This window comes from Coregonus lavaretus, assembly GCF_964263955.1.
Source record: "Coregonus lavaretus genome assembly, contig: SUPER_35_unloc_2, whole genome shotgun sequence".
Taxonomy (NCBI): domain Eukaryota; kingdom Metazoa; phylum Chordata; class Actinopteri; order Salmoniformes; family Salmonidae; genus Coregonus; species Coregonus lavaretus.
In genome coordinates this window covers 3,010,266-3,082,354 of record NW_028167180.1, presented here as the reverse complement: position 1 = coordinate 3,082,354, position 72,089 = coordinate 3,010,266, and the positions used below count along the sequence as shown (strand labels likewise).

Below are 72,089 nucleotides of genomic sequence, written 5' to 3'. Positions count from 1 at the left end.
TGAACAAAGGAATGTTTGGCGGGAAAGGGGGGCAGAACACTGAGAGTTATGTTAATGATCACTATCTACATGGAAAATTTGAATTGCAGGCTATTACCAAGGGCCATGTCCTCAGGTAGATGTCACATTAGCCTAGCCATTAGCCCAAACAAAGAAAACCATGTGCATCCATGTGTACTTATGTGGGTGAGTCAACATATTTCATGTGATTTAATGCATGTTATTAACAGAGTGTGCTCCATTTAAAGTAGAAATCCAAAATCAACTTTATTAATTGAAAACTTGAATCATTTTGAGACTACAGGAAATAGGTTGACTGCTATGTTAAACAACTGCAGTAATGGCTGCTTTGGTTGTTGACAGTCTTGTGGCTATTGTAGTCTTTTGACAACAGGGATCTCTGAAGTCGGAGACTGTAGAGAAAGCGAAACACCTACATCCCCCATTTATTCGGATCGGAGCGGGGCCACTCGAGTGGTCTACTTATTGCCCCCCAGGGCAAGACATCTCACTGGCTAATATTTTCTGGATAGGCGGGGCGAGGCGGAGGAACCAGTGAGCTCACGCGGGGAAAGCGTGCTCACGCTCACCGTCTTTGCTAAAGTTGTCCGAAGTGATGGATGCACAGATGCTCCTCTCCTCACCTCAGTAACGTCACCTTAGGCTTCCACCTTTTTATTATGACCGTGTCAGTACATGCTCCAGGCTAGGCTACTCTGAATGCAGCAGGGAAATGGTAAGTCAACATGTTTTATAAACGTGTCAGGTTAATATATGTTTGACAGCAGGTAGGCTATTCCTTATTCAAATTGGGAAGACTTCAATGTCGTAACAATTGCTATTCCTCTCAGGTAACTTGAACAGGTAAAAATTGAATGGCCCAGATCTCGCATAATGACAGATTGTAAGGAAGTTCACAAAAAGGGTTTTTATTTGTTGTTAGCATACATGAAATGGTCAAATTTTCACATATTTTGTTACTACTTGCAAAACAAAACACTACAGGCAAACTATCTGGCAGCGTTCCAGGTAGTATTTTTTGCAGTTGCGCTGTGAGTCTGATTGCAAAATAATAATATGTCACATTAATGGGTTTCCTGACATGATACATACTTCTCCAGGCGTTGTGAGATGTGATAATGTTCGTATGCAGAAAAAGACGATCTGAATTCCATCTTTCTCTCAATATAGTTTTAGGCCTAACCCCCTCACATTGAAATCTGGACCAGTGGAACTGCAACTGGTCCAGATTTGAATTGGAGGGTTTTAGGTCATGAACTGGTATGGTCGGATTTAATTCAAACATAGTCATTTTAACAATGCTGGTTAAACATCTTGTTGACATTAATCCAAGGACACCTTTACTTGCATTACACACCTTCACTGCAGAAACATTTTCTCATGAAATCATGTGACTTATAGTTAGAACGGTTCCTGTAACCGCACCCTGCTACAAGCAGGAAACAAGTAGACAAACCAGAAATATAACATATCTGTTTGATAGTAACCCTGGATGATGAATGTATGAACCATCTTGTCATCTTTTTTGACTAACCACATTGGAACATTCTACTCTTTAAGGACATGAACTGGCAGAACAGGTTTGAAACAAAGTACAGTGCTATTGTTTTCAGGAAGGTGTCTCCATGGAGATAGGAGGGACAGGAGGCAGACTAAGGACAAGGCAGCCACCTGAGGATGATATTCACTGTTCTCTGGCAGTTAAATATGGCCTAAAATGGTGGTGGTAGACTGTCTATGAACAAATGTAACTCTACAATGAACTATAATTTCATTAGAAATGACTGACAAGAAAAGGATAAACCAAATCACATGATGATGGTGCTCCTTTATAAGTAGTCTATCCTAAATCAACTGATTTATCACACTAGCCTAATACAGCAGCCATCAGCATTATATTATGAAATTATACTGATAACTACTGTAGTGTAGTCTACTAGTGAACATTACTGTAGTCCAGTCCATGGTTTCATTATACTGATACTACTGTAGTGTAGCCTACTAGTGAACATTACTGTAGTCCAGTCCATGGTTTCATTATATTGATAACTACTGTAGTGTAGCCTACTAGTGAACATTACTCTCAGTCCAGTCCATGGTTTCATTATACTGATAACTGACACACTCAAATTCCATTCCATGTTTTATTCAGGCACTAGTTAGGTACAGAGCTAGTGAACAACAACGGGAGATTCTCAATTAGGAAGATGTCGGTCCTCTCCTCGACTCCTCTGTCCTTCTTTTCTCCGTGACCCAGAAACCGAGAAGTGGTGGAGTATTAATTGATTAGTAGGCGAGCGGAGGAGTTTGTTCCCTTCCTTGATTACCTCCTCCGTCAGGGGATGCACAACAGTTTCCTACCGGCGGCTATCGCAGAAGAGTTTCTCTGATTTATTTTTACAACTTTAGACATTTATTTTGGGATTCCACCCCTGAAAATGTCATATGCATGACGTGCTCGTAAAGGAGAGTCTCATTTCTGTCACGATCGTCGGTAAGAGAGGAGGACCAAGGCGCAGCGTTGCAGACGAACATACTCTTTATTTAGCGATATATTGACAAAATAAACAAAACGATAACGTGACAGTCAACGGTCTAACACAAACCAACTAGAACAAGATCCCACAAACACAAAGGGAAAACAGACAGTTTAAATATGGCTCCCAATCAGAGACAACCCGCAACAGCTGACACTCGTTGCCTCTGATTGGGAGCCACTCTGGCCAACATAGAATCACAACAACCAGAACTCCGACATAGAAACACAACACTTAGATATACACACCCTGGCTCAACATAACAGTGTCCCCAGAGCCAGGGCGTGACAATTTCATTAATGTGTGTTTGTTTCCTCTCCTCTTATCGATTTACCTTTGACCTTTTTCAAAAGGAGGCGAGGAGAGGAATCAAACATACCAATTGGGAATCTCCCAATGTATGTACACTACCAGTCAAAAGTTTGTAAACACCTACTCATTCAAGGGTTTTTCTAGATTTTTTACTATTTTCTACATTGTAGAATAATAGTGAAGACATCAAAACTATGAAATAACACATATGGAATCATGTAGTAACCACAAAAGTGTTAAACAAATCAAAATATATTTAATATTTGAGATTCTTCAAAGTAGCCACCTTTTTGCCTTGATGACAGCTTTGCACACTCTTGGCATTCTCTCAACCAGCTTCACCTGGAATGCTTTTCCAACAGTATTGAAGGAGTTCCCACATATGCTGAGCACTTGTTGGCTGCTTTTCCTTCACTCTGCGGTCCGACTCATCCCGAACCATCTCAATTGGGTTGAGGTCGGGGGATTGTGGAGGCCAGGTCATCTGATGCAGCACTCCATCGCTCTCCTTCTTGGTAAAATGCTGTGGTAGCCATGCTGGTTAAGTGTGCCTTGAATTCTAAATAAATCACAGACAGTGTCACCAGCAAAGGACCCCCACACCATAACACCTCCTCCTCCATGCTTTATGGAGCGGAGATCATCCGTTCACCCACACCGCGTCTCACAAAGACACAGCGGTTGGAACCAAAAATCTCAAATTTGGACTCCAGACCAAAGGACCCATTTCCACCGGTCTAATGTACATTACTCATGTTTCTTGGCCCAAGCAGGTCTCTTCTTCTTATCAGTGTCCTTTAGTAGTGGTTTCTTTGCAGCAAAAATCGACCATGAAGGCCTGATTCACACAGTCCCCTCTGAACAGTTGTTGTTGAGATGTGTCTGTTACTTGAACTCTGTGAAGCATTTATTTGGGCTGCAATTTCTGAGGCTGGTAACTCTAATGAACTTATCCTCTGTAGCAGAGGTAACTCTGGGTCTTCCATTTCTGTGGCGGTCCTCATGAGAGCCAGTTTCATCATAGCACTTGATGGTTTTTGCGACTGCACTTGAAGAAACGTTCGAAGTTCTTGAAATGTTCCGTATTGACTGACCTTCATGTCTTAACGTAATGATGGACTGTCGTTTCTCTTTGCTTATTTGAGCTGTTCTTGACATAATATGGACTTGGTCTTTTACCAAATAGGGCTATCTTCTGTATACCCCCCTACCTTGTCACAACGCAACTGATTGATTGGCTCAAATGCATTAAGAAAGAAAGAAATGCCACAAATTAACTTTTAAGAAGGCACACCTGTTAATTGAAATGTATTCCAAGTGACTACCTCATGAAACTGGTTGAGAGAATGCTAAGAGTGTGCAAAGCTGTCATCAAGGCAAAGGGTGGATATTTGAAGAATCTCAAATATAAAATATTGTTTGATTTGTTTAACACTTTTTTGGTTACTACGTGATTCCATATGTGTTATTTCATAGTGTTGATGTCTTTGCTATTATTTTACAATGTAGAAAATAGTAAAAATAAAGAAACCCTTGAATGAGTAGATGCGTCCTAACTTTTGACTGGTACTGTGTGTATCCCCACAATGCTTTCAGTAAAGTCCAACAAACTATGTCAGACGCCCAACCTCCATTCGTATAATCAAATCAAATCAAATTTGATTGGCCACATGCGTCGAATACAACAGGTGCAGACATTACAATGAAATGCTTACTTACAGCCCTTAACCAACAGTGCATTTATTTTTAATAAAAAAAAGTAGAATAAAACAACAAAAAAGTGTTGAGAAAGAAAAGAGCAGAAGTAAAATAAAATAACAGTAGGAAGGCTATATATACAGGGGGGTACCGGTGCAGAGTCAATGTGCGGGGGCACTGGCTAGTTGAGGTAGTTGAAGTAATATGTACATGTGGGTAGAGTTAAAGTGACATAATCATGTGAGTGTAATCATCAGATAATACAACATGAAGAGGGATGTAACAATGTGTATTGTACTTTTTACCAATACATTTGTCACTAAGTGGTTATAGCAGAGTTTTTGTGTCTAAAAGGTTGTATTAATATCTGGGACTTTTGTTATTTACAGAATGATATGGGACCAGGCCTCTTCAGGATTGTGAGGCCTCCTCTCAGAGAGTTATAATGAGTTATCATCAGATTGAAATGGGACTAGACCAGTCCTCTTCAGGATTGTGAGGCCTCCTCTCTGAGAGTTATAATGAGTTATCATCAGATTGATAAGGAACCAGTCCTCTTCAGGATTGTGAGACCCTCTCTAAGGGTTATAATGAGTTATCATCAGGGGGCTGAGGGTGGTGCCATCCCTAAAGAAAGACAGAAGGATGGGTCACCAAACAAGGATCTTGATGAGACCATGGACCCTGAATTGAAGAGGTGTGTGTGTCCAATTAAGCATATGTAGCACTTCTCATGATGTTTGATGCAGTTAGTGTCAGGATGACTGTTCATTATATAGTAATTACTGGCATTATAAGCAAATTATAATAGATTACATTTTAATTTTGTAGGTGGTGATCTGCGTTGTTTAAATTTCAACTGTATGCTGTCTCCAGTCATAAAATGGTGGAACTCAGTTTCCCCTAATTTAACCGCTGCAGTATCTCAGTTCCATTTAATTTCCATCAAACTAATACTCTGTTTGTGTTGACCATATCACTATAAGAAAGTTCTCAAAAGCTAAAGCTTTAATCTGCTCTGTTCAGTGTCAATGTGTATATAATAGACTTTCCTACACCCAGCTGTGAGTCCACTACAACACTGGAGAGTGACGGAGAACTAAGGCGCTTCTACTTATTATTTGTTGTTTATCTGATAATTCTTCCTTGATTACCTCACAATTCACAGTTGAGTCAAAGTTCAATAAAATAGTTGTGTTGACCTCCCGAGTGGTGCAGCAGTATAAGGCGGTGCTAGACGCGTCTCTACAGATCTGGGTTAGAGCTGTGGCGCTGCCGGCTGCGACCGGGAGACCCATGAGGTGCACACAATTGGCCCAGTGTCGTCTGGGTTAGGGGAGTGTTTGGCCGGCTGGGAAGTCCTTGTCCCTTTGCGCTCTAGCGACTCCATGTGGCGGCCGGGCATATGCACACTGGCTTCGGTCGCCAGCTGTACGGCGTTTCATATAATATAATATATCATATGCCATTTAGCAGACGCTTTTATCCAAAGCGACTTACAGTCACGCGTGCATAATTATTTTTTTTTTGTATGGGTGGTCCCGGGGATCGAACCCACTACCTTGGCGTTACAAGCGCCGTGCTCTACCAGCTGAGCTACAGAGGACCACATGTTTCCTCTGACACATTGGTGCTGCTGGCTACAAGACTGTTGGAAAAGCATTCCAGGTGAAGCTGGTTGAGAGAATACCAAAAGACTGTGCAAAGCTGTCATCAAGACAAAGGGTGGCTATTTGAAGAATCTTACATATAAAATATATTTTGATTTGTTTAACACTTTTTTGGTTACTACATGATTCCATGTGTGTTATTTCATAGTTTTGATGTATTCACTATTATTCTACAATGTAGAAAATAGTAAAAATAATGAAAACCCCTTGAATGAGTAGGTGTTCTAAAACTTTTGACCGGTAGTGGATCTTGATTAGATAAGTATTTAATCCCCTGAGTCAATTACATGTTAGAATCACCGTTGGCAGTGATTACAGCTGTGAGTCTTTTTGGGTACGTATCTTAGAGCTTTGCACACCTGGATTCTACAATATTTACCCATTGTTTTTGTTTTCCTAAACACTTCAAGCTCTTTCAAGTTGGTTGTTGGTCATTTCTAGACAGCCATTTTCAAGTTTTGCCATAGATTTTCAAGAATATTTGTACTTCAAAACTGTAACTAGGCCACTCAGGAACATTCAATGTCATCTTGGTAACGAGGTTTTCCTCTAGGCTTTTGCCTGTGCTTAGCTCTATTCCATTTCCCCTAAAAGAAAACATGATGCAGCCTCCACCACGCTTGAAAATATGAAGCGGTACTCAGTGATGTGTTGTGTGGGATTTGCCCCAAACATATTTTTTTGCAGTATTACTTTAGTGCCTTATTGCAAACAGGATGGCTGTTTTAGAATATTTGTATTCGGTACAGGCTTCTTTCTTTTCAATCTGTCATTTAGGTTAGTATTGTGGAGTAACTACAATGATGTTGATCCATCCTCTGTTTTTTCTCATCACAGCCACTAAACTCTAATTGTTTTAAAATCACCATTGGACTCATGGTGAAATCACTGAGCGGTTTCCTTCCTCTCCGGCAACTGAATTAGGAATGAAGACTGTATCTTTGTAGTGACTGGGGGTATTGATACACCATCCAAAGCATAATTAATAACTTCATCATATTCAAAGGGATATTCAGTGTCTACTCTTTTCATTTACCCATCTACCATTAGGTGCCCTTCTTTGCAAGGCATTGGAAAACCTCTGTGGTCTTTGTGGTTGAATACTGTATGTGCTTGAAATTCACTACTCGACTCAAGGGGCCTTACAGATAATGGTAATATGTGGGTTACAGAGATAACGTAGTCATTCAAAAATCATGTTAATTGCTATTATTGCACACAGTGAGTCCATGCAACTAATTCTGTGACTTGCTAAGCAAATGTTTACTCCTGAACTTATTTAGGCTTGCCATAACAAAGGGGTTGAATACTTATTGACTCAAGACATTTTAGCTTTTCATTTTTTCATTTGTAAACGTTTCTAAAAACTAGATTCCACTTTGACATTGTGGGGTATTGTGTGTAGATCAGTGACACACAATCTCAATTTAACCCATTTAAAATTCAGGCTGTAACACAGCAACATGTGGAAAAAGTAAAGGGAGGTGAATACTTTCTGAAGGCACTGTATATCATGTTTATGTTCGATTTCATTGCTGGACTGTCTATTGTTGCTTTCAGGGTCGATCTGGAGAGACCATTGTCACCAACCCCCAGTTATCTATCCATGAAGAGTGGCCAGTCAATGGTTACCCCTCCTGTATTCAAGGAGGGAGCTTTGACTCAAAAAGAGTAAGATACTACATTTAATATATGGCATTTTATCCAATTTGATGTCACTAATGAATCTATTTACTGTTGTTGCTTGTAGTAAATCACATTTTATTTGTCACAGGTGCCGAATACAACCTTACCGTGAAATACGTATTTACGAGCCCTTAACCAGTTAAGAAAATATTTACTAAATATACTAAAGTAAAAACACAGTTCAAGAAATAAATATATAAGAAAATAATAATAAGGGGGAAAAAATTATAAATAAACTAATTTGACTCAAAAAAGAGGAGTGAGATTATACATTTTATTTATGGCATTTTATCCAATTTGATGTCAGTAATGAATCTATTTACTGTTGTTGCTTATAGTAGGCTATAATTGGTAACTTATTTTATGTGCAGTAGAATATAGCAGAGAAACCAATTATATTGTTATTATCCTATTCAAGTCTATAGAAAAGGATTTTGTACATTTTGTGTCCGCCACAAGAGGTCCCCACTTGCCTTGTTATGACCGTCTCTCCAGGATTTCAGTTTTTTCTGTGATGTTGCCAAAATTCTCGATTCTGCTTCAGCAATAATGACATTTTGCATGGCAATTTGCAATGATTGAACCATGACGTAGGTGTGGATCGCAATTCAGGGTGTTTCTTGATATCAGAAAACGCCCCATTGGTGCCTGCTATTGGTCAGTTCCGATGTTATGAAACGGATAGTTTCTTGTTTACATATCAGGTTAGGATCACTAATGTTGCAGGTTAGGATCACTAATGTTGCAGGTTAGGATCACTAATGTTGCAGGTTAGGATCACTAATGTGGCAGGTTAGGATCACTAATGTTGCAGGTTAGGATCACTAATGTGGCAGGTTAGGATAACTAATGTGGCAGGTTAGGATCACTAATGTGGCAGGTTAGGATAACTAATGTGGCAGGTTAGGATCACTAATGTGGCAGGTTAGGATCACTAATGTGGCAGGTTAGGATCACTAATGTGGCAGGTTAGGATAACTAATGTGGCAGGTTAGGATCACTAATGTGGCAGGTTAGGATAACTAATGTGGCAGGTTAGGATCACTAATGTGGCAGGTTAGGATCACTAATGTGGCAGGTTAGGATAACTAATGTGGCAGGTTAGGATAACTAATGTGGCAGGTTAGGATCACTAATGTGGCAGGTTAGGATCACTAATGTGGCAGGTTAGGATAACTAATGTGGCAGGTTAGGATCACTAATGTGGCAGGTTAGGATAACTAATGTGGCAGGTTAGGATCACTAATGTGGCAGGTTAGGATAACTAATGTGGCAGGTTAGGATAACTAATGTGGCAGGTTAGGATAACTAATGTGGCAGGTTAGGATAACTAATGTGGCAGGTTAGGATAACTAATGTGGCAGGTTAGGCAACGTGGTCTCAGAGCATTTCATGTTATTCTTTATGTAAATCCGAGACACTCCATCTAGTGTGATATGTTACGTTTCGTATAGTATGTATTAATTTGTGGATGTCCATCATCCATGTTAGCTAGGCTTAAAGGTTAAAGGGTTAAGGTTAGGGTTAAGGGAAGGGTTAGATAACATGCTAAGTAATTGCAAAGTAGTAAGTAGTTGCAAAGTTGCTACAGTAATTAGCTAAAATGCTAAAGTTGTCAATGATGAGATTCAAACACGCAACCTTTGGGTTGCTAGACGTTCCCGTTTTACACCTACGTATCCACCCCGACTAACCATCCAAAAAGAGACTCCCCTTTGTGCCCAGCTGGAAATACAGCCCTATGTCATAATAATGCTAACCTCATGAAATAAAATATATTTGACTTAATGTAAAACAAAAATGCACGTTAGTTATAGGTACGTTACCATGTGTTATATTATCAGGCCATTATGTGTTAAACTGAATGGGTCAGGTTATTTTGATCAATGTATTTGAGAAATGTTATTTTCCAATTCCCAACCAGGCCAGTAGAGGTACCCTGTGATATCTGTTCTGAGGTCCAAGCTGTGAAGTTCTGTCAGACCTGCAGTGTGTCCTACTGTGAGACCCACATCAGACAGCACTATACAATAGCAGCACTGCAAATACACACAGTGGTGGATGTGACTGGAGACCTGGTGCAGAAACTCTGTCAACATGACTACAGTCCTCTGGAGGTGTTCTGCAGGACAGACCAGATGTTTATCTGCAGTCAGTGTGCAGAGACAAAGCACAAAGGACATGATACCATCTCCCATGAGATAAAGAAAACTGGAAGAGAGTTAGCTCCTGGTTTGTTTTCATACTCTTCATTGCAGATGTACAGTATTTGTTTGATAAAGATAAAGGTTTATGTGTCAAGAGCAAAATAACATGTTTCACAGAAAGGATTGACTCTTTGGTTTTCACAGCATAAGAGTTTTGATGGAGACCAACTCACAACGCTGAGCTCAGATGATGGTAGGTAACACGGAATAAACTGACCCAAACAATATTATTTTATTTAAATCTAAATTTAAGAGGATACATTTAGTAATATATAAATTGTTGTCCCTTAACTACTGGGATGAATAATACACATTTGTGTTTTTAATTTTATTGTCAATAAAGTCTGTTTTTCTCTGTCATTATTCCTTCACCAGTGCTGCCCCCTCCTGGTCACATCCAGGTCCTGTTGCTGACGTCAGACTCTGTGTCTCTGAGCTGGAGTTCTCCTCAGGGGGTTAAAGGACCACACAAGTTCAAAGTGACCTGGGAATGTGACAGGGAACCAAGCTCATCAAGAGTGAAAGATGTGTATCATCTTAAAATAAGTAGTCTCAAAGCTGGTGAAAAGTACCAGTTCAGTGTGGCCACAGAGAGAGAAGATGGAAGCCAAAGCAGATGGGTCTCTGCATCTGTATTCACAGGTAAAGAGTTTGGTTTTAGTCATGTTTTACTGACATATTTTGTTGTGTTTTAAGAGAGATATTGTTACGGGTCTTCATAAAAGAAACATAGATTTTTGTTCCAGTGGGCCCACCCAGAGACTTAAAAGTAGACCATTTGAACGATACCTCCTTCACTCTCCACTGATCCAATGCTGAAGGATTGGAGAATGTCCCACAGCGCTTCCTCATATCCTACCGTAGCCCAGGAACAGACCTCCTACCGTAGCCCAGGAACAGCCCAGAGACTGCCACACAACATTCTCAAACCTGCAACCTGGTACTCATTACACCATCAGTGTTTCAACTGTACTGACCAATGGGGAACAGAGTGAACCTGTCTCTACAACAATCTGCACTAGTAAGAGATCTTCCCCCAATTACAGCTCATCATCTCTTTACCAGTAACCAGAACAGACATTTTGTTACATTACAAATCAACTACTGTTGTGACTTCTGTTTGACTTCTGTTTTTAACTTATTTCTTCCCACATCAAAAGCAATGTAGACATGTTTATCCCTGGCTTTATTCTACTTTTCCTCCTGTAATATATTTCTTTAATCTATTTTCACTTAGTACCCCCTGCTCCAGACCAGCTGACTGTTGACTAAGTGGAGACCACATCAGCTACTGTTAGTTGGAGCCAGCCACCAGGATTAGACCAAACACAACATTATTACCAGATCTCCTACCACTGTCCAGGGACAGAACCACACATCACTACCACATCTTCACACAGTATCACTCTCTCTGACCTGCAACCTGGTACTGAATACTATGTCAATGTCTGCACTGTGTTTAAGAATGGAAAGCAAAGTCAACTGGTGTCAACAACCCTCACCACAGGTAAGGAAGTATCGTACTATGACTGGTGTGAACAACCCTCATTACAAGTCAGGAAGTACCCTACTATAACTGGTGTCAAGTATTAAAATTGTAGGCCTCCTTGTTTCATGAATCCACTGATTCATAAAGTCAGCGTTAATTTGGACAAAGTTTATATTCTACCGACCATAAATGTTAGTCGTTGCAGCCAAGAAGCAGCGTGAAACTGAAAAAGCAGCTTATTGTATAGGTTAGTATGCTGGCACAAGCAAGGGAACCTCTGCTAAAATTAGGGTGATGTTTCCATTTAATACCTTTCCCACCTCAATATAAAAGAAAGAATGGGACAGAACTAATGTCAAATGCAATAGAACTCTGAGGACGCAAGGATACTAGAGTTCTTACATGGGTGATGTCATCCATTGACATTGACTGGAAAATGATTTTACAGAAACATGCAGTTTGTCAATGTGCTAACAGGAAGAACATCAAGGTTATACTCATGTCAAAGGTAACAACAGTGTCCTTGTAATCCAACAGAATATGAGGTCCGGATTGTTCTGGTTGGGAAGACTAGAACTGGGATGAGTGCATCAGGAAACACCATCCTAGGGACAAGATCTTTCCTATCAAAGTGTTCCTCTATTTCTCTGACAAAATACTGTAAAAAGGCTAGAAGGAAGGTGGGTGAGCAAAGTGTACAGTGGGGGAAAAAAGTATTTAGTCAGCCACCAATTGTGCAAGTTCTCCCACTTAAAAAGATGAGAGAGGCCTGTAATTTTCATCATAGGTACACGTCAACTATGACAGACAAAATGAGAAAAAAAAATCCAGAAAATCACATTGTAGGATTTTTTATGAATTTATTTGCAAATGAGTATTATAAGTATTAAATAAGTATTTGGTCAATAACAAAAGTTTCTCAATACTTTGTTATATATCCTTTGTTGGCAATGACACAGGTCAAACGTTTTCTGTAAGTCTTCACAAGGTTTTCAAACACTGCTCTCCGAGCTGGGCATCTCCGGCGCGGCTCACTCTTGGATTGCGTCCTACCTGACCGGTCGCTCCTACCAAGTGGCGTGGCGAGAAGCTGTCTCCGCACCACGTGCTCTCACCACTGGTGTCCCCCAGGGCTCAGTTCTAGGCCCTCTCCTATTCTCGCTATACACCAAGTCACTTGGCTCTGTCATATCCTCACATGGCCTCTCCTATCATTGCTATGCAGACGACACAACTAATCTTCTCCTTTCCCCCTTCTGATAACCAGGTGGCGAATCGCATCTCTGCATGTCTGGCAGACATATCAGTATGGATGACGGATCACCACCTCAAGCTGAACCCTGGCAAGACGGACCCGATCCTGTAGGTTCATGCTCTACAACATTCGGAGAGTACGACCCTGCCTTACACAGGAAGCGGCACAGGTCCTAATCCAGGCACTTGTCATCTCCCGTCTGGATTACTGCAACTCGCTGTTGGCTGGGCTCCCTGCCTGTGCCATTAAACCCCTACAACTCATCCAGAATGCCGCAGCCCGTCTGGTGTTCAACCTTCCCAAGTTCTCTCACGTCACCCCGCTCCTCCGCACACTCCACTGGCTTCCAGTTGAAGCTTGCATCTGCTACAAGACCATGGTGCTTGCCTACGGAGCTGTGAGGGGAACGGCACCTCCGTACCTTCAGGCTCTGATCAGTCCCTACACCCAAACGAGGGCATTGCGTTCATCCACCTCTGGCCTGCTGGCTCCCCTACCTCTGCTGAAGCACAGTTCCCGCTCAGCCCAGTCAAAACTGTTCGCTGCTCTGGCACCCCAATGGTGGAACAAGCTCCCTCACGACGCCAGGACAGCGGAGTCACTCACCACCTCCCGGAGACATTTGAAACCCCACCTCTTTAAGGAATACCTGGGATAGGATAAAGTAATCCTTCTACCCCCCCCCCCCTTTACCCCCCCCCCCCCTTACCCCCCCCCCCCCCCTTACCCCCCCCCCAAAAAAATAAATAAATAAATATATAAATAAATAATTGTAAAGTGATTAACCCACTGGCTATAAGGTGAATGCACCAATTTGTAAGTCGCTCTGGATAAGAGCGTTTGCTAAATGACGTAAATGTAAATGGTAAATGTAAATGTATTTTGGCCCATTCCTCCATGCAGATCTCCTCTAGAGCAGTGATGTTTTGGGGCTGTCGCTGGGCAACACAGACTTTCAACTCCCTCCAAAAATGTTCTTTGGGGTTGAGATCTGGAGACTGGCTAGGCCACTCCAGGACCTTGAAATGCTTCTTACGAAGCCACTCCTTCGTTGCCCGGGCGGTGTGTTTGGGATCATTGTCATGCTGAAAGACCCAGCCATGTTTCATCTTCAATGCCCTTGCTGATAGAAGGAGGTTTTCACTCAAAATCTCACGATACATGGCCCCATTCATTCTTTCCTTTACATGGATCAGTCGTCCTGGTCCCTTTGCAGAAAAACAGCCCCAAAGCATGATGTTTCCACCCCCATGCTTCACAGTAGGTATGGTGTTCTTTGGATGCAACTCACCATTCTTTGTCCTCCAAACACGACGAGTTGAGTTTTTACCAAAAAGTTCTATTTTGGTTTCATCTGACCATATGACATTCTCCCAATCCTCTTCTGGATCATCCAAATGCACTCTAGCAAACTTCAGACGGGCCTGGACATGTACTGGCTTAAACAGGGGGACATGTCTGGCACTGCAGGATTTGAGTCCCTGGCGGCGTAGTGTGTTACTGATGGTAGGCTTTGTTACTTTGGTCCCAGCTCTCTGCAGGTCATTCACTAGGTCCCCCCGTGTGGTTCTGGGATTTTTGCTCACCGTGCTTGTGATCATTTTGACCCCACGGGGTAAGATCTTGCGTGGAGCCCCAGATCGAGGGAGATTATCAGTGGTCTTGTATGTCTTCCATTTCCTAATAATTGCTCCCACAGTTGATTTCTTCAAACCAAGCTGCTTACCTATTGCAGATTCAGTCTTCCCAGCCTGGTGCAGGTCTACAATTTTGTTTCTGGTGTCCTTTGACAGCTCTTTGGTCTTGGCCATAGTGGAGTTTGGAGTGTGACTGTTTGAGGTTGTGGACAGGTGTCTTTTATACTGATAACAAGTTCAAACAGGTGCCATTAATACAGGTAACGAGTGGAGGACAGAGGAGCCTCTTAAAGAAGTTGTTACAGGTCTGTGAGAGCCAGAAATCTTGCTTGTTTGTAGGTGACCAAATACTTATTTTCCACCATAATTTGCAAATAAATTTAAAAAAAAATCCTACAATGTGATTTTCTGGATTTTCTTTTCTCAATTTGTCTGTCATAGTTGACGTGTACCTATGATGAAAATTACAGGCCTCTCTCATCTTTTTAAGTGGGAGAACTTGCACAATTGGTGGCTGACTAAATACAATTTTTTCCCACTGTAGCTGGTAGCTTAAGGCGGCAGGTAGCTTAGTGGTTAAGAGCGTTGTGCCAGTAACCGAAAGGTCGCTGGTTCTAATCCCAGAGCCGACTAGGTGAAAAATCTGTCGATGTGCCCTTGAGCAAGGCACTTAACCCTAATTGCTCCTGTAAGTCGCTCTGGATAAGAGTGTCTGCTAAATTACTAAAATGTAAAAAAAAATAATAATAATGTCATCGACACCCCAGGTTTGTTTGTCTCTTTCTCTGCTCCTGGTCCCCATGTGTTCCTGGTTGTGATCAAGCTGGGAAGATTCACTGAAGAGGAGCAGAAAACTGTGGAGATGATTCAGAGATTCTTTGGGGATGAAGCATCGAAATACAGCATGGTTCTCTTCACACATGGAGACCTTCTTGATGATGATGATGTAACAATTGTAGACTTCCTGCATGAAAATCCAGGTCTGGAAAGTTTAATTTCTCAATGCAATGGGGGATATCATGTCTTCAACAACAAAGATAGGAATCGCTCCCAGGTCACTGAGCTTCTTGATAAGATAAACAAGATGGTGAAGATGAATGGAGGAAGCCACTACACCACTGAGATGTTCCAGGAGACTGAAAGAGAGATTGAAGAGGAGAAAGTAGTAGCACAAGGTGAATGCTGTGTACAATGAGAGTCTGTAACGTTACCATCTGTCATTGTTTTGCCTGGTTGGTTGGTTTAGTTCGTCTAACGAATGTCTAATTCTAATGGTTTACACACGTTTGTTAGACCAAGCATACACCAGCCTTAACATTTGCATATTAATTGATGACAAATGATGATTCCTATATTTCCTAAATGACTAAATGACTTATTTGTTCAGTGTCTTGTCATGGCTATTCATGTACAACCATCTCTTTGATATGATGATGATTTCTCTGTGTGGAACACTGTGTTATGTCAAGATAACAGAATGGCTTTATTATCCCAGCAACATAGTGTTATATCAAGATAACAGAATGGCTTTATTATCCCAGCAACATAGTTTTATACTGTAAAACTTCAAATGAATAGCCTGGGCGTTTATTTGCTTAAATCCCTGGACAGAGAGGAGTGGGACAAAATCCCTCCTGAGATGTGTGCAAACCTGGTGGCCAACTACAAGAAACGTCTAACCTCTGTGATTGCCAACAAGGGTTTTGCCACCAAGTACTAAGTCATGTTTTGCAGAGGGGTCAAATACTTATTTCCCTCATTAAAATGCAAATCAATTTATAACATTTTTGACATGCGTTTTTCTGGATTTATTTGTTATTCTGTCTCTCACTGTTCAAATAAACCTACCATTAAAATTATAGACTGATCATTTCTTTGTCAGTGGGCAAACGTACAAAATCAGCAGGGGATCAAATACTTTTTTCCCTCACTGTTCATCATGGAGGGGTTTTTACGCGCGTCCAAAACGGGACATGCATGGCTAAAATAATGTGGGCCTGCCTACAATGCATAGATAAAAAGGGAATGTCAGATCACAGTTTTGCTCCTCTCAAACGGTCTTAAAAAAAAACTTTGGTGATTAAGATGTATTTCCAAGGGGTCTCAGGAGCCAACGCCTTTATCGACAGTCTTGACTACTTCGCGATTGTATTGGGCAGGACAAAAAGAAAAGCCTTCATTTAGCGTAGGGAGGCTATGCTTGTTTTTTTTTATCAAATAAGGACGGGAGGCTATGCTTGGTTTTTAATCAAATAAAACGAAATGTTTCTAAATACGAAGTATACAGGTGTGAAAAGCACATTACTCCATGCCAACACAATCTCACATTCAATTCATGCAGATATGTACATAAAGTGTTTTAAAAAGCATATTACTCCATGCCAACACAATCTCACATTCAATTAGTGCAGATGTGTTTATAGTGTTTAAACAGATTTCGTGCGTTTTTGTGTGCCATAATTTGTGAGGAAAGATACAAATGTATGTGCTACTTAATTCGTGCAAAAAGACACAAGCCTTTGCAACAACCATAAACGCGATAGCCTATATTTCCATGTGTTTCTTTATTATGGCTAATCCAACGTTATGAATATGTAGACATGTCTTTATTGAATCCCGTTTTAAAAATTGTAGTTGTATGCCTATATGTACTGTTTTCAATTTTTCTGAACAGACTTTTCAGAATATAATTAATTTAAGCAATGCATGATGGCTAATGGTGTTTTATTCGGTTGCAGTTCCGTTTATTTCTTACAAAAAGCAAACGTGTAACCATTTTTATTCACCAGAATGTGACTGATAATACAATAGCAGCCTTGCAATTGTTCATCAATACCAATAAAACAATTGTTTTCCTTTCCTATCAAATTTGGGGAAATATATTCAGTCATTGTGTCTTCAAATATTGTTGGCCAACCAAAACGACCAAAATGTTAGCCCGTAAGAGGGATAGGGTAGAATAGTACTGTGAGCTGGCTGTCTAAGCCCCTTTTCACTCGAAACGATCTTGGGTTAAAATTACCGTCAAATAGCTAGAAAGCTTTTGGATTTCCGCTGGGCTGCACCTACGGTCATGAGAGCGATAAATCATGTGTAATACCTACGTCGACCTGTATTTGGTTTTAAATATACTTAAGTATCCGAAGTAAAAGTATAAATAATTTCAATTTCCTTACATTAAGCAACCTAGACGGCACGATTTCCTTGTTTTTTTTTAATTTACGGATAGCCAGGGGCACATTAAAACAGTCAGACACAAACAAAGCATTTGTGTTTAGTGAGTCTGCCAGATCAGAGGCAGTAGGGATGACCAGGGATGTTCTCTTGATAAGTGTGTGAATTGGACCATTTTCCTGTCCTGCTAAGCATTCAAAACTTAAGTACTTTTGGGTGTCAGGGAAAATGTAAGAAGTAAAAAGTACATTATTTTCTTTAGGAATGTAGTGAAGTAAAAGTAAAAGTAGTCAAAAATATAAATAGTAAAGTACAGATACCCCAAAAAACTACTTAAGTAGTACTTTCAAGTATTTTTACTTAGGTACTTTACAACACTGTGTGCAGTACATAGTAAAACACACACGCACACTGTCAATGACATGCAGCTTTTCCACTCATAGACAGGGGAGGTGACTATATCAAGGAATGTGTTCTTATTGGAAGTTGTGGCTTTATGTTTCTTTTGAGATGGTATGTCCTCTGAGGACCTCCAATACCAACTGGAAGAGGCCATTAATGAGGCAAAAAGGCTGTCTGAGGAGCGTTTTGTTTGTCAAAGTAGAGCCCACATGGCACAAATGTAAATTTAAACGGAGACTCCGTGATATGACCAGATCACGGGCATCAATGATATTGCACATTGAGCATGGGCACGAGGGTGCACTAGTTAGCATCCTTCTGAACATCTACACATGTGCAAGGAAGTTTGCAAAATGTTAGCTGTCTGAGTGACCCAGAATGTGGGTCTGCTGCATGTGCCTTTCCTCAGCTGACAAATCACTTCACCTTATGTGGAAATAAAAGTCTTGCTTGTGCTCCATATGTGCGCAAGCAAGCCATGCTTGACTTTTATGAGTGGGCCAGCCATAATAATTGAAATGCACTTTTTAGGAAAATAAGACGAAAAAAACAAACAAGCCTACAGGGATAACGTTCAGATGGAGACAGTGGGATGAGAGAGGACAGATTGTTCCTTGTCACGGATACGGCCGAGGCTGCCCCTCCTCCTCGCTCGGGCAGGCTTGGTCGTCGTCACCGGAGTATTAGCTGCCACCGATCGATGTTTCTGTGTCTCACTAGTTCTGTCTTTATTTTTCACACCTGTTACTCATTAGGCTTATTAGTTTCCCTATTTTACCTCTGTTTTCCCTCCTGGGTGTGTGCGTGATTGTTCTTTGTTACGTCGTCTGTTGAGCTGTTGTTTTGCTCTTCCCTGCGTGGAGGGTTTGCTATGGTTTACTGTGAGTCTAGTAAAGCCATTTATCTCTCAGTTCTGTGTCCTGCGCCTGATTCCGTTTCCCCACTTCACCCAGACGCTGACATCCTCAAACCATGAAGGTAACTACGTCCACTTCTCTTGGTAAGTTTCATCCCATCTAGGTGTTTAATTTTATTCGTCCGTGATATGACTTTTTCCTTTCAAACATACTGTATCATAACTTTTGTTGCCGTGCCATAGGCCGGTCAAGTGCCATCTACCTACAGCACATATACATTACAGGCAAGTGTGATCCCACCTTTCCCTGTCTTTAACTGTTCTTGTCTGTCTCTGAAGAAAGTAAATATTTAACGAAAGGAGTCAGAACTTTCGAACTAAAAACCTTATTATGAATACTTTTTTTCAGCTCCAGTGCAAACTTTTGGGCCAGTCACTGAGGAGGAAGAAGCATGTATTGGTGAGCGATTTAATAGATGCATCTATACAATTCCTTGTTAGTCAGTGGCCTTGTAATTCCTTTATTGTCGTTTTTTTTTATTAAAGCCGCAATCGGCAGTTGAAACAATAACAATGTAGTTCCCCTCCCCTGTTTTGGTAAAAAGCTGAGTGATGGGGTTAGGGAAATGTAACCACTTTCAATTTATAGACACAGCTATGGTTGCCAAAACTTACCATCAATGATATGAAAATAATAGTTTTAACCATGTTTTAAGGCTATACAGTGTTTTTTTAACATTTACTTTGTTTACAAACATTTGACTAAAACAAGCTTATATTTTGGGTAAAACAAGGTAATATATTGGTTTCTGATGGGGTACGACAGTTGAACTAAGCTCATGAGGCCTTAATAAGTCATATTCTTCAAGAATCAATGGGTACATATCATTAATATAAGTCTAAAAATGTCTGTATCAACTTCCGAATGCCCCTTTCAGTCCGATCCTCTTTTCTTCTATATCTTAGTTTAGAGACAAGGACCAGTGGCTTGGAATCCACTTCAGTTTTCAGCATTGATATAGAAATAGATTCACTGTCAATATTGGGGTCATCTTGGTGTTACTGAATTATACTCCACTGCATATTTATTTTGACAGTGATGCAACATTTAAAAATGTGTCTGTATTCTCCAGAATTGTGGATTTGAGATCAAATGTTTGATATGAGGTTATAGTACAGAATGTCACCTTTTATTTAAAGGTATTTTCAGACATAACTGATTTGCCATTTAGAAATGAAAGCACTTTATCTAGTCCACCGATTTGAAGGTGTCATAAGTATTTGGATACATATCACTTAGTGTGTTGCTGTTGTCAAAAGTTTAGTATTTGGTCCCATATTCCTTGCACACAATGACTACATCAAGCTTGTGACTCTACAAACTTGTTGGATGCATTTATAGCTTGTTTTGGTTGTTTCAGATTATGTTTAGCACAATAGGAACTGCAGCGTGATTGTTCTTTCTAATTGAGTAAATAAGATGTTTTGGGGGGTAGGATTTTTGTTCCTCTAACTTTCTCACTCAGCATTCACGATTCATTAATGATTTTCCATAGTCATAGGAACATCGACATTAATGTAAGTGTTCACAAACATCTTCTATTCTTACTTACAATAAAAGTGACTGCAAAATGACACAAATTATTCACCATTCAGTTCCTATTGGGCACAATATAATCTGAAACACAACCAAAACAAGCTGTAAATGTATTCAACAAGTTTGTAGATTCACAAGCTTGATGTAGTCATTGTGTTCTAGGAATATGGGCCCAAATACTAAACTTTTGACAACCTTAATCCAGACATGAAATGTGTCTAAACTTATGATATCGTCAAATGGTGGGGCTAGTTGCAGTTTTATTAGTCGTATGTACAGGATACGCATGGTAACACCGTCCAACAAAATGCTTACTTGCAGGTTCCTTGTCGACACTAATTCAACATTTTAGCATCACTGTCCAAATACTTCTGTAGAGGAGTGTAATAACAAAATGCCGGCAGAGCTTTTTCCTACCCATTTCCTTTAATATGAAGCGATCTGCCATTCCACCTTATGGAATTAGTCTTACTGGAATTCATTCAAATCCACTATTGGAATGTTTACACAGTGTCTTTCCTTTTGTACAAAACATTCCTAATATTGGGTTGCACTCCTTTTTGCCCTCAGAACAGCCTCAATTTGTCAGGGCATGGACTCTACAAATTGTTGAAAGCGTTCCACAGGGATGCTTGCCCATGTTGACTCAAATGCTTCCCACAGTTGTGTCAAGTTGGCTGGATGTCCTTTGCGTGGTGGACCATTCTTGATACACACGGGAAACTGTTGATCATGAAAAACCCATCAGTGTTGCAGTTCTTGACACAAACCGGTGTGCCTGACACCTACTACCATACCCTGTTCAAAGGCAATGAAATGTTTTGTCTTGCCCATTCACTCTCTGAATGGCACACATACACATACACAATCCATGTCTCAATTGTCTCAAGGCTTAAACATCCTTCTTTAACCTGTCCTCCCCTATCTACACTGATTTTGAAGTTGATTGAACAAGTGACATCAATAAGGGATCATGGCTTTCATAGGTCAGTCTGTCAGGGAAAGAGAATGTTTTGTACACTCAGTGTGTTTTTGTTGTTTTAAGAACATTCCAATTTTCTATTCGACGATGGGATGAAGTTATATTGTGTGGTATTCAATTTTAGACTTAATACTCAATGTTTTAGTCTGCCCTGTAATTTAATTTACTGTAGAATCAAAGCTGAGATGTTTTGCTTGTCACAACATAGATTGTACAGAGATATATTTGCTGTCACCTACTTACAGCCCTATGTGCCATTGATAGATGAATGATATAATATTCCTAATTTAATCCTTTCCCTGTTTTGATTGTGTTTTCAAAAAAGCAATACTTCATCGAGAAATTAACATCCTCCTAGCTGACTTAGAATCCTGCTGTGCCTGGTGCATCACACAGTTGAAGTGTGAGGAAGGAACTCTCACAGGATAGGTGGAGGGAGTCCAGGCCTGAGTTCGTAGATTCTCTACTGGCTGCAGAGCATGCTTCTCAGACGATCTGTCAGTCATGCAATGTGAAAAGGGCTGTTCTGCGATGTAGAGACTGTCTGCCAAAACAGCTTTACTGCGAAGACTACGATGTCTCTACACATGCGAAGTTCCCCTTGCACAACAGAGAGTCCATGATGGAGGGATTCTACACGCCCCTTCCTGTTACACAAAGCGTTGTAACAAAATGTTTTTCCAGTACTAGAACTACGTTAAAACTTCAGGTCTCTTGCTACAGTATGTGTTAGCCTCCTGCACCACTGGCCTGCCATGCCCCTTATCTGTGCCCCTCTTGCATCCAATATTTTCTGCTCTTTACAACACAAGTACTCATCCTACTTTTGCATTGGTTTTCACTTGCTTTGCTGGCAACACTATGCACTGGCCCTGCTTTAACTCAAACACAGCCAGCCATAGTGAATTATAGTATGTTTTGTTTATAGTATTGATGTACACTACCGGTCAAAAGTTTTAGAACACCTACTCATTCAAGGGTTTTTCTTTATATTTACTATTTTCTACATTGTAGAATAATAGTGAAGACATCAAAACCATGAAATAACACATATGGAATCATGTAGTAACCATAAAATGTGTTAAACAAAATATATTTTATATTTGAGGTTCTTCAAATAGCCACCCTTTGCCTTGATGACAGCTTTGCACACTCTTAGCATTCTTTCAACCAGCTTCACCTGGAATGCTTTTCCAACAGTCTTGAAGGAGTTCCCACATATGCTGAGCACTTGTTGGCTGCTTTTCCTTCACTCTGCGGTCCGACTCATCCCAAACCATCTCAATGTGGTTGAGGTCGGGGGATTGTGGAGGCCAGGTCCTCTGATGCAGCACTCCATCACTCTCCTTCTTGGTAAAATAGCCATTACACAGCCTGGAGGTGTGTTGGGTCATTGTCCTGTTGAAAAACTAATCAAAATCAAATGAAATAAAAAAAAGATTGTCACATGCGCCGAATACAACAGGTGTAAACTTTAGAGTGAAATGCTTACTTACAAGCCCTTAATCAACAATGCAGTTTTAAGAAAGAATAACAAACAAAAAATCACAGAAAATATAAAATAATACGAAATAAAAGTAACAAATAATTAAAGAGCAGCAGTAAAAATAACAACAGCGAGGCTATATACAGGGGGTATAATATAGATGGTTTGGGATGAGTCGGACCGCAGATTGAAGGAAAAGCAGCCAACAAGTGCTCAGCATATGTGGGTACTCCTTCAAGACTGTTGGAAAAGCATTCCAGGTGAAGCTGGTTGAGAGAATGCCAAGAGTGTGCAAAGCTGTCATCAAGGCAAATGGTGGCTATTTTGAAGAATCTCAAAAATAAAATGTTTATTTGTTTAACACTTTTTTTTGGTTACTACATGATTCCATATGTGTTATTTCATAGCTTTGATGTCTTCACTATTATTCTACAATGTAGAAAATAGTAAAAATAAAGAAAAACCCTTGAATGAGTAGGTGTTCTAAAACTTTTGACCAGTAGTGTAAATATAACAGTGTAAAAAATATTTTGGAAGCTAGAGAAATGCATTTATTAATGTCTACATTTGTTTTTGCCACGTTTGTTCTATTACATACACCTTCATGCATACTTTTAAATGATATGTGAGATAAAAATAAATATGAAAACATTTTCCTTAAAGTATAATTTTATAGAAAATACTAATGTTACTATCCCCACTACAACACAAATACTTAAATACATTACATTTTGTCCTTGAAACATTTAATTGAAATAATGTAGAATCCATTCATTCCTATGGAGGACTTGTCAATATGGCCGTCCGGTGGCTTCAAAGCATCTCATTGGCAAAAACATGGCATATGCAATCCAGGGTTTATATAGATCATTGCTTAGGACCCATCAGCGCAACAAAGTCCTCTGCTGCCACCTGGAGGAACAAAGGAGTGATTGCAAAAAGCATATAGGAATGTGTAGGCTATGATGTAGTCTGATCCATGGTTGTTTTGTATTTTAACTGTAAGTCGTTTGTTCTGTATTGTATAATAAGGTCTATAACATCATGAATATAATTGATGCTGGCCAGCCTGAACCTATTTCCTGACTGACGCAGTCACAGACGAAATTGAAAGTAAAATTTCATTTCCACCATTTTATTATTGCTCTATCAATGTCTATGCGTCATGCTAGGCTACTCGAAATGCAGCAGGAAAGTGGTAAGTCAACATGTTTTATAAAAGTGTCAAGTGACGATATTTTTATGATTGGCAGATAGGATAATTGTTATCCAAACTAGGCGAAACTTTAGAACTCATAACGTCGTTGCAATTCCTCAGGTAGGACTGAACACGTAACAATCAAATGGCCCTTGGAACATACAGTATCTTGTATAATGGCGGGGCGGATTGCACACAAGAAAGTATACGAAATTGATTTTACACAACATCAAACCTAAGCCTGTTATTTGTACTTACCATACATGAGACGTGTTCAAATGTATACGATTAAATAAGTACTTGGCATTGGCAACTGCTATTTTACCCCGTTTGAGACGCGGTACAAGTAAACTAGCTGGCGGCGTTCCAGGTCATATTTTTTGCAGTTGCGCTGCTAGTCTTAGAAGATTGGTATGTCACATGAATGTGTCTCATGAGATGGTAAACTCATATCCAGGCGTTGTGACCAATGTTCACTCCGGCGCGCAGTAGCCCCGAGACTGCCGCGCCAAAGAAATACGTATCAGTTCACCGAGAGAAGCACGAGATTGAACTACACTCAACTTTCTAGAGTTTTCCCTCTTAATTAACACTATCAACGTTTCCCTTTACTGTGGCAATTGTGATCGAATCAACGCAATGTTAGCCACTTTCAATACAACAAAATGAACTATGCAAGACATAGAATGAACTATGCCACCAATGCTCCTTATAGGACACACCACTGCACTCTATACTCCTCTGTAAACTGGTCTCTGTGTACCCGTCGCAAGACCCACTGGTTGATGCTTATTTATTAAACCCTCTTAGGCCTCACTCCCCCCTATCTGAGATACCTACTGCAGCCCTCATCCTCCACATACAACACCTGTTCTGCCAGTCACATTCTGTTAAAGGTCCCCAAAGCACACACATCCCCGGGTCGCTTCTCTTTTCAGATCGCTGCAGCTAGCGACTGGAACGAGCTGCAAAGAACACTCAAACTGGACAGTTTTATCTCCATCTTTTCATTCAAAGACTCAATCATGGACACTCTTACTGACAGTTGTGGCTGCTTCATGTAATGTATTGTTGTCTCTACCTTCTTGCCTTTGTGCTGTTGTCTGTGTCCAATAATTTTTGTACCATGTTTTGTGCTGCTACCATGCTGTGTTGTTGTCTTAGGTCTCTCTTTATGTAGTGTTGTGGTGTGTCTATTGTCATGATGTGTGTTTTGTCCTATATTTTTTGTTTTAAATCCCAGCCCCCATCCCCACAGGAGGCCTTTTGCCTTTTGGTAGGCGTCATTGTAAATAAACATTTCTTCATAACTGACTTGCATAGTTAAATAAAAAATAAAATAGATGTTGTTGTAGGCAGAACGCATCTGAGTAGGATTCTATTGCATTGACACGCATGTCAGCGCGTACGCTACACAGACTGGTGCAGCATAACCAATCAGAACTACAGTAGGCATATATGCAAATAGACCATTGCCATATATGAATCTGTGCCATTTACTTTGAACTGCATTTACATTTTACATTTTAGTCATTTAGCAGACGCTCTTATCCAGAGCGACTTACAGGAGCAATTAGGGTTAAGTGCCTTGCTCAAGGGGACTGTTTACTTTGAACTGGGCTGTTTACAGCAGGGGTATCAAACGTCAAACGATCAGGCCCGCAAACGGGTTTAATCCGGCCCGCGAGATGATTTTGTAAAGTATAAAAATGAGCTGCAATTTTTCAATAAATGAAACTGCTGTTCCAATTGTGTCCACTGGATGGCGCAATATCAATTGTGTTAAGCAAGCAAACTGTTTATACCGGGGCAGAGCAAATAGGTCAAGCAAGTGCAGCCAGTCTGGATGAGCTACTTTGTTTTGCCCGCGATATTTATTACGGCTTACGGCTGTGCTGAGGCGTTTCTTTGATTTACGAGAAGAAATTGAACAGTTCATGGAAGAAAAGGGCAAACCAGTGTTAGAATTTCATTCCGCAGAATGGATGCAGGACCTTGCATTTATGGTGGATGTTACAGAGCACCTGAATAACTTGAACAAACAACTGCAAGGGCGCAACAAAGTTGCCACGCAGTATTATGACAGCATACGTTCTTTCAAGTTGAAGCTGTCATTGTGGGAGACGCAACTCGCCGGTGGTGATGCAGCTCACTTCCCCTGTCTGAAAAATGTGTGCGCGACCCAACATGTGGCAGACATGAAGCATTTCAAAGATAAAATAACGGGACTGTTAAGGGAGTTTGAGCTACGCTTTCAGATTTTTGGTGAACTGGAGAAAGACTTCAAAGTTTTTTGTTCGCCATTCACCGTGAATCCCTCTGATCTGCCCGTCAGTATCCAACTTGAAATAATAGACTTGCAGTGTGACTCGGATTTCAAGGGCAAATTTGCCGCAGCTGGCTTGGACACATTTGATCAGAATCTCTTGCCAGGTTACCCCAACTTGACAGCCCTCGCTGCAAAACTGTTGTGCATGTTTGGAACCACATATCTTTGTGAGCAAGTTCTCTGTAATGAGCATAAATAAAACAAAGCTGCGCTCAAGGCTCACGCACAAGCACTTGAATCTCATCCTGAAGTTGGCTGCCACTCAGGATGTGACGCCTGATATTGATGCGCTGGTGAAAGCTAAAAGATGCCAGGTATCAGGAGTCAAATAAACTATGCAACCCCACTTAAAGTGCTGCATGAGACACCCTGATATAGTTCTGTGATCTGTGATATACTTCTGTGAATCACTGAGGCATTGTGTGTTTGTGTGTTGTTTGTCCTCAGAATTTCAAATAACTTGAGGTGTTTTATGATTAATAGTGATGTTGTGCTTTTGGACACACTGTCCTCAGGCTCCAGCTTTATGTTTTTATGTTGATGTGCTATTGTTTTTAATTGATTTTATTTGTATATTTAACCTATTCTTGACTGTGGTTCTTGCACTTGTTTGGGGAACAGGATTTCATTATTTTCATCTACATTTCTGCCTGAGAAATGACACCCTGATATAGTTCTGTGATCTGTGAAACAGTTCTGTGAATCACTGAGGCATTGTGTGTTTGTGTGTTCTTTTTCTTTAGAATTTTCAAATAAACTTGAGGTGTTTTATGATTAATAGTGATGTTGTGCTTGTACTATTTTGGACACACTGTCCTCAGGCTCCAGTTTTATGTTTTATGTTGATAGTATTAAAACAAAGAAAACAATCTGAAGTTGTTGTTTTTAAGTTATATATACCATGATTTTACCGGTCCGGCCCACTTGGGAATAGATTTTCCTCCATGTGGCCCCTGAGCTAAAATGAGTTTGACACCCCTGGTTTACAGCATGAGTGGTCGTGAGTAGAGGCGCTTGTTTTGAGATCAAAGCCAGAGCTGCATGTAGCCACTTGTGCACATTTTGTTCATATCCTTTGCTAGTTAGTTAGTTATTAGCCAAGTTATAGATAATTTGTAGTCAGCAATAGGGGAGTGATTGCTTCCTACAGGAGCACAAAATGTGTAAATGTCTAGACATCTTTGAAAGGCAAGTCAAGGAAAAGATATTTTTTTTGTCTTAAAGGGGCAGTGTTGTATTTTGAGAAGTAGCCAATAGGGAAAGGGAAAAAGGGATCAACTCATATCAAATAAAATTTTATTTGTTACATACACGTGTTTAGCAGATGTTATAGCGGGTGTAGCAATGCTTGTGCAGGAATATCTAACACAACAACATATACCCAATACACACAAAAAAGTAAGGAATGGGATTTAAGAATATATACATATATGGACAAGCAATGACAGAGCGGCATGGACTAAGATACAGAAGAATATTATAGAATAGAATGCAGTAAATACATATGAGATGAGTAGTGCAAGATATGTAAACATTATTAAAGTGACTAGTGTTCCATTTCTTAAAGTGGCCATTGATTTCAATAGGCAGCAGCAGCCTCTAATGTGCTAGTGATGGCTATTTAACAGTCTGATGGCCTTGAGATAGAAGCTGTTTTTCATTCTCTCGGTCCCAGCTTTGATGCACCTGTACTGACCTCGCCTTCTGGATGATAGCGGGGTGAACAGGCAGTGGCTCGGGTGGTTGATGATCTTTTTGGCCTTCCTGTGACATCGGTTGCTGTATGTGTCTTGGAGGGCGGGTAGTTTGCCCCCGGTAATGCGTTCGGCAGACCGCACCACCCTCTGGAGAGCCCTGTGGTTGTGGGCGGTGCAGTTGCCGTACCAGGCAGTGATGCAGCCTGACAGAATGCTCTCAATTGTGCATTTGTAAAAGTTTGTGAGGGTTTTAGGTGATTAGCCAAATTTCTTCAGCCTCCTGAGTTTGAAGAGGCTCTGTTGCGCCTTCTTCTACACACTGTCTGCGTGGGTGGACCATTTCAGTTTGTCGGTGATGTGTACGCCAAGGAACTTGAAGCTTTCCACCTTCTCCACTGCGGTTCCCTCGATGTGGATTGGGGGGTGCACCCTCTGCTGTTTCCTGAAGTCCACAATCATCTCCTTTGTTTTGTTGATGTTGAGTGAGAGGTTATTTTCCTGGCACCACACTCCCAGAGCCCTCACCTCCTCCCTGTAGGCGGTCTCGTCATTGTTGGTAATCAAGCCTACTACTGTTGTGTCGTCTGCAAACTTGATGATTGAGTTGGAGGCCTGCTTGGCCACGCAGTCATGGGTGAACAGGGAGTACAGGAGGGGGCTGAGCACGCACCCTTGTGGGGCCCCAGTGTTGAGGATCAGCGAAGTGGAGATGTTGTTTCCTACCTTCACCACCTGGGTGCGGCCTGTCAGGAAGTCCAGGACCCAGTTGCACAGGGCGGGGTTCAGACCCAGGGCCTCGAGCTTAATGATGAGCTTGGAGGGTACTATGGTGTTGAATGCTGAGCTATAGTCAATGAACAGCATTCTTACATAGGTATTCCTCTTGTCCAGATGGAATAGGACAGTGTGCAGTGTGATGGCAATTGCATCGTCTGTGGATCTATTGGGGCGGTAAGCAAATTAAAGTGGGTCTAGGGTGACAGGTAAGGTAGAGGTGATATGATCCTTGACTAGTCTCTCAAAGCACTTCATGATGACAGAGGTGAGTGCTACAGGGCGATAGTCATTTAGTTCAGTTTTCTTTGCTTTCTCGGGTACAGGAACAATGGTGGCCATCTTGAAGCATGTGGGAACAGCAGACTGGGAAAGGGAGAGATTGAATATGTCCATGAACACACCAGCCAGCTGGTCTGCGCATGCTCTGAGGACGCGGCTAGGGATGCCGTCTGGGCCGGCAGACTTGCGGGGGTTAACATGCTTAAATGTCTTAATCACGTCGGCCATGGAGAAGGAGAGGCCACAGTCCTTGGTAGTGGGCCTCGTCAGTGGCACTGTGTTATCCTCAAAGCGGGCGAAGAAGGTGTTTAGCTTGTCTGGAAGTGAGATGTCGGCGACGTGGCTGGTTTTCTTTTTGTAGTCCGTGATTGTCTGTAGACCCTGCCACATACGTCTTGTGTCTGAGCCGTTGAATTGCGACTCCACTTTGTCTCTATACTGATGGTTTTCCAGTTTAATTGCCTTGGGAGTGAGTAGCTACACTGTTTGTATTCTGCCATATTCCCAGTCACCTTGCCATGGTTGAATGCGGTGGTTCGCGCTTTCAGATTTGCGCGAATACTGCCGTCTATCCAAGGTTCCTGGTTAGGGTACGTTTTAATAGTCACAGTGGGCACAACATCACCTATACACTTCCTGATAAACTCCGTCACCGTTTCAGTGTATATGTCTAAATTATTTTCGGAAGCTACCCGGAACATATCCCAGTCCGCGTGATCAAAACAATCTTGAAGCGTGGATTCCGATTGGTCAGACCAGCATTGAATAGTCCTTAGCCAGGGTACTTCCTGTTTGAGTTTCTGCCTATAGGAAGGGAGAAGCAAAATGGAGTCGTGGTCAGATTTGCCGAAAGGAGGGCGGGGCAGGGCCTTATAACCATCTCGGAAGTTTGAATAGCAATGGTCGAGGATTTTAGCAGCCCAGTCGATATGTTGATAGAACTTCGGCAGCCTAGTCCTCAAATTTGCTTTGTTAAAATCCCCGGCTACAATAAATGCAGCCTCAGGATATGTGGTTTCCAGTTTGCATAAGGTCCAGTGAAGTTCTTTGAGGGCTGTCGTGGTATCGGCTAGAGGGGGGATATACACGGCCGTGACTATAACCGAAGAGAATTCTCTTGGGAGATAATAGGGTCGGCATTTGATTGTGAGAAATTCTAGGTCGGTTGAACAGAAGGACTTGAGTTCCTCTATGTTCCTACAATTACACCATGAGTTGTTAATCATGAAACACACACCTCTGCCCTTCTGCTTCCCGGAGAGATATTTATTCCTGTCTGCGCAATGAACTGAGAACCCATCTGGCTGGACCGATTTCGACAGAATATCCCAAGAGAGCCATGTTTCCGTGAAACAGAGTATGTTACAGTCCTTGATGTCTCTCTGGAAAGAAATCCTTGCCCGTAGTTCGTTGGCTTTGTTAACTAAATATTGAACATTAGCGAGTAGAATACTTGGAAGCGGTGTGTGGATACCTAGTCAGTTGTACAACTGAATGCATTCAACTGAAATGTGTCTTCCACATTTAACCCAACCCCTAGGCAGAGTGTAGCATAATTTGTCTGATTTTCTGTTATAATGGTATGAGAATAATAATGCATTTTATTTTATAAATTGGTTTCTTGCATCAAACAACAACAACATTTTCAGTCACAATGACAAGTGGATAAACAGGTTAATGTCAAGCCCTATATGTATTTTTTTTTTTGCAAAAGTCTCATGGAATGTAGGCTGAATGATAGAACAGCTATATCCATGTTAAAATGTTATGGGATGTATTTTCTCCATTGTTTTTGATGGTAGGCCACTCTGGTAGGCCTACATGATGATCAAATAGCCACAGTAGCCTACTTGGCAACTGTTAAAACTGTAACTTAAAGCGGGTACAGCCTCAGTGTTCACAGTAAACGCACACCGGAAGTTACACAGAATTTTCACAACGTTCAAGTTTGCGCTCAGCAGACCTGAAAATTGCTCAGTGCCGAAATAATTAGAGGGAACATTGGTTGTGAGATCTAATGTTCATAGTGCAACTGCAGAAAAATACAATCTGGAACGGCATCTTTCTCTCGATTTAAATGGGTCAGGTGTTACTAGCTACTTGTGAGGTTAATGAATCTCTGTTCTCCGTCAGATAAATATGGTCTCAAAATGGTGGAGTGGTGTATACTACAGTCTATAGACTGTGTGAAACAAACTCAACTCTAAGATTGGTGACTAGAATTTCATTAGAAATTACTGACAAGAAAATGATCAACTAAATCACATGATGATGGTGCACCTTTACAAGTAGTCTATCCTAAATCAACTGATTTATCACACTAGCCTAATACAGCAGCCATCAGCATTATATTCTGAGAGTATCGAGGCAGTGCTGGACAGATACCACGATTTGTTAAGACACTTATTTATGTGTGTACTGTAGTGTAGTCTACTAGTGAACATTACTGTAGTCCAGTCCATGTTTTCATTATTCTGATAACTACTGTAGTGTAGCCTACTAGTGAACATTACTGTAGTCCAGTCCATGGTTTCATTATACTGATAACTACTGTAGTGTAGTCTACTAGTGAACATTACTGTAGTCCAGTCCATGGTTTCATTATACTGATAACTACTGTAGTGTAGTCTACTAGTGAACATTACTGTAGTCCAGTCCATGTTTTCATTATACTGATAACTACTGTAGTGTAGTCTACTAGTGAACATAACTGTAAGTCCAGTCCATGGTTTCATTATACTGATAACTACTGTAGTGTAGTCTACTAGTGAACATTACTGTTAGTCCAGTCCATGGTTTCATTATACTGATAACTACTGTAGTGTAGTCTACTAGTGAACATTACTGCAGTCCAGTCCATGGTTTCATTATACTGATAACTACTGTAGTGTAGCCTACTAGTGAACATTACTGTAGTCCAGTCCAGTGGCGGCTCCTGAAAAAATTCTCAGGGGGGGCAATTTTTCTGATGATTTAGGTGACCTACACACATTTTTTAAAAGATATGTCCAGCAACAACATGAAGACAGGGGCAGCATATAAATCAATACCAGAAGCATTTATTGACTGATCTCAAAAGTGTTGGCTTACAAAATCAAAATAAGTTATCACAGTAAAAATAATCAAGGGTGTTCTTTCACATTCCTCAACACTGCATAAACAATATGCATTTCCATAAACAAATGAAATATCAGCTGAAAATACAGCATCTTGGTATTTGTTCAGATTGCAGGATCAACAAGAGCTTTTACCACATTTTTTGCCTCATGGTTGAATTGGAAATATGTGCACCTGAGCATAATTCACAACAAGCAAGCAGGAGCTTTTGATAGAGGCTACTGAAAACATTGATGCAAGTTATTGGTAATAAGACATTTTTATAGACTTCCATATTCTGCCCTCTTGTATAGATTTGTGAAAATGAACAGTGATAGACATTTTGCCTGAAAACAGAATTTGAAAGTAATTTCTAGAAAAGGTAAACACAGCTATCTGTATGGCTTTGTAAAAATGAACAACCATATTCTGGCCAATTGTATAGATTTGTAAATATGAACAACCATATTCTGGCCAATTGTATAGATTTGTAAAAATGAACATGAACAGATTATTTATTTTTTTACTTTAAAAAAAATGAAAAATAACTATTTTAAACAACATCAACTGTGAACTGATTTGGGCGTGTGTGTGTTAAAGAGACAGACAGGGAGGGACAAAGAGAGAGAGAGGCTACATTACTTGTACTGAAACTGTTCTCTTCTCTGTTTCAATACAGCAAAGCGTTCAATGACTTTCTCATTGAAATCAGGCATGCTGAGGACTAGTTCCCTCTCCATGGAAAGCATGGCCAGTGCATTCAGACGTTCCTGGCCCATTGAATTTCGCAGGAATGTCTTAACTCGTGTCAAAGTTGAGAAACATCTCTCAGCTTCAGCTGTTGTCATGGGAGTAGTTATGAGGATGTTCAACAGAGTCACAGTCTCAGAGAACGTCTCCTGGAGGTTGTAGCTCATGAGAACCTGGTACAGTGCCAGTGCACCACAGCATCCCTTGAATTCAGGATTCTCATAGATCAGAGATAGTTCTGTCTTGAGCTTTGCCTTGCTCAGCATGGGGTATGCATTCACAGTGGCATTCAGAGCCTCATCAGGAAATGAATGGCAGTACCTTTCAAACATGTCTGCTTGCAGTAAGGTAGCACTCACAAGGTGGCCAGAGAAAGAGAACCTTTCTTTGGTGTGATCCAGGATGGTGTTGCAGACCTCTTCAGACAGCCTCTGCTTCTCCTCTTCTCTCAAAGCTGTTCTGGGTCTTTTGGCTCCTGTTGCTTCTTGCAGCTGCTGTTGAGAGGAGTCCCTGAAGGAAAACAGACCAATGTGTTTGTTGGCTTTGTACAGTATTGTTGTCTATGTGATGCACAGGTATATGCAATGTATCCATGTATAGTACAAATACTTCAGTTCCACTTAAAATGGGCAGGGATGCATAAAGTCTTTAGTGTTTAAGTTAGCCTTTGTGTCTCACATAGCCTGGATGTTCAGCACAGTATACAGTGGTGCTCATAAGCTTATGATCCCATGCTAAAGTTGACTAAAAAGAGGAATAAAAAATAAAAGAAAATTGGTGTCCTTAAAGGTTGGATTTTCCAACTTTTTTAATTAAGTCATTAAGATCAATTTCCAAAAGATGATTTTTTTATTTTTGTATTCCTCTTTTTAGTCAACTTTAGAATGTGTTCATACACTTATGAGCACCACTGTACAGTACACATAGTATATAAAATAAGCTAGATTACACCACTGGCCATATATAATGAGAATAATGTAATTTCAAACACAAATGCAGTCTCCTTTCATGCATACATTTTCAAATAAAGCTCTGCTTTGAGAAAGATCGAATGATATTGTTTAATCTTACCTTATGGCCTGCACACTGCTTGTGAAGCTGTCGAGGGCACGTTTGATAAAGACAGCATCGATGTCCTTCTTCTGTAGCTTCTGGTACAGAATGTCGACGTGGGGCATGATTTTGTGAAAAAGCCGCAGGAAAAAAATAAAATCTTCATAATGTAGCATCCTCACGTAGCCAGATGCCTCTCTCACGGTGGGCTGGTCAAATGAACCCAATGAACCCGTCCGAATGGCTTCAAAACATTCTATGAGGTCGTCTCGATTCTCGTAGACAGTGTTCACGACTCTGATTAGTAGAAACCTGTTGAATTATTAAATTTGGTCTGGGAGGTCCTAATTGTTTCGTTGCCAATTTATCTTGATTTGTTCGCCGACAAAAAGGAACTTCTTTCAAAGAGACAATCGAGTTGCACTGAAGGCTAGCCATTTTGACAGTAGTAGTGAATTGATTGATGAGGCTACCCGCTCTTTTCTTAGTTACGTTCATGGTTATGTTACGTATTACAAAAGCGCGTAAGTGCAAGCCCTCAGAAACCCATAGAGATTGTATTGAAAGCTCTGATATTTGAAAAAAATTGATTTTACATTAGAGGCTATGAGAGACTTCTGGGCGATTTTCAACCTGACTGAAATCGCCCCAAAACGGGCGGGGACATTTGAAGCACGACTTTAGCCTGATTGGACATTTAGTGGCAGATCAGACGTCTAGATTAGAACACTGATAACTACTGTTGCCGTGATATAATTGATTAGAAAAAAAAACCGTCCTTTTCCCGTTTGGCAGTGCGTCGCCCATATCGCCCTAATGAACACACCGCCCCTGGTCCAGTCTATGTTTTCATTATACTGATAACTACTATAGTGTAGTCTACTAGTGAACATTACTGTAGTCCAGTCCATGGTTTCATTATACTGATAACTACTGTAGTGTAGTCTACTAGTGAACATTACTCTAGTCCAGTCCATGTTTTCATTATACTGTTAACTGATGCAGTCACTATTCCATTCCATATTTTACTCATGCATTAGTTGAGCTACATGGCTAGTGAACAACAATGTAGGCTATCTATGTATCTCCACAATGCTTTCGAAATCAGACACCCGACCTACATTCTAATAATCCCTCTTACCCCATGTTACCCTATAAAGAGCAAAATGTGAACAAATATTTGTATTTATTTTTCATTGTATGTGCACTGTAGTGGCCATTAGGACTCGGTTGGTAGTAAATATTAAACATTACAGTAAATGGGGACACTAAACAACATAGTTAGCACATCCTGACTATTTAGCTGTTATTTAATGTGAAAAAATGGTTGCACTTTTCTGAAAACTCGTCAAACTATTCCTGAGATATTTACCTATTAGAAACAATTAGAAAAATTATAATGACACAATTACGCACACTTAACATAAAATGTACTAAGTGTGATGATAATTGTGATGATAGCCATTTTAAAGAACCAGAAAGAAAAAAGTATCACGGTGACACTCCCACATTGGTCACTGAGCCCAGAATGTCTCTCAAAGGTACAGCTTTACCTAACACAATGAATCATGTGGAAGTTGAGCAAGTTGAGGAGACTAAACAGCTTGGAGTAACCCTGGATTGTAAACTGTCATGGTCAAAGCATATTGATACAACAGTAGTTAAGATGGGGAGAAGTATGTCCATAATTAGGCGCTGCTCTGCCTTTTTAACAACACTATCAACAAGGCAGGTCCTACAGGCCCTAGTTTTGTTGCACCTAGACTACTGTTCAGTAGTGTGGTCAGGTGCCACAAAGAGGGACTTGGGAAAATTGCAGTTGGCTCAGAACAGGGCAGCACGGCTGGCCCTTAAATGTACACGGAGAGCTAACATTAATGACATGCATGTTATTCTCTCCTGGCTTAGAGTGGAAGAGAGATTGACTTCATCACTGCTTGTTTTTTTAAGAGGTGTAGACAAGCTGAATGTACCGAGCTGTCTGTTTGGAATGCTGGCACACAGCTCGGACACCCATGCATACCCCACGAGACTTGGGGACTCTTCACAGTCCCCAAGTCCAGAATAGGCTACGGGAAACACACAGTACTACATAGAGCCATGACCACATGGAACTCAATTCCACATCATGTAACTCAGTCAAGCAGTAAAATCAGATTTAAAAAAACAGATCAAACTACACTTTATGGAACAGCGCAGACTGTGAAGAGACACACACACACACATTTTAATATTGTTATTTTGCTCTATTATTGATTTTGCATTGTAAATATGTTATGGTAGAGTAGTGTGTAATAATGTGTTGTGTTATGTATTGTATGTAAATTGTGATTGGACCCCAGGAAGAGTAGCTGGGGAGCCGCTAATTGGGGAGCCGCTTGGCAGCCGCTAATTGGGATCCGTAATAAATACACTGCTCAAAAAAATAAAGGGAACACTAAAATAACACATCCTAGATCTGAATCAATGAAATAATCTTATTAAATACTTTTTTCTTTACATAGTTGAATGTGCTGACAACAAAATCACACAAAAATTATCAATGGAAATCAAATGTATCAACCCATGGAGGTCTGGATTTGGAGTCACACTCAAAATTAAAGTGGAAAACCACACTACAGGCTAATCCAACTTTGATGTAATGTCCTTAAAACAAGTCAAAATGAGGCTCAGTAGTGTGTGTGGCCTCCACGTGCCTGTATGACCTCCCTACAACGCCTGGGCATGCTCCTGATGAGGTGGCGGATGGTCTCCTGAGGGATCTCCTCCCAGACCTGGACTAAAGCATGAAGAGCACAGGGCGCCAGTGGCGAATTTGCCAATCTTGGTGTTCTCTGGCAAATGCCAAACGTCCTGCACGGTGTTGGGCTGTAAGCACAACCCCCACCTGTGGACGTCGGGCCCTCATACCACCCTCATGGAGTCTGTTTCTGACCGTTTGAGCAGACACATGCACATTTGTGGCCTGTTGGAGGTCATTTTGCAGGGCTCTGGCAGTGCTCCTCCTGCTCCTCCTTGCACAAAGGCGGAGGTAGCGGTCCTGCTGCTGGGTTGTTGCCCTCCTACGGCCTCCTCCACGTCTCCTGATGTACTGGCCTGTCTCCTGGTAGCGCCTCCATGCTCTGGACACTACGCTGACAGACACAGCAAACCTTCTTGCCACAGCTCGCATTGATGTGCCATCCTGGATGAGCTGCACTACCTGAGCCACTTGTGTGGGTTGTAGACTCCGTCTCATGCTACCACTAGAGTGAAAGCACCGCCAGCATTCAAAAGTGACCAAAACATCAGCCAGGAAGCATAGGAACTGAGAAGTGGTCTGTGGTCACCACCTGCAGAACCACTCCTTTATTGGGGGTGTCTTGCTAATTGCCTATAATTTCCACCTGTTGTCTATTCCATTTGCACAACAGCATGTGAAATGTATTGTCAATCAGTGTTGCTTCCTAAGTGGACAGTTTGATTTCACAGAAGTGTGATTGACTTGGAGTTACATTGTGTTGTTTAAGTGTTCCCTTTATTTTTTTGAGCAGTGTACAAATACAAATACACAGTGGCATGCCATGTATGGTCTTAGAGATATCGACCAAAAAACGAAAGTTCATTAGAAAGGACAAAAATGAATTGCTGGGTCTCAGGAGGATACGATAATACAACAAGAGGAGTTTACAGTGTATTGTGATTTTTACCAATGCATTTATCACTACGTGCTTAGGCTACAAAACACCAGAACAGGGCAGTTGTATTTTTGTGTCTACAATCTTGTATTTTCACAATTAAATTAGGCACAAAATGCATTACAGAATGACATTAAAATGTCAATTTAAATCCCCAAAACAGCAGGCCAACACTAGGCCTACTCTGCTTTTGTGTTTAAACGTTTTAATGTAATGGTATTCACTCTTTTTTATTTACAGATTGATATGGGACCAGACCAGTCCTCTTCAGGATTGTGAAACCACCTCTCTGAGAGTTATAATGAGTTATCATCAGGGGGCTAAGGGTGGTGCCATCCTTAAAGAAAGACAGAAGGATTGGTCACCAAACAAGGACCTTGATGAGACCATGGACCCTGATATGAAGAGGTGTGTGTGTGTGTGTGTGCGCGCACAACTGCTCGTTGAAGACTTTTAGATCTGTATCCTATTGAAAAGTAATGCATTTTTAGAAGGATACTGAGTTACTGCATAGTACATTTAACAGAAAATATGAAAGATTTGGTAAGCGTAAATGACTGAGGACAAACCAAGTCCAAAGGTAGTTCACTTCTGTAATGCTGCATGTGATTTTAGTATTTACTAAAGGTGCATGTCTGTCTTGTATTATTTGCAGTGTCCATCCAGAGATAGCTGAGTCTGTTTCCTCTGGTTGTTTATCAATGAAGAGTGGTGAATCAATGGTTCACTCTCTTCATGTCAAAGAGGGGGCCTCTTCACAAAGAAAAGGGTGAGTTTCTACATGTTACCAGGAAATAGAACAGTTATGTAATACATGTAGTTGGCTAGAAGAGGAGAAGCTGCAATTCACATTACCGCTAACATTCATATTTAGAACCATCTCTGTAATTAAGTGATAATGCCCGAGGCTACTGTAGGATATGAGGAAGCGCTGTGGGACTGAAGTTTTTAATGAAAATATGTAAATCATTATTTGAATATGTTGGTAACCCATCTCTATAATTAAGTGATAATGCAAGAGAAGCCGGTGTTTGGAGGATATATTGGCACGGATGTTGTTAGGCACGAAGACCGGCTTTGAGGGCATTATCACTTTTATACAATGGGTTACCAACATATTCAAATACTGATTTACATATTTTCATTAAAAACTTTATTTTTATGAATTTATTCATACTATTTCATCCTGCCACAAGATATAGTCCCGACACAAATCTAGGATTGCTACCCAACCCGGCTGGTCGTTCGTTCTATCGGTTCGGTTGCCAGAGACACGACCCAGTCATTCAGTCTTTTTGTTCTGTATCTATGGACGCGACCCAGTCGTTCGTTCTAAATGTTCCATTGCCATACTGTCTGGCAACGCTTTTATCCTTTGCTTGCTAGCTAGCCAACTACGGCTAATTTACAGTCAAGTCAAACAGTGCAGCCAAAATAACAACAGTAGCTGCATTTGCATTTGTTTAAGCTGTTTTCTAGTGACATTTATTCGGATAAATCCATAACAATGAGCTAATGAGGTGCAATTTCGCCTGGCATAGAGAATGTGCTCTCTCGTCAGGACACTGTTGGACAGAGGAGCTAGCCAACAACACAGCTACAGTAACACAATCACTTCAAACTGAAGCTGGAAAGACTGCAAACTAACTGCACTTTGTTTCGTTTTACCTTTTTTCAATTGACATTTCTTTGTATATATCCATAAAAATGATGCCAGCTGATTCATGATTTCGAATGTCTCGTCCCGACTCCCGACACGTTCATTACTATGGGACAGCAGGAGATTGAATTTGAATATTGAAACAATGTTGCAAATGTCGGAGAGACAGACAGCAAGGTTTATACAAATCTCCACTGTTGAAAACGAAATGTTAGTCTAAAAGAAATGTGAGATAATGTCTAGATGCTTTTTATAGTGGAGATCAAGTTTATACATTGCCTGGCTGGGCTGATGAGACAGTGGATTGCGCAGTCAGATGGAACAGAGTAAATAGGCATTTTAATGTCATTTAGCCGGTGGCAACTTGTGGAATAGACACCAGATGGAATGCAGTTTTTACCAATCAGCATTCAGGATTAGACCCACCCGTTGTATAATTTAGTAATAACCACCTATAAGTGTAATTCTTCAGTTATCACATGGTTTTTACTTTTTCATGTTAATGTTGCAGTGTAGAATAAACTTCACAGAAAATATTCTGTTCATCAATATATTTGATAAAGGATCAGAAGAATTTTACATCTGTAGAAATGATTTAAACTAAAATTATGAATTCTGACTCAATATTCAATGTTGTATTATGTTGCATGACTCTCTTGTGCTGCTTGCAGGTCCCAACCAGAGATAGCAGAGTCTGTTTCATCTGGTTATTTATCAATGAAGAGTGACCAATCCATGGATCTCCCTTTTAATTTGAAAGGGTAATATTTTACATAGTCCTTTGAGCCTATGTCATAATAATAACATTTTCTTAATTATTTGTGACTTAAGGTGAGACAGAAATGCACATAATGATGAGTAGGTTAACATGAGTTATATTATCAGGCCATTATGTGTTAAACTGAATGGGTCAGGTTCTTTTGATCAATGTATTTGATAAATGTTATTTTCCAATTCCCAACCAGGCCAGGAGAGGTACCCTGTGATATCTGTTCTGAGGTCAAAGCTGTGAAGTTCTGTCTGACCTGCACTCAGTCCTACTGTGAGACCCACGTTAGGAAGCACTACACAGTACCTAAACTACAGAGACACACCCTGGTGGAGGTGACTGGAGACCTGGAGGAGAGACTCTGTCAGGAGCACCACAGAGCTCTGGAGGTGTTCTGCAGGACAGACCAGATGCTGATCTGCTTGGAGTGTTTAGTGACAAAGCACAAAGGTCATGACACGATCATTGAAGAGATAAAACAAACAGGAAGACAGGTAATTGATTCCCCCCCTCATTGTACCTGAATATACACTGAATATACATGGTCAGAAGTATGTGGACACCCCTTCAAATTAGTGTATTAGGCTATTTCAGCCACACCCGTTGCTGACAGGTGTATACAATTGAGTACACCGCCATGCAATCTCCATAGACAAACATTGGCAGTAGAATGGCCTTACTGAAGAGCTCAGTGACTTTCAACGTGGCACCGTCATAGGATGCCACCTTTCCAACAAGTCAGTTTGTCAAATTTCTGCCCTGCTAGAGCTGCCCCGGTCAACTGTAAGTGCTGTTATTGTGAAGTGGAAACGTCTAGGAGCAACAATGGCTCAACCGCGAAGCGGTAGGCCACACAAGCTTACAGAACGGGACCACTGAGTGCTGAAGTGCGTAGAGCGTAAAAGTCGTAGGTCCTCAGTTGCAACACTCACTACCGAGTTCCAAACTGACTCTGGAAGCAACGTCAGCACAAGAACTGTTCGTCGGGAGCTTCATGAAATGGGTTTCCATGGCAGAGCAGCCGCACACAAGCCTAAGATCACCATGCGCAATGCCAAGCGTCGGATAGAGTGGTGTAAAGCTGCCATTGGACTCTGGAGTGGTGGAAACGCATTCTCTGGAGTGATGAATCACGCTTCACTATCTGGCAGTCCAACAGACGAATCTGGGTTTGGCGGATGCGAGGAGAACACTACCTGCCCGAATGCATAGTGCCAACTGTAAAGTTTTGTGGACGAGGAATAATGGTCTGGGGCTGTTTTTCATGGTTGGGCTAGGCCCCTTAGTTCCAGGGAAGGGAAATCTTAATGCTACAGCATACAATGACATTCTAGACGATTCTGTGCTTCCAACTTTGTGGCAACAGTTTGGGGAAGGCCCTTTCCTGTTTCAGCATGACAATGCCCCCGTTCACAAAGCGAGGTCCATACAGAAATGGTTTGTCGAGATCGGTGTGGAAGAACGTGACTGGTCTGCACAGAGCCCTGACCTCAACCCCATCGAACACCTTTGGGATGAATTGGAACGCAGACTGCGAGCTAGGCCTAATCGCCCAACATAAGTGCCTGACCTCACTAATGCCCTTGTGGCTGAATGGAAGCAAGTCCCCGCAGCAATGTTCCAGCATCTAGAGGAAACTCCATATTAAATCACATGATTTTGGAATGAGATGTTCGACGAGCAGGTGTCCACATACTATTGGCAATGTAGTGTAATTATTACAGAAGATTTGCTAATACTGTTAATTCAAGTTCATGCTACAAGCTTTGTCATTGCTTGTTTTGCAACATAAACATTTAGTTTTTTCAATGAAAAGATTGTTTCTTACTCTGTTTCCACTGCTGAAGACTTTTGATGGAGAGCAACGCCAAAGGCCAGAGTCAGTCGACGGTAAGTGCATGTACAATCAATAATTAATTAACCCAAAAGTTGTTCTTTGAGATCTTTAGTGATAGCTCATAACTTGTGAACAATGATGTACATAACGTTTGTAAAAAAGTCTTTAAGATATAATTTGTTACTCCTATTCTGATATAAGTAAATTAGTATGCATTTGTGGTTCCAATTAAGTCCGTTTTTTCTCTCCAGTGCTGCCCCCTCCTGGGAAGATCCAGGTCCTGTCAGTGAGATCAGACTCTGTGTCTCTGAGCTGGGGTTCTCCTGAGGGGCTGAAGGCACCACACATGTTCAGAGTGACCTGGGGGTGTGACCTGGGCGAAACGGACTCATCAAAAGTGAAAGGCGGGTATCATCTTAAAATAAGCAGTCTCCAACCTGGTGAAAAGTACCAGTTCAACGTGGCTACAGAAGGAGAAGATGGAAGACAAAGCAGATGTGTCTCAGCATCCCTATCCACAGGTAGAGAGTTTGGTTTTAGTCATGTTTTACTGACATACTTTGTTGTGTTTTAAGAGCGATATTGTTATGGACTCATCTGACAAGATGAAGATCTTCTTACAACTAATCTTGATTTTTGTTCCAGTGGTTCCACCCAGAGACTTAAAGGTAGACCATTTGGAAGAGACCTCCTTCACTCTCCACTGGTCCAAGGCTGAAGGAATGGAGAAAGTCCCACAACGCTTCCTCATATCCTACTGCAGCCCAGGAACAGACCTCCATGCAGAGAATACTAAAGACTGCCACAAAACATTCTCAAACCTGCAGCCTGGTACTGAGTACACCATCAGTGTCTCAACTGTACTGAAGAATGGGGAAGAGAGTGAACCTGTCTCTACATCTATCTGCACTAGTAAGAGATATCCTCACCTTATTACAGTTCATCATCTTTACCAGAACAGACATTTTGCTATATTACAAATCAACTTCTATTGTGACTTCTGTTTTTAGCTTATTCCTTCCCACATTATAAGTGATTGCAAAGACATGTTTATCCCTGGCCTTATTCTACATTTTCTCCTGTAGTTTATTTCTGGAGTTAAACTATAGCACTGACAATAATGTATTTTCCCTTAGTACTTCCTGCTCCAGACCAGATTAATGTTGACTCAGTGGACACCACATCAGCTACTGTTAGCTGGAGCCAGCCACCAGGATTGGACCAAACCCAACATCATTACCAGATCTCCTACCACTGTCCAGGGACAGAACCACACATCACTACCACATCTTCACACAGCATCACTCTCTCTGACCTGCAACCTGCTACTGAATTCTCTGTAACTGTCTGCACTGAGTTGGAAAATGGAAAGCAAAGTCAACTGGTGTCTACAACCCTCACCACAGGTAAGTACCCTACTAAAGTATTACAGTGGCTTGCGAAAGTATTCACCCCCCTTGGCATTTTTCCTATTTTGTTGCCTTACAACCTGGAATTAAAATCGATTTTTGGGGGGTTTGTATCATTTGATTTAAACAACATGCCTACCACTTTGAAGAAACAAACAAGAAATAAGACAAAAAAACAGAACTTGAGCGTGCATAACTATTCACCCCCCCACCCCACCCAAAGTCAATACTTTGTAGAGCCACCTTTTGCAGCAATTACAGCTGCAAGTCTCTTGGGGTATGTCTCTATAAGCTTGGCACATCTAGCCACTGTGATTTTTGCCCATTCTTCAAGGCAAAACTGCTCCAGCTCCTTCAAGTTGGATGGGTTCCACTGGTGTACAGCAATCTTTAAGTCATACCACAGATTCTCAATTGGATTGAGGTCTGTGCTTTGACTAGGCCATTCCAACACATTTAAATGTTTCCACTTAAACCACTCGAGTGTTGCTTTAGCAGTATGCTTAGGGTCATTGTCCTGCTGGAAGGTGAACCTCTGTCCCAGTCTCAAATCTATGGAAGACCGAAACAGGTTTCTCTCAAGAATTTCCCTGTATTTAGCACCATCCATCATTCCTTCAATTCTGACCAGTTTCCCAGTCCCTGCCGATGAAAAACATCCCCACAGCATGATGCTGCCACCACCATGCTTCACTGTGGGGATTGTGTTCTGGGGGTGATGAGAGGTGTTTGGTTTGCGCCAGACATTTTCCTTGATGGCCAAAAAGCTCAACTTTAGTCTCATCAGACCAGAGTACCTTCTTCCATATGTTTGGGGAGTCTCCCACATGCCTTTTGGCGAAAACCAAGCGTGGTTGCTTATTTTTTTCTTTAAGCAATGGCTTTTTTCTGGCCACTCTTCTGTAAAGCCCAGCTCTGTGGAGTGTACGGCTTAAAGTGGTCCTATGGACAGATACTCTAATCTCCGCTGTGGAGCTTCGCAGCTCCTTCAGGGTTATCTTTGGTCTCTGTTGCCTCTCTGATGAATGCCCTCCTTGCCGTGAGTTTTGGTGGGCGGCCCTCTCTTGGCAGGTTTGTTGTAGTGCCATATTCTTTCCATTTTTAATAATGGATTTAATGGTGCTCAGTGGGATGTTCAAAGTTTCGGATATTTTTTTATAACCCAACCCTGATCTGTACTTCTCCACAACTTTGTCCCTGACCTGTTTGGAGAGCTCCTTGGTCTTCATGGTGCCGCTTACTTGGTTGTGCCCCTTGCTTAGTGGTGTTGCAGACTCTGGGGCCTTTCAGAACAGGTGTGTATATATACTGAGATCATGTGACACTTAGATTGCACACAGGAGGACTTTATTTAACTAATTATGTGACTTCTGAAGGTAATTGGTTGTACCAGATCTTTATTTAGGGGCTTCATAGCAAAGGGGGTGAATACATATGCATGGACCAATTTTCCGTAATTTATTTCTTAGATTTTTTTGAAACAAGTTATTTTCTTCATTTCACTTCACCAATTTTGACTATTTTGTGTATGTCCATTACATGAAATCCAAATAGAAATCCATTTAAATTACAGGTTGTAATGCAACAAAATAGGAAAAACGCCAAGTGGGATTAATACTTTTTCAAGGCACTGTATGTCTGTTGTCAAACTGACTAGTTGTCAAAATCACTGTAATGTACATTAAATAATCATAATGGATTTGACAGCATGCAATGTAAAGGTACAGTATCTTCCCTGATGAGATATACATGATGGTGAATTCCCCAGATCTCATCGTGCTGTTAGGTGCTGAAATCAATCAAATGTATTTTTATCATATTTGAATTCATGCTTTCCTCCATTCCTGTTAGTCATTATGTCAAGGAGTTGATCTGCCTCTGCTTGCTTAACTTTATCAGTAGTACAGTGTAAAACACTTATTGTGTAGAGGATTTCTAACCACACCACTCTTTTCATTTATGTTTAAGTAATAAGGCATGAGAACCCGGGAACTATAGTGTGAATAACTCTTGACTAAGTGCTGTTCTTAGGAGGGTATCATTCATGATAATTTCCGGTTTCGAGGGTCTTATTGCTTTTATAAAACAGTTTCCAACATATAAAAAAAAGATTAACAACATGTTTTCATTAAAAATATTGTACGTTTTGCTAATTTGTTACATACTGTACATCTAGCAAATTCATGAAATATAATGTGAAGTTTTAGCATTATTTTGGTAAGACAGCTGTGTATTGTGCCATTTCACAAGGTGTTGCTGAACTCATGAGCAGCATGATTGTCCATGTTGAAGTGGGCCTACAGGCGTATTTATTTGGCTAAACAGCTGTGCTTGGCTGCATCTCACTGTAATAGGCTGTAGGCTATGTTTTGGCTCTTTGGATCTCCATTCACCTGTTGTTTACTGCATTTGTTTACTGTTAATCTAACTAGCCTGAATATAGATGGTGTCATGCCTTTATCGATCTGATATTAATGTTACTTGGCCTACTACTTGTTACCCCTGTTTTGTTCTGTTCCCATTCATTCGTTCACATTTGCAGTTGTGTTGGTATTCTAAGCCAAACTTTTCAGTATTTTTCTTTGCCTGCATGAATAACTAGGATACTACTTTCAGCATTTAGTTAGCATTATTTTGGTAAGACAGCTGTGTGTACGCTGCATTCACATAGGCTGTTTGTAATAGGTGAATTACCCTATCTATCTGGCAGCCTGTATTCTTTACCAAAACAGCATTGCTGTAGGGCGCTGTCCATGGTGCTGATACAGAACAGCAGAGATAGGCTAAAGATTTCAAAAGCATGCATTGATCTCAGAGTCTCGACATTTTAACTTTATGTTTATTGTGGTATAGCGTGATTATTTAAACAGAATTCAATATAATTCCAATGCAAGAATGCCCAAAAAACTTAGCCCCCGCATCGCAGAGGAAACTCTTCATTTTTGTTACATTACAAATCCAACTTTTGTTGTGTGACTTATGTTTTTAGCATATTTCTTACCCGTATCAAAAGGAATTTCAAGCCGGCCTTTTTTACTTTTCGACTACTATTAAACTTTTTCCTCCTGTAGCATATTTCTGGAGATAAACTGTAACCCTGACATTAATGTATTTTCCCTTAGTACTGCCTGCTCCAGACCAGATTAATGTTGACTCAGTGGACACCACATCAGCTGCTGTTAGCTGGAGCCAGCCACCAGGATTAGACCAAACCCAACATCATTACCAGATCTCCTACCACTGTCCAGGGACAGAACCACACATCACTACCACATCTTCACACAGCATCACTCTCTCTGACCTGCAAGGTGGTACACAGTACTCTGTCACTGCCTGCACTGTGCTGGAAAATGGAAAGCAAAGTCAACTGGTGTCAACAACCCTCACCACAAGTAAGGAAATACCCTACTTAAGTATTATTTCTAGTGTCACATTTTTTCAAATCACTCTAATGTACATTAAATAATCATAATGGATTTGTCAGCATGCAATGTATAACTCTTGAAAATATAGTCTGGGCAAAAGCCAGTTGTTAGTTATCCTCCTTGCCTCTTCTTGTAAAGTTGTATTTTGAAGCACACTTTTTTTACAAGCCCCAGGTGTGTTGGTCTACTGCTGTTGACTTCTTTATCTTCTAGAAGTCCTGCTCACTGATGGCTGCATGGTGCATTGTCTTGTCCTTCCCATGTCGCTGCAGTTGCTTAACGGTGCCCACTAAGATGTTGTTGGATGTCGTGAACTCTGAGTCTTTCATTAGACACCAGTAAAGGCTCTGAGGGGGGCGTTATGCAGCGGTTTAACTCGGCACAGAGACCCGTGTAGCTGCTCAGCCCGTACATTTAACCCTTAATATTCCTCACAGTGCCATAAAACTCCCACAGAATAGTATTCAACCCTTCTTTTGTAGTTGTCTCAAAAGAGAAAGTTGTCTCCTTTTCACTTAGCCAGTCCATGAAACATCTCAGCCCAGTTTGTCTACTTGACTGTGTTGGCTTCATTATGGCTCTTTTCCAGGGGGTTATGTAGCACTATATTGAATAAATCCAATATGGTATCTACTTATGCACTCTAATATAGAGCTCTTACCAAGTCAATCCTTTCTGGAATGAGCAGAGAAAAGGAAGAGGAGGAAATAGTGAGGCGGAGGGTCAGCCTCAGCACTACCCGGTACACCGGACTAATCTGAAATCCTTACTCGGAATGTATCCTGCCGCGCGGAAGGATACTATATTGGAGAGATCCAATAGTTCACATACAGTGTCTTGCAAAAGTATTCATCCCCCTTGGCGTTTTTCCTATTTTGTTGCATTACAACCTGTAATGTAAATTGATTTTAATTTGGATTTAATGTAATGGACATACTGGTGAAATGAAATGAAATGAAATTGGTGAAGTGAAATGAAAAAAATAACTTGTTTCAAAAAATGCTAAAAAATAAATAACGGAAAAGTGGTGCGTGCATAAGTTTTCACCCCCTTTGCTATGAAGCCGCTAAATAAGATCTGGTGCAACCAATTACCTTCAGAAGTCACATAATTAGTTAAATAAAGTCCACCTGTGTGCATTCTAAGTGTCAAATGATCTGTCACATGATCTCAGTATATATACACCTGTTCTGAAAGGCCCCAGAGTCTGCAACACCACTAAGCAAGGGGCACCACCAAGCAAGCAGCACCATGAAGACCAAGGAGCTATCCAAACAGGTCAAGGACAAAGTTGTGGAGAAGTACAGATCAGGGTTAGGTTATGAAAAAATATCAGAAACTTTGAACATCCCATGGAGCACCATTATACAGTGGGGAAAAAAAGTATTTAGTCAGCCACCAATTGTGCAAGTTCTCCCACTTAAAAAGATGAGAGGCCTGTAATTTTCATCATAGGTACACGTCAACTATGACAGACAAAATGAGAATTTTTTTCTCCAGAAAATCACATTGTAGGATTTTTAATGAATTTATTTGCAAATTATGGTGGAAAATAAGTATTTGGTCAATAACAAAAGTTTCTCAATACTTTGTTATATACCCTTTGTTGGCAATGACACAGGTCAAATGTTTTCTGTAAGTCTTCACAAGGTTTTCACACACTGTTGCTGGTATTTTGGCCCATTCCTCCATGCAGATCTCCTCTAGAGCAGTGATGTTTTGGGGCTGTCGCTGGGCAACACGGACTTTCAACTCCCTCCAAAGATTTTCTATGGGGTTGAGATCTGGAGACTGGCTAGGCCACTCCAGGACATTGAAATGCTTCTTACGAAGCCACTTCTTCGTTGCCCGGGCGGTGTGTTTGGGATCATTGTCATGCTGAAAGACCCAGCCACGTTTCATCTTCAATGCCCTTGCTGATGGAAGGAGGTTTTCACTCAAAATCTCACGATACATGGCCCCATTCATTCTTTCCTTTACACGGATCAGTCGTCCTGGTCACTTTGCAGAAAAACAGCCCCAAAGCATGATGTTTCCACCCCCATGCTTCACAGTAGGTATGGTGTTCTTTGGATGCAACTCAGCATTCTTTGTCCTCCAAACACGACGAGTTGAGTTTTTACCAAAAAGTTCTATTTTGGTTTCATCTGACCATATGACATTCTCCCAATCCTCTTCTGGATCATCCAAATGCACTCTAGCAAACTTCAGACAGGCCTGGACATGTACTGGCTTAAGCAGGGGGACATGTCTGGCACTGCAGGATTTGAGTCCCTGGCGGCGTAGTGTGTTACTGATGGTAGGCTTTGTTACTTTGGTCCCAGCTCTCTGCAGGTCATTCACTAGGTCCCCCCGTGTGGTTCTGGGATTTTTTCTCACCGTTCTTGTGATCATTTTGACCCCACGGGGTGAGATCTTGCGTGTAGCCCCAGATCGAGGGAGATTATCAGTGGTCTTGTATGTCTTCCATTTCCTAATAATTGCTCCCACAGTTGATTTCTTCAAACCAAGCTGCTTACCTATTGCAGATTCAGTCTTCCCAGCCTGGTGCAGGTCTACAATGTTGTTTCTGGTGTCCTTTGACAGCTCTTTGGTCTTGGCCATAGTGGAGGTTGGAGTGTGACTGTTTGAGGTTGTGGACAGGTGTCTTTTATACTGATAACAAGTTCAAACAGGTGCCATTAATACAGGTAACGAGTGGAGGACAGAGGAGCCTCTTAAAGAAGAAGTTACAGGTCTGTGATAGCCAGAAATCTTGCTTGTTTGTAGGTGACCAAATACTTATTTTCCACCATAATTTGCTAATAAATTCATAAAAAATCCTACAATGTGATTTTCTGGAAATTTTTTTCTCAATTTGTCTGTCATAGTTGATGTGATGATGAAAATTACAGGCCTCTCTCATCTTTTTAAGTGGAATATGGCACCACAACAAACCTGCCAAGAGAGGGATGTTCAAAGTTTCTGATATTTTTTTATAACCCAACCCTGATCTGTACTTCTCCACAATTTTGTCCCTGACCTGTTTGGAGAGCTCCTTGGTCTTCATGGTGCCGCTTACTTGGTTGTGCCCCTTGCTTAGTGGTGTTGCAGACTCTGGGGCCTTTCAGAACAGGTGTGTATATATACTGAGATCATGTGACACTTAGATTGCACACAGGAGGACTTTATTTAACTAATTATGTGACTTCTGAAGGTAATTGGTTGTACCAGATCTTTATTTAGGGGCTTCATAGCAAAGGGGGTGAATACATATGCATGGACCAATTTTCCGTAATTTATTTCTTAGATTTTTTTGAAACAAGTTATTTTCTTCATTTCACTTCACCAATTTTGACTATTTTGTGTATGTCCATTACATGAAATCCAAATAAAAATCAATTTAAATTACAGGTTGTAATGCAACAAAATAGGAATTACGCCAAGGGGGATTAATACTTTTTCAAGGCACTGTATGTCTGTTGTCAAACTGACTAGTTGTCAATCACTGTAATATTCATTAAATAATCATAATGGATTTGTCAGCATGCAATGTAAAAGTACAGTATCTTCCCTGATGAGATATACATGATGGTGAATTCCCCAGATCTCATCGTGCTCTTAGGTGCTGAAATCAATCGAATGTATTTTTTATCATATTTGAATTCATGCTTTCCTCCATTCCTGTTAGTCATTATGTCAAGGAGTTGATCTGCCTCTGCTTGCTTAACTTTATCAGTAGTAGAGTGTAAAACACTTATTGTGTAGAGGATTTCTAATCACACCACTCTTTTCATTTATGTATAAGTAATAAGGCATGATAACCTGGGGACTATAGTGTGAATAACTCTTGACTAAGTGCTGTTCTTAGGAGGGTATCATTCATGATAATTTCCGGTTTCGAGGGTCTTATTGCTTTTATAAAACAGTTTCCAACATATTAAAAAAAGATTAACAACATGTTTTCATTAAAAATATTGTAAGTTTTGCTAATTTGTTACATACTGTACATCTAGCAAATTCATGAAATATAATGTGAAGTTTTAGCATTATTTTGGTAAGACAGCTGTGTATTGTGCCATTTCACAAGGTGTTGCTGAACTCATGAGTGGCATGATTGTCCATGTTGAAGTCGGCCTATAGGCGTATTTATTTGGCTAAACAGCTGTGCTTGGCTGCATCTCACTGTAATAGGCTGTAGGCTATGTTTTGGCTCTTTGGATCTCCATTCACCTGTTGTTTACTGCATTTGTTTACTGTTAATGTAACTAGCCTGAATATAGATGGTGTCATGCCTTTATCGATCTGATATTAATGTTACTTGGCCTACTACTTGTTACCGCTGTTTTGTTCTGTTCCCACTCATTCGTTCACATTTGCAGTTGGGTTGGTATTCTAAGCCAAACTTTTCAGTATTTTTCTTGCATGCATGAATAACTAGGCTACAACTTTCAGCATTTAGTTAGCATTATTTTGGTAAGACAGCTGTGTGTACGGTGCATTCACATTGGCTGTTTGTAATAGGTGAATTACCCTATCTATCTGGCAGCCTGTATTCTTTACCAAAACAGCATTGCTGTAGGGCGCTGTCCATTGTGCTGATACAGAACAGCAGAGATAGGCTAAAGATTTCAAAAGCATGCATTGATCTCAGAGTCTCGACATTTTAACTTTATGTTTATTGTGGTATAACGTGATTATTTAAGCAGAAATCAATATAATTCCAATGCAAGAACGCCCAAAAAACGTATCCCCCGCGTCGCAGAGGAAACTCTTCATTTTTGTTACATTACAAATCCAACTTTTGTTGTGTGACTTATGTTTTTAGCATATTTCTTACCCGTATCAAAAGGAATTGCAAGCCGGCCTTTTCTACTTTTCGACTACTATTCAACTTTTTCCTCCTGTAGTATATTTCTAGAGATAAACTGTAATCCTGACATTAATGTATTTTCCCTTAGTACTGCCTGCTCCATTTCACATAGCCAGTCCATGAAACATCTCAGCCCAGTTTGTCTACTTGACTGTGTTGGCTTCATTATGGCTCTTTTCCAGGGGTTTATGTAGCACTATATTGAATAAATCCAATATGGTATCTACTTATGCACTCTAATATAGAGCTCTTACCAAGTCAATCCTTTCTGGAATGAGCAGAGAAAAGGAAGAGGAGGAAGTAGTGAGGCGGAGGGGGTGAGGGGGGTTTGGGGGGGTGGGGGGGGTGAATAGTTATGCACGCTCAAGTTTTCTGCTTTTTTGTTTCACAATAAAAAATATATATATATTGCATCTTCAAAGTGATAGGCATGTTGTGTAAATCAAATGATACAAACCCCCCCCCAAAAAACAATTTTAATTCCAGGTTGTAAGGCAACAAAATATGAAAAATGACAAGGCGGGTGAATACTTTCGCAAGCCACTGTAGCCGTGGTTACATACATAACCCTTTATCTCCACCTGTGCGTGCCAGTTGGTTATTTTGGGATTTCCTCCCCCTCCCATATCCTGTTCCCACCATACTTTTAAATCCATGTCTCCCCAAATGTTAAAATTAATTATTTACATTTACATTACATTTACGTCATTTAGCAGACGCTCTTATCCAGAGCGACTTACAAATTGGTGCATTCACCTTATAGCCAGTGGGATAACCACTTTACAATGTTTTTGTGTTTTTTTTTATTTTTATGTTTTGTTTAATGTATTTATTTATTTTTTTTGGGGGGGGGGAACTCCTCCATGTTTTGTTTGTGTTTGTAGCAGCTGCACTGCGCTGGTCTATTAATTAATAGAATTCTGAGTGTTTATAGGTTTCCAAGGTGAATTATTAGTTTCATGTTCATTCCCTAGGCTAGCCTACTACGGAGATCACAAAATAATTGCAACAGTAGGCAGGTTTGCATTGACCCCATTGTCTTATGTCAGATGGCATCACTCCTACGGGATGCTCGTCCCTCAATCGATCAGTGCAGGTAGAATCAACTCGCTATCTGACATGAGACAATGCGTTGTTCTGTGTTTATTCTACAAAAGCAATGTCGCAAATGAAAACATTGCGACATGTGTAATGGCAACAGCTATAGGAAAAATGTTCTAAAGATCGACAACTTCTGTATCCGTTCGACGGGTGGATTTTTATTTTGTCTAACTTTCTTTATTGCAAAACATTCTAATTGAAACTGTGTTTTTGGGAAAAAATAATGATTGCAGAATAAATTTGAAGGTACGCGGGGCACATGATGTCATCGCATAACTATGAAGCACCGTCTACATTTAATTCTAAATGCTTTCTGCTAAATCCATTTTTCTATAAAAATGTTTCTTTGCAGGACAAGGATTGTCTTAACTTTCAAGAATGACTGAATTGCTTCACTTTGCTTTTCTGGTTGGCTCGTTGCAAGTTTCAACATCCAATTATTTCAGATCTACGCTACAGGACTGCAATTTTCACTGATAGAAATCCTATTAAATTACTACTATTTCTATTGCTATTCTATGGTTTCACTATGGTATAGACTGTGATAATTATTAGAAAATATTAGTCAATTCTTGCATTCTATCCATGCTGGCTTTAGTGGGCTACCTGAGACATGAAACAGATATGTCGAAAGGGCATACAATTCTTCAACCAATAACATTTTACCTAGCTTGATAAGCTAGCTAACATTGCTAATAATAAAGTTAGCTATATGCCTAACATTGACAATATGGTCAAACTAGCTACATTATACATATTGACAAGGTTGTAGTTGTCAAATTTTTTCTTTGTTGTCATCTTTTGGGTGAAAAGTTAAAAGGTCAGTGGTGAAACGTCACAACTCAGCAACTCGGGCAGTTTCCCCACTTGTAATTCCAACATGGAGGGTCATTCAAGTAAAACTTCCCAGTCGAAACTAGGAATTTCCAATAACTATGATAGCATGGAAACACGACATTATTCGTTTTTTACTACAATATTTTGTTTTATATGTGACGTCATTACGTCAAGCTGGTTTTATCAAGACAGGGTCGTTCAATGGAAACGCACCCTAGCAGGCACTTGTCACATCTATTTTCTATGCAAACTTTCTAAATGTCGTCAAAAAATCACTGGACAAGTTAATGGAAACGTAGATACTGTTGCACAGGTCGTAAAGGCAGGCAAAAAGGTTTAGACAAACCCCAACTGTTACAAACCAAATCCTAGCACAGTATCATGGGATTGTGAGGAATAATGCCGCATTCACATGCTAGTCGGAACTAGGAACCTCAGAGTTAAAATGAACGTAGAGCTTCCTATTGGTTGATTCATCTTTCTGCAACGAGTTAGCAAGTTGGAAATGTCCAAGTTTCCTAGTTCCGACTAGCACATGAATGAGGCTTTACTCTCTGCTATCAACCAATCAGCATCCAGGATCCAAACCAGTTTTATAATTCTTTATTTTTGTTGTGGTGGCAAAAATTTAGCAGTGGTGCAAACACTATTACTAAATGAATATAGCAGAAACCCTTCCTTTTTGTTACACTACAAATACAACTTCTGTTGTGTGACTTCTGTTTTTAGCTTATTTCTTCCCATATCAAAAGGAATTGCAAGCTAACCTTTTCTACTTTTCAACTACTATTCTACTTTTCCTCCTGTAGTTTATTTCTGTAGTTAAACTGTAGCACTAACAAAAATGTATTTTCCCTTAGTACTGCCTGCTCCAGGCCAGATTAATGTTGACTCAGTGGACACCACATCAGCTGCTGTTAGCTGGAGCCAGCCACCAGGATTGGACCAAACCCAACATCATTACCAGATCTCCTACCACTGTCCAGGGACAGAACCACACATCACTACCACATCTTCACACAGCATCACTCTCTCTGACATGCAGAGTGGTACTCAGTACTCTGTCACTGTCTGCACTATGCTGAAGAATGGAAAGCAAAGTCAACTTGTGTCAACAACCCTCACCACAAGTAAGGAAGTACACTACTTAAGTATTGTCTGGGCAAAAAACTGGTTTAATCAACTGTATTTAAACATAATTTGTCAATGTATTGTGACATGGAATCTACATGGAAAATACATTGCATTTGAAAAAAGTTATCAACAATCTGTTGTTTTGAGGAAAAAAACTATACCACAGGATTGTCATCATGGTAACCACATTTCAACATAGATAACCCTTTTGTAAAATATGTTGAATTTGAACTTTTTAAAACAACGGCTGGGCAGCACCTCCTACTGGAGAATTGTTCTACCCTTTTGTCTCCAAGGGTTTTAACCTTCTTTTCTGTGATATTTGTCACTGACCAAAAAATTTGTAAAAAAACAGGACTAAATCATATCAAACTCTATTTAAAGTGAATTTAACGTTTGATTTAGTCATGTACTTTAACTTAGATTTTTTGGTTGAGATGGAGACGTGAATCCAACATATCACTGATTAATTTGTAGACAAACTGGAATTAAAGCCAGACAGTGGCAAAGATGGAACTATCCAGGCAGAAGATAAATCACCTTGAAATGTTGCTATTTGATTGCGTTGACAACCAAACACAATTCAATATTCCTTTTGAAATACATTAAATTGCCTATTAACTTGACGTCTTTAACTCAACCAAATTTAAAGGATGGGATTAAGCCAGTTGTTCAAATGGAATTTGGTTGTGCTTTTAGATGGTTGAAAGCATAGTGATAACACATTGGGAATTCAACTACATTTTGGCTGTCTTTTTGAGTGGGTGATTATAGGTGGTAATCTCATTGATCAACGTCTCAACCAAATACTACCCAATTATCCACGTTGAAATGATGTGGTGGCCCAGTGGGTAGTTATCAAAATGACTCTATGAACTACCGTAATTTTTGGACTATAAACCGCGCCTTTTTTCATATTTTTCGACCCTGCGGCTTATATAACGGTGCGGCTAATCTATGGATTTTTACAGCTAACGGCCACTAGAAGACCTCCTAAATCTATGGATTTTACAGGTTACAGTCCACCAACTTTAACTCTATGGGCTCTATGACCGGTCCGCGCCCCCCACCTTTAAGCGGCGGGCTCCAGCAGGAAAAGCTGGAGGCCGGAAAAGAGTGAGACAGGTAGCGCGCAAAAGTAAAAGTGGAACCGAGAGTGGTACGAGAGACAGAACGAGAGACAGAACGAGAGCAAGACAGACAGACATTACGAGAGCGAGACAGTTTGTCTCTTTCCCGACAATCCCCTCTGTGCACGAACCCTTACATATGGTAATTAAACATTAAAACACCTGCGGCTTATAGTCCAGTGCGGCTTATATATGTACGCATCATTCAATATCATTCAATTTAGCTGCTGCGGCTTATACTCCGGTGCGCCTTATAGTGCGGAAAATACGGTAATCATAAAGCATGTGTCAGCATGGGATGTAAAGGTACAGTATCTTCACTGATAAGAAATATATGATGGTGATTTCCCTGGATCTTTCCTATTTCCTAATCTTCCTTTCTATTTACAGAACCCTGTCTCATGGAGCTGTTGTCAAAGACTGGACTAGAAGATCATTATGAATACAAGCTGACGTTAAGTACTGTCCTTGAGATAAATGCTAATACTACATCAGATGAACCACTTAAGACTATGCAGTCACTTCCAGGGGCCTTCCTTAAGAAATTAATGATGGCAAATGTGAATGCTAGGAGTGTCAAATGTCTGACCACTGACCAGGAAGTTCCATATTATGGAGCAGACAACCTGGACACTGACTCTGATACCAGCAATGTCATTAATCCACTGGACCTGATTACAGCCCTGTTTCTGTGCTCAGATGGTTTCCTGCAGCAGGAGATGGTCCAGAAAATGTCAATGTGTCAGTTTGCTGTTCCTCTCCTGCTGCCAAACTGTGACACAGAACAAAGCACTTTGATGCTGTGGGCCTTGAGGGACATAGTGAAGAAGTTTAGACCCTCTTCACAAACGGCCACAAATGCTTTTGTGGAGGAGAGAATAGTTCTCTCTGATATTCCTATGGTGTCTTTTGTTAGGCTAGGAGAGAGCAGCTTGTCCAAGTCTCAGATTTTGAACAAGTTGCTTAGTAACCCTCAGCAGTACCATGATACATTTGTTCATCATGATATGGAATGTGGCGATGTTCCTCGGCAAATCTCAGATGGTCTAGTTGAAATCAGCTGGTACTTTCCATGTGGGAACAGAAACATAGACAGGTTCACTAAGCCTGTGGCTGTTGCTAATCTCAGAGGAGACATCAGGTCCTTTGAAACACAGTTTTCCTTTCTGTGTCAAACATCAGCTGCAGTTTACATTTTCAGTGATGATTTCGAGGCAGATCTCAAGGTTTTGGAAGGAAAAAGCACAAAAGCAGAGTTATTTCTGGTTGTCAACTCTCAGAGAAAAACATTCAAGGTAGACACATTGAAGAAAATGATCACACAATACAGTATCAAAGAAACAAATGTGATTGTGAAAAAGAAGCAGAATGATGCAGAACTTGTCAAAACCCTGCAGTCAACTGTGGGTGACATCATCAAAAAAAGTAAAAACAGACTGACAATTGAAAACATGGCTGCCGTGGCTCATCAGTTTGGGATTCTGATTGATGAAGACGGTGAGTGTCAGAGTGCCAGGACGATGGCAGATGAAATCACCAGGAAAATCACAGACACAATTAAATTCAAAGATGAACAGCTACCCTTACAAGGCCAAATCTGGAAAGAGCTTTCCCAGTTGGAAAAGGAGAGGTGTAGGCTGAGAAAAGCAGGGGATGCAGACATTGAACACTACAAGAGCTGTCTGAAGAAAAAGGAGGAGGAATTGAGAAAGAAGCAAAATCAATTTGAAATGTCAGATGCAATGGTAAGCTTCATTTCAGGATTGTCAAGTTCAGGAGCTGAGCGATCCTATTTCCTCAAATGGATGCGGATAAATCTGGACAATCTGTCACGGCAGAACCTGTCTGCTTTGCGGGACCGGTACAAAGATCTTTGCCAACATTCTCCGGAGAAAAAAGACGACATTAAAGATTTGGATAAGCAATTATCTGACTGTTCCTTAGGTCTGGAACACTTCATGCGTGACTTGGGCCAGTTATATGAAGCTGCCTGCTCCCTCCCTGAAAGTAGCCTACAAAGGGAACAGATGGAGCATCTTCCTGGATTGTGTGCTCAGATGCTGTTGGATGGTTTCCCCATTGAGCTTGTGGATGGAGATGCATCAAATATCCCTCTAAAATGGATATCAGCTGTACTGACTCAGCTTCATACTCTTGTCCAATCCAACAGCAAGATCCGGGTGGTCTCAGTTTTAGGGGTCCAAAGCACTGGGAAGTCCACTCTCCTCAACACCATGTTTGGGGTCCAGTTTGCTGTCAGCAGTGGAAGATGCACCAGAGGGGCCTTCATGCTACTGATAAAAGTCAACAAAGAACTCAAGGAGGAGCTGAAATGTGACTTCATCATGATCATTGACACAGAGGGATTGAAATCACTAGAGCTGGCTCAACTAGATGATAGCCATGAACATGACAATGAATTGGCCACACTGGTGATTGGACTCAGTGATGTTACAATTATCAACATCGCCATGGAGATCTCCACAGAGATGAAAGACATTCTGCAGATTGTTGTTCATGCTTTTATCAGGATGAAGGAAGTGGGGAAGAAGCCAGTGTGTCATTTTGTGCATCAGAATGTGTCAGACATGTCTGCTCATGACAACAACATGAGGGACAGGAAGAAGTTGTTGGAACAGTTGAATGAAATGACCCTGGCAGCAGCCAGAATGGAGAAGAAGGAGAATGTTACCAAGTTTACTGACGTGATGGACTATGATCCAGACACAAGCAGCTGCTACATCCCAGGACTCTGGCATGGGACTCCCCCGATGGCTCCAGTCAATGCTGGCTACAGTGAGGCTGTGTACAGCTTCAAGAAGACCTTGATGAAAGATTTCAGAATCTGTCAGAGACATGATGATTTGACACATTTCCTGAAGTTGACACAAAGGTTGTGGGAGTCTGTAAAATTTGAGAAATTAATCTTTAGTTTCAGAAACTGCTTGGTTGCAGATGCATACTCCAGATTATGCTTGGAGTACAATGGTTGGGAATGGGCCTTCCAGAAAGAGATGTATAAATGGATGGTGGGTGCTGAAACTAAAATGTCCAATATTGGCATGACAGATCAATATTCCCAGATGTCCATAAGAGATGTGCTAAAAGACTTGATGAGAGAAGCATCTGAGAAGCTGTCAGAGGGAGAAAAGGAAATCCAAGACAATCTAGTAAAGTACTTTGAAAAGCAAGATGGCCATGTCAATCTGGTGGAAAAATACAAGGAGGACTTTGTGTCTAGTGCTAAAACACTGAGACGAGAGACAGAAAACACAGTGAGGAACAAACTGCAAGGAGCAGTTGAAGAGGGAATGACAGAACTGAACAACATCAAGAGCTCTCAGACAAGTACAATGGAAAAGAAGGTTCTGACTCTGCTGCAGAACTGTAGACAGAACAAATCTGATCTATCAGATGAGGCCCTCAGTAAAGAGTTTGAAAACATGTGGAGGAACACACTGTCTGAGATACACTTCAAAGGACTCCCAAGAAGAGATGTGGCTCAAGATGCCTTCCTCATGTTACGTGATAATCTGTTAACGAGGGGGAGTCAAGCCAACAAGATGTTGTTTGGAAACAGTCTGGTGGATTGTGGGAGAAAAGCCTTTGTTTTGGAATTAGGGAGTGCGTGGCAGCAGGCTAAAAGCATAGCAAAGTACGGGGATCCCGACTATCACAGGAAGAAACTACAAGACCTCTGTGATGACATCATAAAACAGTGTCAGGAGTTTATAACCCAGAGGGTGAAAAGCAAAACCGATTACCATGACACTCACATCAAAGAACTGCTTAGAATAATTGACAAAACATTGCAACAACACACACAAGTTAAAGCCAGTGAGGAATGTGAGGTTTCTCTCAAACAACACATCTGTGGCAAAGCAGCCATAGAGTTTCAGAAGATGCATGATGATTTTATTGAAGTCAATGACCCAAGGAAATGTCTGGAAAAGTCTAAGAACAAGTACCTTACTGAGTTCAGAGACTTGTTTCATAACCGACCAGTGTCTAAAGAAAGCTAAGGACTTCACAAAGCTCTGTCTAGAGCCAGCTGTACAGGGTTATGTGACCAGATTGATTGGTACTGATGTGGTTGATGAAGTGAAGACCGGTAAAGGGTCAGCGGATTACAGCACCCGAGGAGCTTTCCAGTTCTCCATTTTGAAACAGCTCCTGGCTGATGAAGGATATGAGAAATATAGAGAGTACATTAACCATTATGAAAGGTTTGTGAAGGACTGGCTGTTTGACCAAATTGTCCAACAACTTTCAAGGGAGAACATTCTTAAGAAACTATGGATAAAACATCTGTCAGAGGTAGTCAAATTCATAATTGCTGCCATTTCAAATGTCAGCAATACAGTTATTGTAAATGATATCAAGATATTCATTGACATTTTTTGCAATGCTCTTGGAGAGAAGCATTCTTAAATATGCAAACACATAACAGTTTGCTGAATACCTCACATAGTTTGTGGGAGAAATGAAGCAGACACTGGCAGCTGAGTACGAAAAGGGAGGAGACATCAAAGAGAGACTCAGATCTCTTCCATTCAAGCCTCAGGACGAGATGTTCACCAGTCTGTTTGGCTGTGGGAAGCAATGTCCCTTCTGTGGTGTACCTTGTGAAGCAGGGGGGATAGAGCACAACAAACACCATTCCTCCATTCACCGTTCACCAGGTATCTGTGGTTATAGGCATACTCATTCACGGAAATTAGTAATTGAGATATGTTCATCTCTTGTGGTTAGTTGCAAAGCAACATTCTCCAATGCTGTGACTGGAGGAAAGTTTCACCCCTACAAGGACTACCAGACATATTACCCTGACTGGATCATAACTGGTGATGCCAGCGTGGAGGCGTCAGACTACTGGAAGTATGTGATGGCCACATTCCATAAGAGAATCGTTGATGAAGTAAAGGCATGTCCTGCTGATATCCCAGGGGACTGGAAGGCATTAACACCTGATGATGCAATGAGAAGCTTAAAAATGTCATTCAACATGAAATGAAGTACTATATAATGACTTGTTGACCAAAAACATGATTGACTTTTCATAGACTTAACAACCAGGAATTACATATCACAGAATCAACATATGTAGAGCCAGTTGTCTCAATAAAGTTTTTGAAATAATGTGCAGATCCGGCAATACCCAATGCAATTTTGAAAATAAAAAATGCAGCATGAAAAACATATTTATTCTATATGCATTCAGAAACTATATGACATCTTAGCAATTCACAGATCGGATGTTCCATAATGAAATACATAGCTAACACTTTGAATTTGATGCGAAAGGAATAACATTTTCTAATAGACGTAGATGTAAGCAAAGCGCTTTAAGGAAATTCAGAAATCCTACAAATATGAAAAGTAAAGGTGAACACCAACAGGTTAACCAACAGATTCACAGTGTTTTACATTATAATGTCCATAAATAAACACAATACACAGGTAAATAAGGATCTAGTCTGACATTGTTCATTTAGTTTCAATTATAATAATTATAGTTCTGTCATTTACTTACCATCTAACCTATGGCTTCATATGCCTTGATCAAATATTAATGATTAGAAGGGACTGTATGGTTCAGTACGAAACAGTTGTTTTTTGTTTTTATTTTAATTGTGAAATTTTTTATTTTTTGTTTCACATGGATTATACTTTCACCAATTTACTTAATCAAAAATAATTACTTACTAAGTAGATTAAAAATGTTTTTATTGGACCACACCTTAATAGTGATTTGTTCAATGACGTGGCCGGTTTTGAAGGTATTTCCCAGCGTCAATCTTTTCAATTATGATTTTATTTTTAATGATGTTGATAACAATGATTTTATGATGATTTTATGTTTGTTGTTGTTGATGAAGATGATTTTCTTCTTGTTGATGATAATTGCATTTTTGTTGTTAAAGATGATTACATTTTTGCTATTGATTATTTAATTTTTCTAGTTCATGACAACAAGTATGGTGGTTATGATAATAATGTGAGATTGAGGGAATTACTTTTCAGCCAATAGTTGATATTGTTTATATTTTTTTCTGCAGTGAACACATATTGTGAAATAATGCAAATGATGAATACAATTAACAAAACATTATTTGGTTGAAAAACTGTATTTGGTTTCAAATCATTAATTGTTTTAAAAACATTATTTGGTTTACTTTTCACCTGTGGTGCTCTGTAGCTCAGCTGGTAGAGCACGGCGCTTGTAACGCAAAGGTAGTGGGTTCGATCCCCGGGACCACCCATACACAAAAAAACAAAAAAAACAAATTGTATGCACGCATGACTGTAAGTCGCTTTGGATAAAAGCGACTGCTAAATGGCTTATTATTACTTTGAATCTGTTTTATACCATTTTAATCACTATAGACAAATAAAGGCACACAATGTGAGCATCAAGTATCTAAGAGTGAAGTGCTGATCTAGGACCAGGCAAACCCTGTCCATGTAGTCTTATTCAATGTGATCTAAAAGGCTAAACGGATCCTAAATTAGCGCTCTTGCTCTGAGATTCTTGATATGTTCAGCCCCTGGTAATAAAACAACAGAATTGACCACTAGATGATGGTGTTGGTATGTAATCTGTGGAAATGTAAACAGACAGACCGATTGCTTAAAAATCCCTTCTCTCCTTGTCTCCTCCCCTAAATCTGCACTGATTGGCAGATCAGTCAAGGAGAGGAGCGATTTTTAGACGCCTGAGAAAGAGCCAAAGTGTATAAGGGTAGTGTTGTGTGTTGAATAAAATAAGTAGTCCTTGGTTCTATAGTTTTGAAGACCAACATTTCAACCTATATATATTCTCAATTATTCTAATCCAATATATACCCAATATACAGTATGTATCCAGTATATTCTATATATTATATGCATGCACTCTGTGAATCAGTAGAATGTTTATACTGTATTGGAATCCTCACTCCTGTTCAGAAATCAGAAGCCACACTTAAAACGTCCGCAGCCAAGCTGACAGAGAAAGTCCTCTACCTGCTCATTCTGGACCAGTGACTACACTGACCAAGACATTCTGAAACCTGAGTTGTTCACCAGATCGAACCATGTATTTTTAAGTAGCATGTCAGCGCTCTTAGTACCATGTTAACTCTCTGTTAAACATCATATTTGGATAAGTGGTTTTCACCTGTCAACTCTATAATTATCAGTTGTAGTGACGGCCGAGGAACTTTCCCATGTCGACCAATCAAATGTATGGGCAGTTTTGGGCCCACCTATTGTGTGTGAGTTGGCAACATAAAAGACCTGTAGATCATGACATTTAAGGTGTTTGTTGAAGTGCAACCCTTCCACCGTGGTGTATTAAAATAAAATTGGACCTGGAGAACCTGTCATAGATTCCTTGAGTCATCACATCACACTTTTTCACATTTGAAAAACTACAAAACAGCATCTGGGCCACTTGTTTACTAGTTTAATTATCTTTAATAATCACAACTAGTCATCTCACCAGTAGTGGTGTGTGGGTAAAATCACTGGGGAAGTCAGAAAAAAAGCCATATTACAACCTACGTGTTGTGATAATTGCGTTGTTTGCTCTATAACGTGTTAGTTCATATGGCTTGACACCGTGATATACAGTTGAAGTCGGAAGTTTGCATACACCTTAGCCAAATACATTTAAACTCAGTTTATCACTATTCCTGACATTTAATCCTAGTAAAAATTCCCTGTCTTAGGTCAGTTAGGATCACCACTTTATTTTAAGAATTTGAAATGTCAGAATAATAGAATGATTTATTTCAGCTTTTATTTCTTTCATCACATTCCCAGTGGGTCAGAAGTTTACATACACTCAATTAGTATTTGGTAGCGTTGCCTTTAAATTGTTTAACTTGGGTCAAACGTTTCGGGTAGCCTTCCACAAGCTTCCCACAATAAGTTTGGTGAATTTTGGCCCATTCCTCCTGACAGAGCTGGTGTAACTGAGTCAGGTTTGTAGGCCTCCTTGCTCGCACACGCTTTTTCAGTTCTGCCCACACATTTTCTATAGGATTGAGGTCAGGGCTTTGTGATGGCCACTCCAATACCTTGACTTTGTTGTCCTTAAGCCATTTTGCCACAACTTTGGAAGTATGCTTGGGGTCATTGTCCATTTGGAAGACCCATTTGCGACCAAGCTTTAACTTCCTGACTGATGTCTTAAGATGTTGCTTCAATATATCCACATCACGTTCCTTCTTCATGATGCCACCGTAGTCTGGCTTTTTTATGGCGGTTTTAGAGCAGTGGCTTCTTTCTTGCTGAGCGGCCTTTCAGGTTATGTCGATATATAACTTGTTTTACTGTGGATATAGATACTTTTGTACCTGTTTCCTCCAGCATCTTCAAAAGGTCCTTTGCTGTTGGATTGATTTGCACTTATAAGTGAAATAATCTGTCTGTAAACAATTGTTGGAAAAATTACTTTTTCATGCACAAAGTAGATGTCCTGACCGACTTGCCAAAACTATAGTTTGTTAACAAGAAATGTGTGGAGTGGTTGAAAAACGAGTTTTAATGACTCCAACCTAAGTGTATGTAAACTTCCGACTTCAACTGCATAGGCCTAAAGGCCGAGACAATAAGAAGACACAGTGGCAGAATAAATTCAACCACACCTTTGTTTCATCACAACACTGGAGAGCATGACCATCAGATGCAGGTACTATCAGTCCAGTAAAATAAAATAAACTAATAATTTCAATTTGTTACACCAACTGATCTATTTTGTTATCAAAGCTCGAGTTTAGAAATATAATATGGTCTGAGAATAACAATATTGTCATGCCAGGCATATAGCCAATATGCTGTGATGTATTAGGCCTACTGCACAAACCTCATTCCTACAGAACTGTTTTTATTAGGTTCATGTTACATTTTCTAAGTAGGCCTAATGTTTAAAACAAATCTGAGCGGTAGATCTCGGTTTGCTTTTTGACTGCGAAAGTGATCTTGACTCAGAAAAGGTTGGTGACCACAGCCGTAAAGTGTTGTGCCTCCAAATTCAGGAGGAAACTGAAGAGCGGATGGCTTGACTGCGCTTTGCGAGTGTCGGCTCACTTAACCGAAGTGTTTTGAACGCATGCTTATAGATTAAATTAGGCTACCAGCCTTACTGCAATAAATATGACACATTTCACTATAATTGCCTAAACAACCAAAAGGCCTATTTATAGCTTTATGCTTGAATTCATGAAATATGTTGTGCAAGAATTTATATACACTACCTGTCAAAAGTTTGGACACACCTACTCATTCAAGGGTTTTTCTGAATTTTTACAATTTTCAACATTGTAGAATAATAGTGAAGACATCAGAACTATGAAATAGCACATATGGAATCATGTAGTAACCCAAAAAAGTGTTAAACTAATCAAAATATATTTAATATTTGAGATTCTTCAAATAGCCACCCTTTGCCTTGATAACAGCTTTGCACACTCTTGAAATACTCTCAACCAGCTTCATGAGGTAGTCACCTGGAATACATTTGAATTAACAGGTGTGCCTTCTTAAAAGTTAATTTGTGGAATTTCTTTCCTTCTTAATGCGTTTGAGCCAATTAGTTGTGTTGTGACAAGGTACAAGAACAGCTCAAATAAGCAAAGAGAAACGACTGTCCATCATTACTTTAAGACATGAACGTCAGTCAATACGGAACATTTCAAGAACTTTAAAAGCAAAACCATCAAGCGCTATGATGAAACTGTCTCTCATGAGGACCGCCACAGGAATGGAAGACCCATAGTTCCAACTGCTGCAGAGGATAACTTCATTAGTTACCAGCCTCAGAAATTGCAGCCCAAATAAATGCTTCACAGAGTTCAAGTAACAGACACATCTCAACATCAACTGTTCAGAGGAGACTGTGTTAATAAGGCCTTCATGGTCGAATTGCTGCAAAGAAACCACTACTAAAGGACACCAGTAATAAAAAGAGACCTGCTTGGGCCAAGAAACACGAGCAATGGACATTAAACTGGTGGAAATGTGTCCTTTGGTCTGGAGTCCAAATTGGACATTTCTGGTTCCAACCACTGTGTCTTTGTGAGACGCGGTGTGGGTGAACGGATGATCTCTGCATTTGTATTTCTCAACGTAAAGCATGGAGGAGGAGGTGTTATGGTGTGGGGGTGCTTTGCTGGTGACACTGTCTGTGATTTATTTAGAATTCAAGGCACACTTAACCAGCATGGCTACCACAGCATTGTGCAGCGATACGTCATGCAATCTGGTTTGGGCTTAGTGGGACTATCATTTGTTTTCAACAGGACAATGACCCAACACACCTCCAGGCTGTGTAAGGGCTATTTTACCAAGGAGAGTGATGGAGTGCTGCATCATATGACCTGGCCTCACAATCCCACAACCTCAACCCAATTGAGATGGTTTAGGATGAGTCTGGATGGCAGAGTGAAGGAAAAGCAGCCAACAAGTGCTCAGCATATGTGGGAACTCCTTCAAGACTGTTGGAAAAGCAATCCAGGTGAAGCTGATGGAGAGAATGCCAAGAGTGTGCAAAGCTGTCATCAAGGCAAAGGGTGGCTATTTGAAGAATCTCAAATATAAAATATATTTTGATTTGTTTAACACTTTTTGGGTTACTACATGATTCCATATGTGTTATTTCATAGTTTTGATGTCTTCACTATTATTCTACAATGTACTTGAATTTGTAGGTGGTCCAAACTTTTGACTGTTACTGTATATATATTTTTCCATGTCCTCTCATACAGGAGTAATAAAGGTCTAGTTCACAAAAATGTTGTGAATTTGTTATTACTTTATTATTATTATTTATTAAATTTTTATTTATCGGGGGGGGGGGGGGGGGGGGGGGCAGCACCCTCAGCACCCCTACTTCCTGTGGCTATGCAGAGTGCTGAAGCTGGTCTCCATAATATAGACAGATAGAGGACTCACCTTTGTATCCGTGTCTGTATGCATCTGTGACAGCATGGGCAGCACCATTGAGGCAATTTCCATTCTTCACATAGTCGTCCATTTTCTTCTTCACGATTGGCTGATCTCTCCTGATGACCCGGTTGGACATGACCCCAACTGGGTCATCAGGAGGGATCAGCCAATGATGTTGGAAGTCTCATCCAGTTGACTACATTAAAATGGTGGAAGTCCTCAATGGCGTTGCCCATACTAACACAGCCTTTTGGCCACTAGAGCCCTCTATCATTCTCTATGGTCTCCACCGCCTAGCTCATGCAGAAAAGCTGCTCAATGAACAAAGGAATGTTTGGCAAAAAAGAAGGGCTGAACACTGAGAGTTATGTTCATGATCTCTATCTACATGGGAGATGTGAATTTCAGGCTATTACCAAGAGTAATGTCGTCAGGTAGAAGCCACATTAGCCTAGCCAAAGTGTGCTCTATTTGATGTAGAAATCTAAAATAAACTTTACATGAAATAAAACGTTTAATCATTTTGAAACTACAGGAAATAGGTTGACTGCTATGTTAAACAACTGCAGTAATGGTTGCTTTGGTTGTCAACAGTCTTGTGGCTATTGTCGTCTTTTGACCATAGAAAAACAGGGATATCTAAAGTCAGAGACGGTAGAGAAAGCGAGACACCCCACTCTCTCATTTATTTGGATCAGTACGGGGCCACTCGAGTGGACTACTTATTGCCCCCGCCCCACGGAGGGGCTGCTCCAGGGCGAGACTTCTCACTGGCTAATTATTTCTTGTCTGGCGGTGCGGGATGGGACAATAAGTAGATTAGAGCCAGCTGTTCCCTCTCTCACGTGAGCCAGATATTATGGAGGAACCGTGAGCATGCCAGATATTATGGAGGATCCGTGAGCATGCCAGATATTATGGAGGATCCGTGAGCATGCCAGATATTATGGAGGATCCGTGAGCATGCCAGATATTATGGAGGAACCGTGAGCATGCCAGATATTATGGAGGAACCGTGAGCATGCCAGATATTATGGAGGATCCGTGAGCATGCCAGATATTATGGAGGAACCGTGAGCATGCCAGATATTATGGAGGAGTAGGGTGGTGAGTTTTTAGTAAGTGGGTAGATGGTAGGGTATTTAAATAGGGGAGTAGGGTGGTGGGTTTTTAGTGAGTGTAGAGTTAGATTGTATTTGTTGATTAATTAATTTATTATGATTTCTTTATTTTAAAAAATCAAGCAAAATATAAGGGAGTTATACTCCAGTCTAGTAGGTGGCAGTATTGCAACATTTATTGGATGCCAACCGCCATTAAACCTCATCGAAGAAGAAGCTAAAATTGTCCCAGGTGATGCATGCCCAGATGCTCCTCCCCTCCTGCCTGTCTTCCTCACCTCACCTCAGTAACGTCACCTTAGGCTTCCACCTTTTTATTATGACCGTGTCATTACATGCTCCAGTCTAGGCTACTCTGAATGCAGCTGGAAAATGGTAAGTCAACATGTTTTTATAAAAGTGTCAGGTTAATATATGTTTTGATGACTGGCAGGTAGGCTAATTCTTATTCAATTTGGGGACGACTTTAGGACTCACAATGTCATAACAATTGCAATTCCTCTCAGGTAATTTGAACTGGTAAAAATCAAATGGCCCAGATCTCGCATAATGAGAGATTGCGCACAAGGAAGTTCACAAAAAGGGTTTAATTTGTTGTTAGCATACATGAAACAATTGTCAAATGTTCATTTCTTTTTCACTACTTAAAAAAAATTCTACAGGCAAACTATCTGGCAGCGTTCCAGGTAGTCTTTTTTGCAGTTGTGCTGCGGGTCTGATTGCAATATAATAATATGTCACATTAATGAGTTTCCTGACATGATACATACTTCTCCAGGCGTTGTGAGATCTGATAATGTTTGTATGCAGAAAAAGACGATCTTCCTCTCAATATAGTTGTAGGCCTAACCCCCTCACATTCAAATCTGGACCAGAGCCAGTTCCACTGCTTTTTAACAATTAGCTGCCATCAATTATCAGGTAGAACAGAAAACCAGCAGCAGTCCTCGTAGGGTAAAATGTGAATACCCCTGGCCCCTAATCTGTAGCTATAGCTACACGTGAGGTTAATAGCTATGTACATAATCCTAATAGGCCTACCTCTAAATGGACTACATTTGAACATTTTCTTATTTTAGGGCAGGGGTATTCAAATCTGAAATGGTGCTGGTTTTGTTCTACCTGATGACTGATTGCACCCACCTGGTGTCCCAGGTCTAAATCAGTCCCTGATGGAGAAAATTAGAAGACGACAAAAGCAGTGGAACAGGCTTCGAGGTCCAGATTTGAATTTGAGTGTTTTAGGGCATGAACTGGTATGGTCAGATTTAATTCATTTAGTTGACATTCATCCAAGGACACCTTTACTTGCATTACACACCCTCACTGCAGAAAACCTTTCTCATGAAATCATGTGACTTATAGTTAGAACGATTCCTGTAACCGCACCCTGCTACAAGCAGGAAACAAGTGGACAAACCAGAAATATATCATATCTGTTTGATAGTAACCCTGGATGATGAATGTCTGAACCATCTTGTCATCTTTTTGACTAACCACATCGGAACATTCTAATCTTTTAAGACATGAACTGGCAGAACAGGTTTAAGCAAAGTACAGTGTAATTGTTTTCAGGAAGGTGTCTCCATTTTTTTATTTTTTATTAAGTCAGTTAAGAACAAATTCTTATTTACAATGACGGCCTACACTGGCCAAACCCGGACGACGCTGGGCCAAAATGGTGATAGGAGGGACAGTAGGCAGACTAAGGACAAGGGCAGGGCAGCAACCTGAGGACAATATTCACCATTCTCTTGCAGTTAAATATGGCCTAAAATGGCAGAGTTGTAGTCTGTCAATTAAAAAAACGGTGCTCTACAATTGTTACCTATAATTTCATAAAAAATTATTGACAAGAAATGGATCAACTAAAGCACATGATGATGGTGCACCTTTGTAAGTAGTCTATCCTAAATCAACTGATTTATCATACTAGCCTAATACAGCAGCCATCAGCATTATATTATGAGAGTATTATTATAACTACTGTAGTCTATAGTGATCATTACTGGAAATCCAGTCCATGTTTTCATTATACTGATAACTACTGCAGTCTATAGTGATCATTACTGGAAGTTCAGTCCATGTTTTCATTATCCTTATAACTACTGTAGTCTATAGTGATCATTACTGGAAGTCCAATCCATGTTTTCATTATACTGATAATTACTGTAGTCTATAGCAATCATTACTGTGATTCCAGTCCTTGTTTTCATTATACTGATAACTGATGCACTCAGTACTCCATGCCATGTTTTATTCATGCACTAGTTAAGTACAGAGCTAGTGAACAACAAAGGGAGATTCTCAATTGCTAAAAAAGTCTGTCCTTACCTATACTCCTCCACAGGGGCGGTGTGTTCAATAGGGCAATATGGGCGACGCACTGCCAAACGGGAAAAGGAAGGGATTTTTTTTCTAATCAATTATATCACGGCAACAGTAGTTATCAGTGTTGTAATCTAGACGTCTGATCTGCCACAGTGCCACTAAATGTCCAATCAGGCTAAAGTCGTGCTTCAAATGCCCCCCCCCCCCTTTTGGGGCGATTTCAGTCAGGTTGAAAATCGCCCAGAAGTCTGTCATAGACTCCCATGTAAAATCTATTTTTTTCAAATATCAGAGCTTTCAATACAATCTCTATGGGTTTCTGAGGGCTTGCACTTACGCGCTTTCGTCATACGTAACATAACCATGAACGTAACTAAGAAAAGAGCGGGTAGCCTCGTCAATCAATTCACTACTACTATCAAAATGGCTAGGCTTCAGTGCAACTCGATTGTGTCTTTGAAAGAAGTTCCTTTTTGTCGGCGAACAAATGAAGATAAATTGGCAACGAAACAATTAGGACCTCCCAGACCAAATTTAATAATTCAACAGGTTTCTACTAAAGGGGGGAAGTCCTACACCCGAGGATTTTCCAAAAATTGGTACGAACGAAAAACCTGGCTAGCAGGCTGCGATGTAGCTAATGCAGTCTTCTGCTACCCCCTGCTTACTCTTTCACCCTGAAGGCGGCACGGCAGACAGCACCGCTTGGACAGCGACTGGTGTGTAACGGACATGCACCATCTTTCAGGAAAGATTAAGAAACATGAGCTGTCAAAGACCCACATGGATAGCTGTTTGAGATTGTCTGCTTTGGGGAGAGTGAACATTCCCACTCAACTGGATGAGGGATACAGGCTAGCTGTCCGCCGCCACAACGATGAGGTTAGTGTTGATAATCACAAGTTTACTGGAGAACTGAAACTGACAAGGCTGACAAGATAGGACCCTTTTGTCCATTGTTATTGGATAGGAACAGAACTTATAACCAGCTCCTGACCTAAATAGATCTTAGCACAACATTTTACTCAACATATCATATTCCATATTCACTATAACAAATATATTTACTACGACATTAGCAAGAACCGCCACATCCTCAGCCGTCTAATCCAGTGTGTGAAGTTTTGCGGAGTGTTTGAGTTAGCTTTGCGAGGCAAAGATGAAACTGAGGGCTCCACCAACCCTGGTAAGCCAACACTTTTGAGATCAGTCAATAAATGCTTCTGGTATTGACTTATATGCTGCCCCTGTCTTCATGTTGTTGCTGGACATATATTTTTTTAAATGTGTGTAGGTCACCTAAATCATCAGAAAAATTGCCCCCCCTGAGAATTTTTTCAGGAGCCGCCACTGCTCCTCCATCTACCTTTCCACCATAACCCGGAAACCGATAAGCGGTCAGTGGTTGAGGAAAGTGTAAATTGGTAGGTGAACGGACGAGTTTGCTATCCCCTCCTCAAGGTATATAAAAAAAAAAAGTTGAAGCTCATTTATTGCATTTCTATGCAATTAAAAAAACTTGAAAAAGCTATTTGGAGAACGACAAAAACAAGCCTAAATGACCCCAGCCATTATCACCTTGGCTGCTGTAGGTTCATTCACCTTAGTCGATTTACAAACACATAGCCTAGCAATTCAATTGTAACGTTAAACCCCTGAAAGAGGGGAGATATGTGAAATGATTCA

The 72,089-nt window shown here is 40.6% G+C and overlaps 1 pseudogene across 1 annotated transcript; it reads left to right on the top strand.

The window, feature by feature from the left end:
• Nucleotides 1–24,142: 24,142 nt before the first annotated feature.
• Nucleotides 24,143–61,334, top strand: LOC311110137 (interferon-induced very large GTPase 1-like; annotated as a pseudogene). Its single transcript, XR_014615259.1, has 12 exons — nucleotides 24,143–24,207; nucleotides 38,106–38,273; nucleotides 38,521–38,634; nucleotides 40,197–40,286; nucleotides 40,491–40,788; nucleotides 42,142–42,184; nucleotides 42,383–42,652; nucleotides 42,777–43,043; nucleotides 43,268–43,537; nucleotides 46,663–46,932; nucleotides 54,616–54,885; nucleotides 56,410–61,334. The product of XR_014615259.1 is annotated as an interferon-induced very large GTPase 1-like (transcript).
• The last annotated feature ends 10,755 nt before the right edge of the window (nucleotides 61,335–72,089 follow it).